Source organism: Hordeum vulgare, chromosome 2H (genome assembly GCF_904849725.1).
Source record: "Hordeum vulgare subsp. vulgare chromosome 2H, MorexV3_pseudomolecules_assembly, whole genome shotgun sequence".
NCBI lineage: Eukaryota > Viridiplantae > Streptophyta > Magnoliopsida > Poales > Poaceae > Hordeum > Hordeum vulgare.
Genome location: NC_058519.1, coordinates 237,476,881 through 237,548,969, shown reverse-complemented (window position 1 = coordinate 237,548,969; position 72,089 = coordinate 237,476,881). Strand labels below are relative to the sequence as shown.

Sequence of the window (72,089 nt, the reverse complement as noted above, 5' to 3'; positions counted from 1 at the left end):
CAGTGTGCAATAAGACATACCTCATGTTTGTTCTTCAGCAATCGAAGCAGACTTTTTTCCATCTCATAACTCGCCTCCAGGCGACTTGCAAAGCCAGAGAAAAGTTCTTTGAATTCGAGATTCTCATACTGGGAGAGCTTAGCCTTGGAAAGTTCATGCTCAAAAACAGGTTGAGCTGATGATGATACATGCTTCGATAAAACCGTTGTGGTCGGCTTAGAGAAGTGAGTACCGGTGATAACTACAGCGTGTGGGTCTTCTGCTGTTTTCAATGGACTTGGCGGGTTAGGCGCTTCCATGGTTTCCTTGGGCGAGCTGGGGAGATCCACTTGATCTTCAGGTTTGTCTTGGTCCGGGTTATCCTGGATCGGCGCCGATTTTTCAATAGGCTCCGAAGCTGTAATGGGAGTTGACCCGCCAGTCTTCCTTTTCTTTGCATGTGCCCTAAAAGGAGAAGGGGTGCGTTTAAAAGAATGGATATTACCATCATCAGACCAAAGGTAAATGTTGTCAAAGGCGTACCCAGGGACACGGATCATCGGTGGAAGTGCCGACATCACTGAGTCGCCGGATGTGGGAGGAGAACTCTGCAAAAATAAATACTTCAAAGCTATGAGCAGGTTACAAATGCGATCCAAAAGGACATGAAGAACTATTATTAAAAGATACCTCATTTTGCCTTTTCTTGGTTCTTGTTGGTAACCCGGACACCAAGTCTCCAGAATGACTCCGAGTTTTTTGATTTGAAGTATGGTGCACTTTCTTCAAAAGGAAATTTGGATCCAAACAAGCATTTGGGTGTGAGAAGGAAACTTTCCCACAAATTCGCCTGGCCGGCTTAGGTGGAGGAGAAGATGAGTCAGAGGAAATAGAAATTACCTCTACGGAGTCCTCGTGGCTTTCATTGTCCTCATTCTACACAAGAGATACAGAGGTGTAAACACAAAACTATCAGTAATGGATGGCGAGTTAAAGAGGATGGATTTTTTACCTCTGAAAGTACGTCGCCGACTTGGGATTCATCGGCTTCAGATGGCTCAGTGACGGCGGCTTTGCCCTTGCCCTTGGACTTCTTCTTTGGAGGCGGCCTAGCTTGCTTCATGGCCGACTTCTTTGGCCTCTTGGACCATAATTTATCACCTTTCTAAAATGGCATATTTTATAAGAGGTCATAGTTCAAGTAAGACGAAAGGAATAAAAACAAGAGGCGGGTTAAGTTATTTACCTTTGGTGCCGGGTTGATCTTGCAGAACGGCTTAAGACCTATTTGGCCGCATTTTGTCGCGGGTTCGCGGGTCAACTTCTTGATGATGGTTACAATATCACTTTCTGTCAGAGTCGTGTGGAAGTAGCACTGAGGGTGATCCAGGGTGCCGTCAAAATCACACATTAATCCGTCGCGGCGACTTAAGGGGAGGATACGCCATTCAACCCAGCAGCGGATCAAGTCAACCCCAGTAAGGCCGTTATTTGTCAGAGATCTTAACTCGGACAGTACTGGGATAAAGTCTGACTCCTCTTCTTCGGTGAGCTTATCTGGGAGTTTGAAATTTGTTGGAAGGCGGTCTTCCCTATAGGCGAGAAGCTTGTTCTCGCCCTCAGGCTAAGTCTCCCGGCAGTAAAACCAAGACTCGCCCCAGCCTTTGGGATGGCTTGGCATGGCGAGTGATGGGAATGAATTATCCCTACGGCGCTGAACATTGACACCTCCAAGCTCCAGGCTAGGGCCATTGTGAAATTCTGTTTGGCGATTCAAATGGAAGAAGTACCAGAATAAAGGAACTGAGGGTTCCATCCGCAAGTAAGCCTCACAAAACACTTGGAACTGGCATAGATTACTTATCGAATTGGTCCCTAAATCCTGGAGGCGGACATTCATAAAGGTCATGGCATCTCTGAGGAATTTCGATCCGGGCGGCTTAAAGCCCCGTTCAAGGTGTTCAACAAAAACAACTATCTCCCCTTCCTTCGGGTTGGGTACTTCTTCTCCTAACCCGGTGCGCCTGCCGATAACCTCTTGAGGGTCCAGGTTCCCCGTTTTTACATAGTCGTTAAGTATAGCATCATTGACCTTGGTTGGGAGCCAATCACTTTTGAAAACAGTGCCCATGCTACAAAGGGATAAAGTTACAGATAAATCAACACGCCAAGCATCTACTAAAAATGGTGAAACAAGTTCATTTGACTCGCCAAACAATTTGCCAGATGGCTGAGGGAGTTTTTTGACCCGCCGATGAAGGTCCGGGTCAGGCTGCCAGGGCGACTTATGGAATTCTTACTACATAAAGGAGAGGTATTTCAGAGCTTCCGTAGTATTTGCCAAGATGGTGAAGTATGAGATTATAAACAGATTTCACTCGACAAGCGATAGATTATGGATCTACTAGGCAGACAGAAATGAATGCGAAAAAGGTCTGATAAAACGGCTTGTGACTAAGATGTGAACAGTACTGTTGATCTGGTGAAACCTTTTCTAAGTATGCAAATCAAGGCCGAACAACTAAAGGTATGGAAAACATTGTTGTGTTCGCTATCATCACTGCCAACTAATCAGGAATTACGAAGCCGTTGGGGATGTACCAAGAACACAGTAGGCATGAACCTCAAAAAATCTGGATCTGCCTTCAATGGCGGGGTGCTGACCTAGTGGATACGGCTGGAGGCGTCCGAAGAGGGGTACGCCGCGAGCGTTGCGCGGACGGCGGCAAAGATCTCAAACGGATGCGAAGATCTCGGGCGGCGACGAGGTGCTCGACGGCGACAAAGTGCTCGACGGCGGCGAGGCGTTCGACGGCGACGAAATGCTCGGCCACGACGAGGTGTTCGGCGGCGATGAAGTCTTCGGGCGGCGTCGAAGCTTTCGGGCAACGTCGAAGTCTTCGGGTGGCGATAAGGCTTTCGGTGCGACGGCGAGGAAGAGAAGGGCGACAAGATGGGTAGGTGAAATGTGCCCAGTCCCTTCCTCCCGCCTATTTATCAGGTCGGGCGCCAGGATCGAGGCGCCACGAGCTGGAACTGCCAAAAGATAAAGATTCGCCATGATGGCGCCCCGAAATTTTTGGGATAACGATACCGAAGGATCCGTTGGAGATTACGTCATCATCTCTTCCGAGATTAAAGGGATAAAGAGGCGCCAACAAGAAGTGGTTTGGCGACTTGAGTTTTTCCGCGGCACATGGCGGTTTAAGTGTATGGTGCATAAGAAGAGTGAAGATGAATCGCCCCTAACTAAGTAAGGATATTGGCGTGAAAGAAATTCAAGTCAATCTGGGGCCTAATGTTGGGGATATTATCTGTTGGATAAGCCGTCTTAGTTGGGCCGGGTCACCGAAGCTGGCAATTCATCTCCAGGTGGTTTGGGCCTTGGCCTGGTAAGGCCGGAAGTCGTATGGCGGTTCAAGACCTTCGGAAGGAGTCCATAGTGGAGAAGGTCTCCAAGTCTTGGAAAGATGACGACTCAGAGATCGGAAGAGTCACGATTTATGTAAAGGAAAGGACCCTTGTAAACCCTAAGGACTCGACCTGTATATAAAGGCAAGTCCCAGGGAAGGAGAGGGCAGGTTATAAATCATCGAGTGCTAGGTCAGGCGAGTTACGCCCTCCTTCTAATCGAAACACCATCAATACAACACAAAGCAGGACGTAGGCTTTTACCTCCTCACGAGGGGCCGAACCTGGGTAAATCTTTGTCTCGCTCCCGTTCAACCCCTTTGAGTCGCCACCAGGGTGCGATGGCTCCAACACTAAGTCCTTTCACGAGGACATCTGCCGTGACAAAACCACGACAGCTGGTTCGTCGGGAATTGATTCAGAGTTGCAAACTATTGTCCACCATTGTTGAAATTGCCCTGATGTTGATGGTTCCTCTCTTGCAACAACTGGAGCAACATATGAGTGTTTGCATTGGTTGCCGCCATCATAGCTTGCCATGCTTCAGGAGGAGGAGGCGATGGCGGAGGGGGTGGTGGAGGGTCACCACTATCATGACCCAGATTCTAGCGAGTTGGTGGATCCATCCTAGAGACGGACAACAACGTTAGACCAGAGATGAAAATTCAAGATTAAGCCGATTCAATAGACAGAAATATCTAAACAAGAATACTTAGCAATTGCACTCGAACTATAATTAGTAAGAATGCTTCCTCAAAATAACTGCCGACAACATCTGATTGAAAAGCCACTTGTAAATCAAGTATGAGCTAGGATTGCTCGGAACAAATGTATGACAGAGATTCCATCCGATATTTTCGTGGATAGGATCGCACAGGCTCTATCCTACAATAGCCATCATGTACAAGGCAGTGCACACGACATACGAATCATCCCCGAGTCGTCGCAAGCTACAAGGACTCTTAAAGACACAACGAGAACTGTTGTAAGACGACCATGAACAAACGAATCCACTAAATGTCGAACCCCAACTTCACATCATGCATCTGCTAGAAGATTATCCTATAAGTAACTACTTGAATTCCCACCTAATAACTCCCGAAATCTCTGGTCATGCAATCTGGTCCACGGATACAACGAGTAAAATATCACTCAACTCCTATACTAACCCGTCCAGTGTATCACATCTATCAACACATAACCAGAATCTCAGAACTTCATCTATCTCAGACCCTCATAATCACAACTATACTAAGTGTGGCAATACATCCGGACCTATCTGCACCGGTACGGGGAAGCGAGACTCCTCTCGCCACTACTAGTATTGAAGCAATTTTGAACATCCTTCGTCATGTGATACTAAGAAATATAAATGATAACGATGTGCTCAAGAATCCCCTGGAGCTCAACTCCCCGAAATAAAATCAACACAGTAGGAGGCACCAAGACAGAACTCCATCACATCAGTATCATATAGATTCCAAAATATCTGAGTGATCCTAGAAAACAATTTGAGCGAGAAGAGGAGTAGAATTAAAAATTCCTAAGTCGTGAACCTCACCAGAGCATAGAAGAGGAGAAAAAAGAAACCTATTCTCGATATAACTAAGACTCAAAATAGTTTTTGCTACACTCGACTCAACCAAGTTCGATCAATCAAAGACTCTATGGTCGTAAGGCTCTAATACCAACTTGTAACAACAAAGATGCGACACTTTCCTTATTTGGGGGCGAGGCCTCAAAAGGGGAAAGATTCGCATCTAAGCGTATCGCAAGTAGGATAACATTGCCATTACATAAATAGGGAGATGAGTATAAGATTCGGCTTACACTCGCCACATGCTAGATTACAATCCACACAAGCATCCATCATTCATACATAAGATAGGGTCCGACTACGGACAAGATAACCGGCAAAATAATGATATCCCACCTTGTTAGGCCCACGATCACGACCAAGTGCCTCTAATCCTCGGGATACGTTACGTAAAGCGTGCGACTGGCCTCATCGAAGTCCCACCTCAGTTGAGTATCCTCAGGAACGTCTGCTTCTAGAGTACCTGTACCTGTGGGTGGTTATAGTAATTTGTGAGCCACAGGGACTCAGCAATCTCATGACCTTGGTATCGATTCTAACTAAGTTAATAGGTGAAGTAGGGTTAAGTGTTTGAGTTTGCAGCATCCTAAGCACATATGGTGGCTAACTTATGAAGAATAGAATTAAATTATGGTGGTCTACATGAGACGGTGGAGATCTAAGAATGATCACTAAGTGATCCTGAACACCTACTTACATCATTCATAACCCCACCGTGTTCTCGATCAGAGAAGGAGCTTTGAAAGAAACAGTCACGGTTACGCACACAGTTGGCAGGTTTTATTAAAGTTACTTTAAGTTGTCTAGAACCACATGTTAACAAAATATCCATGTTTGCCACATAACCGCGGGCACGACTTTCTGAAAGATTTAACCCTGCAGGGGTGCTCCAACTAGTCAATCACAAATTACCACATGCCGCATAGAAATCCTCTACCACGAAACGCGTGATCTCCTTGGATTCCTTAGTGTAAAACCTCAACTATGAGAAGACCCAAAGTATCATCGGAATCCCAATGCACAAGATATATCGCTATGCATAGTGGACAATAACCAAACGACTCAAGTTGCCCCGAGGTGGCACCGCCGACTGCTAGGTGGGTGGACCAACACTCATGAGGAGCACTGGCCCGGGGAGTTGATTAACTTCCTCGGGGTAGCTATTCCCTATGCTTTTTATTAAGTTATTAGCAAATTAAAACCAAATTTGGGTCTTTCCAGACAAGCCTTAACACTAAACGATTTACCAAGGGGTGCCCAAAACAACCCCGACCGTGTTAGAAGCGCTGAGTTATGGAATAAAACACCGGGAGCCGAAACTAAGGCAGCAACAGCGGAACAAATCACCCAGAAAAGGCCAGGCATTCTGCTATTTACCAAGTATATAGGTGCATTAATTAAATAGCTTTAAGTAAGATGATATCAAATTGCCCATGTTATCACATGGACCAGCTGACACCTGCAACTAGCAACACTAACAAATTAGTGGTTGAGCAAGCCTAACTTAGCCAAAGAGTATTTGCTAGGAGGGGTGGTGTATGAGGTTTCATGGCAATGTTTGATGGCCTATATATCATGTGGTAGGCAACGGAGATGTAACTATAGAAATGAATTACTAAGCATAACAAATCTAGAAACGGTGTCAAAGTCACGATCATCTTGCTTGTGATTTCTTCAGAGTGGCACTGTTCCTGATCTTCCTGCACGAACTCATCGGACGCTTCGAACTCGTTTCCGGCCCAGAAGCTACCCACAAGAAACAAACAACTAATAAACACCGGCAGATGATGATGCAACATACAAGATGATGCATGCATGCACAACCTCTAATCATGCACATAAACAATCCTATACAGATAAACAAGTGCCACCTCACCACAAAGTGACTTTTACAAAACTGCTCAAAATTGAATTCCAGTACCACCATTGGATTTCTTGGGATTTCCTACCCCGAATCCATATATCATACTACCATATTTGCATGCAAAAAAACACCACAAACAGCAAAAGAAAAACTACTCATAATCAAACTGTACTAATGTCAACAAGAGGGGGTGTTCTTGATATGCCAGATCTGGCATATACCAGATTAGGCAGATTCTATTTTTGGAATTATTCCCATAGATGGAATTTATCACATCAACAGAAATAAATAAAGGATAAAACTAAATATCTACTAACCTAAACAGATAGGAGGCCCTAGTCATAGATACTAGGGTCCCTAGTGCATGACATCTCGGCCCCGGGCCCACTATCAATGGCACACACAGCAGAACACAACACAGAAAAATAAAAGGGCATGGTGGGGTTCGAACCCACCACTTGTGCCTCACACTCACAGCACCCCAGCCACTAGGCTGAGACTGCTTAGTTGCACTAACAGGGGCTTTAGGCAAGGTATTCTTACGTGTTGCGAGATCCACCATGCCAAGCAAAGGAAAATAAAAGGGGGGTTTTAATCTAGCACGCAGGGGGGGTTCGAACCCGCGATGCTGCGTTGCGTGGCTGGCTCGGAAGCCACTGGGCTAGGGGGGTGGTTGTGTCTAGAGAGGGGACTAGCGCATGCTAAATACAGAAAAGGAGGATGATTGCCCGGCTTTGGCAGAGAGGCGTCGACAATGACCCTCACCGGAGCAACAACTGGTGCACGCAACTCGCGGGGAAAACTGCTACCAGGGTTGCGTTCGAGCTGTGCAACTGCTGCTACTACGACACTACGAAGGTGCTGCCGCTATGCGAAAGTATGAGGCTGCTACTGCTACTAACGAAGCGCCACTGCGCTGCTCTGCTCACGACCGATCGGACGCGACGCGCTTCGCGGTGATGATGCGCTACAGGGAGAGAGAGGGAAAGGGACGAGAGAGGGGAGTTTATCACCCAGGGCGGAGAAGAGGTTGGACGGCGACGAGGGGAATTGCGTGTCGACGACTTGTTGCAAAAGGTGTTCACTGGAGGGGAAGAAGAAGGGGACTTCAGCGCCAGCTTGATGGAGAGGGTCATGGCGCTTCCTCTGCGCGGGAATGGAACCGCCCTTCACTGGCAAAGCTCCTGGCACCAGAGGCGTCGAAGGAGGAGGCCCCTAGCGCGACGACAACGGCGAGCTCCTCTCATCCATGGCGCAGGGACCTACTCCGATCTAAACAAAGGGGAAGGAGGAGGGAAAAGAGGTGGCGGTGGCGCTAGGAGGAACCCTAGCAAGGGGGGTGCGAACGTCGAGGCTTTATAGCGAGGGCGACACGTCCCTCTCGGCCACCGTAGCCATGGAAGGGGCCGCTCTCGCTGTCTCTGTGAGGAGGAGGTGGAAAGCGGGCGAGGAAGAGGACGGGTTACGGAGGATGACAGGTGGGACCAGCGATCACCAAGCTGGAAAGGAGCGCGGGAGGCTGTGGCTCTAGGTTAGGGTGTGGCTCTGGGTTAGGCTACTTGCTGGTCTTCCTGTACTGCTGCTCTCTTCTTTCTTTCTTTAATTAAAACAGAAGCAAAAAAATACTAAATCCCCCTGTTTTGAAAAGGTTTGATAAATGGAAAATATTTTTGAACTCGCAAAAATGGCCCCTGTTTTATAAAATAGGTTTGGGGATTTTTAGAGCAAATTAAATAAATCCCCATAATTGCCAAAAGGCTCTGGTTTTAATAAAACCAAAAGAAAAATAAATTCAAACAAAAGGGTGTTGCACCCCACAATTAATAAGAAGATTTTTAAAAGAAGAGGAACATTTTATTGGGGCAAAAGTACGAACTTAGAAATCTGCCTCAATATAATTGGAAAGGATGGAGTTTTTGAAATGATCATGCAGCAAGAGGTTTTGAGGAGAAGGACTTGTTGCACCCAATCACATTCAAGCACCAAGTCATAACCACACCTGCACTCACACTCAAACATCAAGGTGCAACAAGCAACACAAGACAAGAACAAAATTGGAACGATGCCCTGCAAGATGCCAGATGCAATATAAAATGATGACACAATGATGGGCTCACACCACATGTAATTGACATGCCAGGGTTGCCATACAGGGAAAGAATACAAGAGGGGGGAGAATTGCATTGGGGCTGTCACACTACTTGTGCATCCAAACATCTTTAACCCAGTTTTGTCTTGAGAGTCCACCAGACCTACCTATGGATTGAGTAAGATCCCTCAAGTAAGTTTTCATCAGTGAAGGCAATAGAAAATTGCTCTTTAATTGTGTGTGATCTATTAGTGTGAGGAAAATAAAGTTTATATGAACTTGTGATATAGAAGAAATAAAAGCGACACACTGCATAATTAAGTTCTTTATCACAAGGGGCAATATAAAGTGACGCTTTGTTGCATTACGGGATTGTGCATCCACTATAAAAGCGCATGACAACCTCTGCTTCCCTCTGCGAAGGGCCTATCTGTTACCTTTACTTTCTAGTTTTTACTCTTTTGTAAGAGTCATGGTGATATTTACCATTTCCTTTATTTCGCCTTTATCTTTTGCCAAGCGTCATGTGTTGGGGAATGATCTAGACAAATATATCCACTCAGATGTGGGTGATCATGAGTTATTATTGTTGACATTACCCTTGAGGTAAATAGTTGGGAGGCAAAATTATAAGCCCCTATCTTTCTCGGTGCCCGGTTGAAGCTTTGGCCTCATAGGTACCGCTTGAGTGTTAGCAATTATGAAAGACTATAAGATGATTGAGTATGTGGATTTGCTTTAAAAGCTCTTATATTGACTCTTTCCTATGTTATGATAAATTGTAATTGCTTCAACGACTGAGACCATAGTTTGTCCATTCTCAGTAGAGTTCTTGATTCATATTTTACCTTGTGAATGAACTCTTACTCTAGCATAAGAAATTATATGTCAATATGTTTTGTTGTTCTAAAGATAACCATGATACCTTCATGTATGTATTTTAATTTTATCGACACCTCTGTCTCTTAACATGTGGGCATATTTATCAATCTTAGTTTTCGCTTGAGGACAAGCGAGTTCTAAGCTTGGGGGAGTTGATACGTCCATTTCGCATCATGCTTTTATATCGATATTTATTGCATTGTGGGATGCTAATACACGTTATGGTACAACACTTATGCCTTTTCTCTCTTATTTTGCAAGGTTTACATGAAGAGGGAGAATGCCAACGGCTGGAATTCTGGACCAGAAAAGGAGCAAATCAGAGAGATCTATTCTGCACAACTCCGATACGTCCATTTTGCATCATGCTTTTATATCAATATTTATTGCATTATCGGATTTTATTACACATTATGGTACAGTACTTATGCCTTTTCTCACTTATTTTACAAGATTTACATGAAGAGGGAGAATGTCGGCAGCTGGAATTCTGGACTGGAAAAGGAGCAAATTTGAGACACCTATTCTGCACAGCTCCAAAAGTCGTGAATAGTTAGGGAGAATTGTTTTGCAATAATTAAAAATAACGGGCGAAAGAAGTACCGGAGGGGACCCACCAGGTGGCCACAAGACAAGGGTGCGGCCTACCCCCTGGCCACGACCTGCAGGCTTGTGGGCCCCCTGGCAGGCCTCCGGTGCCCATCTTCTACTATATGAAGGGTTTTGGCCTGGAAAAAATCATATAAGAGCTTTCGGAATGCGGCGCCGCCGTCTCGTGGTGGAAATTCGATAGAACCAATCAAGAGCTCCGGCGGAGTTATTCCGCCAGGGAAACTTCCCTCCCGAAGGGGGAAATCGAAGCCATCGCCATCACCAATGATCCTCACATCGAGAGGGGGTCAATCTCCATCACCAACGATCCTCTCATCGAGAGGGGGTCAATCTCCATCAACAACTTCATCAGCACCATCTCCTCTCCAAACCCTAGTTCATCTCTTGTATTTGATCTTTGCCTCAAAATCTCAGATTGGTACATGTGGGTTGCTAGTAGTGTTGATTACTCCTTGTAGTTGATGTTAGTTGGTTTATTTGGTGGAAGATCATATGTTCAGATCTTTAATGATTATTAATACTCCAGTGATCATGAATATGAATATGCTTTGTGAGTAGTTACGTTTGTTCCTGAGGACATGGGATAAGTCTTGTTATAAGTAATCATGTGAATTCGGTATTCGTTCGGTAATTTGATAAGTTATATGTTGTCTCTCATCTAGTGGTGTCATGTAAACGTCGACTACATGACACTTCACCATTATTTTTGCCTAGAGGAAGGCATTGGAAAGTAATAAGTACATGATGGGTTGCTAGAGTGATAGAAGCTTAAACCCTAGTTCATGTGTTGCTTCGTAAGGGGCTGATTTGGATCCATATGTTTAATGCTATGGTTAGATTTATCTTAATTCCTACTTCATAGTTGTGGATGCTCGCGAGAGAGGTTAATCATAAGTGGAAGGTTTGTCCATGTAAGGGCAGAACCCAAGCACCGATCCACCCACATATCAAATTATCAAAGTAACGAACGCGAATCATATGAGCATGATGAAAACTAGTTTGACATAAATTCCCATGTGTCCTCGGGAGCTCTTTTCTCTATATAAGAGTTTGTCCAGGCTTCTCCTTTGCTACAAAAAGTATTGAGCCACCTTGCTGCACCTTAGTTACAATTGTTACTAGTTACTCGTTACAAATTACCTTATCACAAAACTATCTGTCACTGATAATTTCAGTGCTTGCAGAGAATACCTTACTGAAAACTGCTTGTCATTTCCTTCTGCTCCTCGTTGGGTTCGACACTCTTACTTATCAAAAGGACTATGATAGATTCCCTAGACTTGTGGGTCATCAAGACTCTTTTCGGGCGCCATTGTCGGGGAGTGAAGCGCCTTTGGTAAGTGGGACTTGGTAAGGAAAAATTTATATATTGTGCTGAAATTTACTGTCACTTGTCACTATGGAAAATAAACATTTGAGGAGCTTGTTTGGGGTATCTTCACCCCGACCGGAAGCACAAAGAGATGATCCTCAACCTGCTGCACCTACTGAAAATATGTATTATGAAATTCCTTCGGGTATGATAGAAAAACTGCTAGCTAATCCTTATGCAGGAGATGGAAAACTACATCCTGATTTGCACCTAATCTATGTGGATGAAGTTTGTGGATTATTTAAGCTTGCAGGTCTACCCGAGGATGATGTTAAGAAGAAGGTATTTCCTTTATCTCTAAAGCAAAAGGTGTTGACATGGTATAGTCTATGTGATGATATTGGATCATGGAACTACAACCGATTGAAATTGGAATTTCATCAGAAGTTTTATCCTCTACATGTGGTTCATCGTGATCGGAATTATATTTATAATTTTTGGCCTCGTGAAGGAGAAAGAATCGCTCAATCTTGGGGTAGGCTTAAGTCAATGTTATATTCATGTCCCAATCATGAGCTCCCGAGAAAAAATATTATTCAGAATTTTATGCTCTGCTCTCTCATAATGATCAATCCATGCTCGACACTTCTTGTGTTGGTTCCTTTATGAAGAAAGATATTGAATTCAAATGGGACTTATTGGAAAGAACTAAACGCAACTCCAAAGATTGGGAACTCGACGAAGGTAATGAGTCACGTATAAGCCTTAAGTTTGATTTTGTTAAATCCTTTATAGATACCGATGCTTTTCGTGATTTTAGCACTAAATATGGATTTGACTCTGAGGTAGTAGCTTCATTTTGTGAATATTTTGCTAGTCATGTTGATCTCCCCAAGGAGAAGTGGTTTAAATATCATCCTCCCATTGAAGTTAAAGTGGTAGAACCTATTAGAGTTGAAGAAGAAACTACTATTTATCATTGTTGAGGAAATCGTTAACTTGTAAGTGCTCGGTTGGCTGGTGAGTAGGGGATTAATGGGCTAATCGGCAAGTTAATCGGTCATTTAATCCATTAATCGTGCGATTTATCAGTTAATCGGCTACTCGGTGACCCTACGAGTAGTGATTAATCGGCAAGTTAACTGGTTAACTAGATGAATTATTGAACAGGGCTATTTATAATGCTGATCTTGTTATTCCTACTACTTATATTGAGAAACCACCCTTTCCTGTTAGGATAAAAGAACATGCTAAAGCTTCAACTATGGTTTATAAGAGTTGTACTAGAACACCGATACCTCATGAACAAATTAAAGTTAATATAATATTGCTATGGTTAAAGATCTCTTGGTTGATAATATTGATGGGCATGTCATTCACTTCTGTGATGAAGCTGCTACAATTGCTAGACCATATACTAAGGGTAAACATGGACCTATTGTTGGCATTCCTGTTGTTTCTGTTAAGATAGGAGATCATTGTGATCATGGCTTATGTGATGTGGGTGCTAGTTTGAGTGCAATTCCTTGTACCTTATACCAAGAAATTATGAATGATATTGCACTAGCCGAATCAGAGGAAATTAAGGTTACCATCAAGCTTGCTAATAAAGATACTATTTCACCAATTGGTATTGTTAGATATGTTGAAATCTTGTGTGGGAAAATAAAGTATCCTACTGATTTTCTTGTTCTTGGTTCCCCACAAGATGATTTTTGTCCCATTATATTCGGTAGACCCTTCTTGAATACTATTAATGCTAAGATTTATTGTGAAAAAGAAACGATTACGGTAAATTTTGGGGATGCATCTCATGAGTTCAATTTCTCTAAATTTTGTAGACAACCCCATGACAAAGTATTGCCTAGTAAAGATGAAATTATTGGTCTCGCTTCTATCGTTGTGTCTCCTACCGAGCCATTAGAACAATATTTGCTAGACCATGAAAATGATATTTATATGAATGAAAGGAATGAAATAGATAAGATTTTCTTTGATCAACATCCTATCCTTAAACACAACATGTGTGTTGAAATACTTGGGGATCCTCCTCCAGGCAAGGGTGATCCCGTGTTTGAGCTTAAACAATTACCTCATACTCCAAAGTAAGCTTATATTGATGAAAAAGAGATATATACTGTTATTATTAGTGCTAACCTTTTAGAGCATGAAGAAAAGAGATTATTGAAAACTCCGAGGAAGCACCGTGCCGCTATTCGATATACTCTTGATGATCTTAAGGGCATTAGTCCCACTCTATATCAACACAAAATCAATATGGAGCCTGATGCTTGGATATACTCTTGATGATCTTAAGGGCATTAGTCCCACTCAAAATCAATATGGAGCCTGATGCTAAACCAGTTGTTGGTCACCAACGACGATTAAATCCTAAAATGAAGGAAGTGGTAAGAAATGAAATACTAAAGCTTCTGGAGGCAGGTATAATTTATCCTATTGCTGATAGCAAATGAGTTAGTCCTGTTCATTGTGTCCCTAAAAAGGGAGGTATTACCGTTGTTCCTAATGACAAAGATGAATTGATCCCACAAATAATTGTTACAGGATATAGAATGGTAATTGATTTCAGGAAATTAAATAAAGCTACTAGGAAAGATTATTATCCCTACCTTTTATTGATCAAACTAGAGAAAGACTATCCTAACATATACATTTTTCTTTCTAGATGGTTATTCTGGTTTCTCTCAAATACATTTATCAAAAGAGGATCAAGATAAAACCACTTTTACTTGCCATTTCGGTACCTTTGCTTATAGACGTATGCCTTTTGGTTTATGCAATGCACCTGCTACCTTTCAAAGATGTATGATTGCTATATTCTATGACTTTCGTGAAAAGATTGTTGAGATTTTCATGGATGATTTTTCCATTTACGGAACTTCTTTTGATGATTGCTTGAGCAACCTTGATCGAGTTTTGCGAGATGTGAAGAAACTAATCTTCTCGAATAAGGAGAAGTGTCACTTTATGGTTAATGAAGGCATCGTCTTGGGACACAAAATCTCCAAAAGAGGTATTAAAGTTGATGCTATTAAAAAATGTCGTGTCTAACAGATATTAAAGGTATAAGAAGTTTCCTTGGTCATGTTGGTTTCTATAGGATATTTATTAAAGACTTCTCTAAAATTTCTAAGCCTCTAACTAATCTTTTGCAAAAGGATGTTTTATTTGTTTTTTATGATGATTGTGTAGAAGCATTTGAAATTCTTAAGAAAGCCTTGATAACTGCACCTGTTGTTCAACCACCTGATTGGAACCTACCCTTTGAAATTATGTGTGATGCTAGTGATTATGTTGTTGGTGATGTTCTAGCACAAAGAGTTGATAAGAAATAAAATGTTATCCATTATGCTAGTAAAACTCTAGGCGGTGCTCAAAGAAACTACGCTACCACAGAAAATGAATTTTTAGTAGTTGTGTTTGCTTGCGATAAGTTTAGATCTTATATTGTTGATTCCAAAGTAACTGTTCACACTGATCACGCTGCTATTAAGTACCCTAGGGAAAAGAAATATGCTAAGCCTAGACTTATTAGATGGGTCCTTCTGCTACAAGAATTTTATTTGCATATTATTTATAGAAAGGGTGCTCATAACTTGTCTAGATTAGAAAATGTTCTTGAAGACCCACTACCTATTGATGATAGCTTTCGTGATGAACAATTACCTGTTATAAATGCTTCACGTAATGCTCCTTGGTATGCTGATTATGCTAATTACATTGTTGCTAAATTTATACCGCCTAGTTTCACATACCAACAAAAGAAAAAGTACTTCTATGATTTAAGACATTACTTTTGGGACGACCCACGCCTTTATAGAGAAGGAGTAGATAGTATTATTAGATGTTGTGTACCTGAGCATGAACAGGGATAGATCCTATACAAGTGTCACTCTGAGGCCTACGGAGGACATCACGCTGGAGATAGAACTGCACACAAGGTATTACAATCTGGTTTTTATTGGCCTACTCTCTTCAAGGATGCTTGTAAGTTTCTCTTGTCTTGTGATGAATGTCAAAGAATAGGTAATATTAGTAGACGTCAGGAAATGCCTATGAATTACTCTCTAGCTATTGAACCATTTGATGTTTGGGGTTTTGATTATATGGGACCTTTTCCAAATTCCAACGAGTATACTCATATTCTAGTTGTTTTTGATTATGTTACTAAGTGGGTAGAAGCTATTCCAACTAGTAGTGTTGATCATAAACTTCTATTAAAATGTTGGAAGAAGTTATTTTCCCTAGATTTGGAGTCCCTAGATATTTAATAACTGATGGTGGTTCACACTTCATTCATGGTGCTTTCCGTAAATTGCTTGCTAGGTATGATGTTGATCATAAAATTTCATCTCCTTATCATCCTCACTCTAGTGGGCAAGTAGAATTGAGAAATAGAGAAATTAAGTTGATCTTGCAAAAGAACGTTGACAGATTTAGAAAGAATTGGTCTAAGAAACTTGACGATGCATTATGGGCTTACAGAACCGCTTACAATAACCCTATGGGTATCTCTCCTTATAAAATGGTTTATGGTAAAGCATGTCACTTACCTGTAGAACTAGAAAATAAAGCTTATTGGGCAATTAAAGAGCTTAACTTTGATTTCAAACTTTCTGGTGAAAAGAGGTTATTTGACATTAGCCCACTTGACGAATGGAGAACCCAGGCCTATGAGAATGCCAAGTTATTTAAAGAAAAAGTTAAGAGATGGCATGATAGAATGATACAAAAGCATGAATTCAATGTAGGTGATCATGTCTTGCTATACAACACTCGTTTAAGAATTATTGCAGGAAAAACTCTCTCTAAATGGGAAGGGCCTTACATTATCAAGGAAGTATATCGTTCCGGAGCCATCAAGATTAACAACTCCGAAGGCACGAATCCGAAGGTGGTAAATGGGCAAAGAATCAAACATTATATCTCATGTACTCCCATAAACGTTGAAACTAATATTATCAATACCATAACTCCGGAAGAGTACATTAGGGAGATCTATCAGAATGTATTGGACCCTGAAACGGAATAGGTATGTGCTATGGTAAGCAAACCGGCTCCAAAATGTTTTCAATGGCATTTTTTACCTGTTTTGGAATATTGAAAAATTAGAAAAATTTAAAGCAGTCTGAAGCTTGAACGAGGAGGCGACAAGCCAGGGGGCGCGACCTACCTCCCTGGCCGCGCCCTGCAGGCTTGTGGCCTCCCCGTGCACCCTCCGGACTCCGTTTTCTTGTGGAATACTCCTTCAGTTCGTCAAAAATTCAATATATAATCTCCCGAAGGTTTTGACCTCTGTATCTCGACAATATCTCATGTTTACATTTTGAGTTGTTTCTGCAGTAGACTGAGAGCAATATGTCTTTGCAGGAATCTGTTGGAGAACCGTGACGGGCAAGTCATGGAAGAAAAGGTGGAAGATGAGTTGAAAAGGATAGATCTATGGAGGAAAACCAACAAGTTACCTCTTGCTTGCAACCTGAAGCCATGTTGGAAGAACTTCAGAGCTCACCAATTCCGAATTCGGTTATCCCTCCTAATGCTAAATTTCTCACATATGGAAATATGAAAAATAGTGTTGCCTTTTCCCCCCCAGCAATGGAACATCCACGGGTTATGGGAGCTCTAACCGTCACCGGAAAAACATCACAAGGAAATAATGGATCTCAGGCGTCGAAATAATAAGCTGGAGGAGGAGAATCGCATTCTGAGGGGCATCATTGCCAAGAATACAACACCGCTACCCCCTAAGAAGGACAACTAACACATGGGTATGGGCACTCCCCTTGGCTTGTGCCAAGCTTGGGGGAGGTGCCCTGGTATAGTATCACCATCACACCTTTTTACCTTTTCTTCATTTTTCGTCGTTCAGTCCCTTTGGTTATATCTTGATCTAGTAGAATAAAGTTTTAGTGTGATCTAGTTTTAAGGTTTTCTTTTTGTTCCCCATATATAAGCAAGTCCGAGAGTTATATAATAAAGAGTAGTTTAGAATTGAGGGCCTTGCTTGCTTGCTATGACCTAAAGAAAAATAAATAGAAAGAAATATAGAATAAAAGCAATAGAGCATACATAATGATCTTATGAGGAGTGATGACTTCACATATAAAAAGTATGTCGATTGAAATTTGTTGTGAGTGGACAAATAAATCTATTGGTCATTGTTGCAATTAAAAGGAAGTAATAAAGAAAGAGAGGTTCACATATAAATATATTATCTTAGACATCTTTTATGATTGTGAGCGCTCATTAAAATATTATATGCTAAAAGATTGATGTTGGACAAGGAAGACAACAAAATGAGTTACGTTTACTTATTTCCAAATAGAAGTTATACGGTTGTAGATCCTTCAACATGTGTCGCTTGCTTCCACCTCATATTAGCTAGAAACTCCTGCAGCAAGTAGAGATGCTACTTGTGCATCCAAAAACCGTTAAGCCCAGTTTTGCCTTGAGAGACCACCATATCTACCTATGGATTGAGTAAGATCCTTCAAGTAAGTTGTCATCAGTGCAAGGAATAAAAATTGCTCCATAAATATGTGTGGTTTGTTAGTGCGAGGAAAATAAACTTTATACGAACTTGTGATATAGAAGAAATCAAAGCGACGAACTGCATAATAAAGTTCTTTATCACAAGGGGCAATATAAAGTGGCGTTCTTTTGCATTAAGAGATTGTGCATCCAACTATAAAAGCGCATGGCAATCTTTGGTTCCCTCTGTGAAGAGCCTATCTATTACTTTTACTTTCTAGTACTTACCTTTATGCAAGAGTCATGGTGATTTTCACCATTTCCTTTATTTCGCCTTTACCTTTTGGCAAGCGTCATGTGTTGGGGAATGATCTAGACAAATACATCCACTCGGATGTGGGTGATCATGAGTTATTATTGTTGACATTACCCTTGAGGTAAGTAGTTGGGAGGCAAAAATATAAGCCCCTATCTTTCTCTCTGTCCGATTGAAGCTTTGACCTCATAGGTACCGCTTGAGTGTTAGCAATTATGAAAGGCTATAAGATGATTGAGTATGTGGATTTGCTTTACAAGCTCTTATATTGACTCTTTCCTACATTGCGATAAATTGGAATTGCTTCAATGACTGAAATCATAGTTTCTTAGTTCTCAATAGAGTTCTTGATGCATATTTTGCCTTATGAATGAACTGTTACTCTAGTATAAGATATTATATGTCAATATGTGTTGTTGTTCTAAAGATAGTCACGATGCCTTCATGTCCGTACTTTATATTATCGACACCTCTATCTCTAAACATGTGGGCATATTTATTGATCTCGGCTTTCACTTGAGGACAAGCGAGGTCTAAGCTTGGGGAAGTTGATACGTCCATTTTGCATCATGCTTTTATATCAATATTTATTGCATTATAGGCTTTTATTACACATTATGGTACAATACTTATGCCTTTTCTCTCTTATTTTACAAGATTTACATGAAGAGGGAAAATGCCGGCAGCTGGAATTCTGGACTGGAAAAGGACCAAATATGCACACCTATTCTGCATACCTCCAAAAGTCCTGAAAAGTTATGGAGAATTGTTTTGGAATATATAAAAAATAATGGGAGAAAGAAGTACCGGAGGGGGCCCACCAGGTGGCCACAAGCCAGGGGCGCGGCCTACCCCCCTTGTTATGCCCTACAAGCTTGTGGGGCCCCTGGCAGGAACCCGGTGCCCATATTTTGCTATATGAAGGGTTTGGACCTGGAAAAAATCATATCAGAGCTTTCGGGACGCGACACCGCCGTCTCGAGGCAGAACTACGACAGGTCCAATCTAGAGCTCCGGCGGAGCTATTCCGCCGAGAAACTTCCCTCCTGGAGGGGAAAATCGAAGCCATAGTCATCACCAACGATCTTCTCATCGAAAGGGGGTCAATCTCCATCAACATATTCAGCAGCACCATCTCCTCTCCAAACCCTAGTTCATCTCTTGTATTAGATCTTTGTCTCAAAACCTCAGATTGATACCTGTGGTTGCTAGTAGTGTTGATTACTCCTTGTAGTTGATGCTAGTTGGTTTATTTGGTGGAAGATCGTATGTTCAGATCCTTAATGATTACTAATAGTCCTCTTATCATGAACATGAATATGCTTTATGAGTAATTACGTTTGTTCCTGAGGACATGGGATAAGTCTTGCTATAAGTAATCATGTGAATTTGGTATTCGTTCGATATTTTGATGAGATGTATGTTGTCTCTCCTGTAGTGGTGTCATGTGAGCGTAGACTACATGACACTTCACCATTATTTGGGCCTAGGGGAAGGCATTGGGAAGTAATAAGTAGATGATGGGTTGCTAGAGGGACAGAAGCTTAAACCCTAGTTTATGTGTTGCTTCGTAAGGGGCTGATTTGGATCTATATGTTTCATGCTATGGTTAAATTTATCTTAGTTCTTCTTTCGTAGTTGCGGATACTTGCGAGAGAGGTTAATCATAAGTGGGATGTTTGTCCAAGTAAGGGCAGCACCCAAGCACCAGTCCACCCACATACCAAATTATCAAAGTAACGAACGTGAATCATATGAGCGTGATGAAAACTAGCTTGACAGAAATTCCCATGTGTCCTCGGGAGTGCTTTGCTTTATATAAGAGTTTGTCCAGGCTTGTCCTTTTCTACAAAAGGATTGGGCCACTTTGCTTCACCATTGTTACATTTGTTACTTGCTACCTGTTACGAATTGCCTTATCACAAAACTATCTATTACCGATAATTTCAGAGCTTGCAGAGAATACCTTACTGAAAACCGCTTGTCATTTCCTTCTGCTCCTCGTTGGGTTCGACACTCTTACTTATCGAAAGGACTACGATAGAACCCCTACACTTGTGGGTCATCAAGGACGTGCTTGGTGAAGATAGGCGTGCCATCGGTGGATGTGACCAACAGTGGTGTTGTACGCGCCAAGGCGGGGACGACACACATATTAGAGTCGATGGCGACATTGTCGGTGATGTCTCGGGCGATAACAACAAAGAAGAAATAACAATGGGGACCACTCAGACGAGCGACTGTCAGCGACGCACGAAGGCGTCCATTGTGCAGCGCGTTTCGTCTTGCCACACGGTTGATGACGAACTGCTAGTGTAAAGTCAACGCCGATATCACGGTAGAGGCGCGTGGGGGTCGACGACAGGGGTGGGTGATACGTCTCCAACTTATCTATACATTTTGATTATTCCATGTGTTTATATTATCATCCTAGGATACTTTTTGGGTCACAATTCACCAATTTATATTATTTTTGAGCACTAACTCGTTAACCAAGTGCCCAGTGCCAGTTGCTCTATTCTGACTATTTTTTTGTTTTTCATGTTTCCAGTACCAAACGAAGTCCAATTGCCATGAAACGTTTTTATGATTTTTTGGACCAAAAGAAAACATGGAAGCTTCGGGAGGAAAGCTCAAGCCACACATGGGGCCCCCAAGGCAACAGGGCACGGGCAGGGGGTGGTCGCGCCTTGATGCCTTGGCACTCCCCTATTGCCCCTCTTGCCTTTCTCGCTGTCCTATAAATTCAAAAATATTATAGAAACCCTAAATATCATCGCCAAACACTTTTTATGTCACCACAAGTCTGTGTTCCACGATGATCCCATCCGGAGCTCCGTTCCGACACCCTGCCGAAGGGGGATCGATCATGGAGGGCATCTTTATCAACCTTGGCACCCTCGAGATGATGGGTGAGTAGTTCACTATAGACGTATGAGTCCGTAGTTAGTATCTAGATGGCTATCTCCCTCTCTTGATCTTCAGTACAATGGTCGTCGCGTCTTCGCTTTGATCTATCCGATGTAATTCTTGTGTATGGCGTGTTTGTTGGTATCCGATGGATTGTGTGTTTATGTTCATATTATTCATGAAAAATATTTGAATCTTCTCCTAGTTTTATGATTCTTATTTGCATGATTATCATAGCTTCGTAATTCTCTACGATCCATTGAATTGCTTTGGCCAAGTAGTTTGGTATTTCTTTATTGAGAGGGGTGTGTTGTAGTGGGTTCAACGTGGCAAGTTTCTATATCCCAGTGATAGAAGGGGGCAAGTTGTGTCTTTATGTTGCTTCCACTAAGGATAAGACGATGGGGTTTATTCATATTGGTTGAGTTTACTTTGTCTATAGCATGTCATTGTTCTCCAAGCATTAGTCTATTTTACTTAATACTTTAGATGCATGATGGATATCGGTCGATGGGTGGAGTAATGGTAGTAGGTGCAGGCAGGAGTCGGTCTATTTGTTTATGGATGTGATGCCTATATGAACATGATCATTTCCGTGAAAATCACATAACTATCTGATGTTCTATCAATTGCCCAGTAGTAATTTGTTTACCCACCATATGTGGCTTTCATGAGAGATGCCACTAGAGAACACTATGCCCCTCGGGTCTATTCACTTATATATTTAGAAAGTTTATAATTTCCTCGCGGTTATCATTTTTCTTTCATTTTATTTTGCAAGTCACAACTATCTACAATTATCTACACACCTCATTCGCTTGCAAATAATGAGATCAAGGGGATTGACAACCCTCTTGCCCGTGTTGGGTGTAAGTTGTTTCTCTTTTGTGTGCAACCGCTAAAGATGGTTGAGGATTGATATTAAAATTGGTTCGATAAACCTTGGTTTCTAATCAAGGAAAATGCTTACCCGCATTGTGTTGTGATAACCCATTCCTCTTCACGGAAAACCCAACGCGTATCACAAGTATCGGGAAGGATTTCTGGCACCGTTGAAGGGGAATATTATCACCAACTACCAACTCACTTCACACAAATTATAATACGCTTGTTCTTCTTTTTGATTGTTGTTTTATCTTCCTTACTTAAAAAAACCAAAAATTGTAACATCCCAAATTTTTAATTTGGAATGTTTTACAATTGTAGCTAAGCATCTATGCATTTTATTTTAATCAAGGTGGCATTTGAATTTTCTTTCGGTATTTGATTTGCATTTATTTTTTGGCACAAGATTTTTTCACTCACAAAAATGCGTAACAATTACCTTGGCAAGCAAGAAAGAGAAGAGGTTACATGACACCTCAAAAAGTCAGAAGAAAAAAAAGTGTGCCAAAAAATTTAGAAGAAACAAATTGGTTTTTATTGGCTTTAAAAAAATAATTTTTTTAAAGTTTTTCTTTTGTGCAAAAGAAAATGTCCACGCTGTGGTAAAAAAATTCTAATCACTTTGATATATTATATCGACATTTTCGGAGTAGGATTTAATTCCTTCCAAAGGGTTTTTTCCTGTTTTTAATAAAAGGAAGCAGAAACGTTTTTAATAGGAAACTTTCATGGGCCCAATATACGAATCTGGACCGTATCTCTTCTTCTTCCTCCTCACGTAAGATCCTTTCCTTCCCTGCACGTACAGGAAACTTCCTCACCGGAGGAACGGGATCCGACCCGATCTCCTTGCTCATGCCATCCCAGCCCCTCTCGAGCCCTTATATAAGAAGCCCTCGTCCTCCTCTCTCCGTTCCCCATGAAACCCCGCCGAACCCTTCGCCATAGTGCTGTCGCCGCCTCGCCAGACTTCCTGTCCAGGCCGAAGCTTTCGAGGCTACTACCTCTCCTCCCGTCGCCCCAAGCCCCGTCCGCCCCCACCAAAGCGAAGCCCCCGGAGCTCCTCCGTCGTTTGAGCCCTGCCGCCGCCCCGACCAGCCGCCGAAGCGCCCCGCCGTCCATATCCACCTTCGGCCGCCGCCTCGAGCCTCGCCAGAGTTCCACAGCCACGGTGAGCCTATCCTTTTTATTATCATCCGTCGGATCCTATTAGAACGGTTTAGATTAGAACCCCCTACCCCTTCGTTTTAGTTAGAAGAAAACGGCGGTTTTTTGTTAAGTTAATTTTAGCCAAATGAATTTTCTTTATTTTGGGGCCGTCCGCTAGTTAGTCTAAATCACACACACCTCTCAGCCACTCACACCCTGCCACGTAGACTAGTCCTTTTAAAAAAAATATGTTTTCATTTGTGAAATCATATTAGATCCTAAACTTGGAATCTTTATAACTTTTATTATATAACTCGAAATTAGGTGATTCTTTTCGCATTGGATCCCAAATGTTATACAGTTTTTGTAGATATAAAATTTGATCATGTTTGAATTTGTAAATTTTAAGTTTAAACACATTTGACTTAAACCTTGTTTTGTGAATACCGGGAGTTTAAAAATAACTTTTGAGTTGATTCTTTTTGCTACTGATCATTAGTGATCTTATATATTAGTAGGTTTAATTTCAGAATTTTTAGGATATTTTATCTTGGGTTTTTCAACAAAATAGATTATGTTTTAGTTCTTGTAGAACAATTTTGTTCCCTTATGTTCTAGCTACTTTTTGTTTGTTGCTTTATTTTGTTTACTTGTTGTTGTGATGCTTATTGTGTGAAATTATTGTTTCGTTAGATCGTCCGGAGTGCGAAGCTTGTTATCTAGAAGCGCTCGAGTTCGACAGTCGTCGGCAAGGCAAGTCACGTTGATCATGTTTTAGCTATGATTTTATATGCATTGTAGTTCAACCTTCTCCACACATTGCATGCAAAGTAGGTATTTGGAAATTTGGATCTTGATGTAGTATCATGTAGTAGGCACCCATCACCCTTGTTACTTGGCCCGGGACGATAATTTTATTTTGCTATGCTTTTAGTAGGCGGGGTTTTGGATGAGTGTTCATCACGAGTGTTGTGAGAATTTAATAATCAAGACCGGAAGATTTCAAGATTTTTTTTCAAGGCCTCGTCATGAAACACACATCAGGGTGAAGGACGGTTTTGATGGGATCCCTGGGGAAACCAGTGGACGACCCGGGATGCATGGGGAAGTGCCATGACATCTTGCGGAAAGCTTCACCCAGGCATGAAGAGATGGATGGATGATTCAAGACCCAAGGCTTACCTGCACAGCCACAAGACATTATGGGATCTGGCTTGGTTGGACAACGTGGTGACTCTGAACGGGCGGTGCTACGAGATGTAGAAGAATGGTAGGATTGGATGGGCACCGACAATGGCTCGGAGGAACCCGTTGGAAGACCATGTTTTGATCATCCGGTTCTCAAACACCCTGAAGTGCAAGGACTCCAATGGAGGCGATCAAATCTTGTGGGGAACGTGTGTAATACTCTGCAGAGTACTCAAACCTGATCGCTTAGTTGTGTCCACGGTCATGGACAACTTGAGCCGAAGGAACTGAAATTATCTGGAATTCTCAACACAAATAATATTAATGATGTGGGTATTATTGATAACTTGGGTATGATATATGGTTGGTGGAAGCATCTCATTAACAACCAAGAATGTAGTAGATTTTTTCTTTTAGCCCCTCTCTTGTTGTAGGAGAAAATTTTGCTTTCCGCTAAAAACTTACAGCCCCACCTGCCATATATGCATATAGCATATATGGTATTTTTTTCACCTCTCTCTTTTGTGACTTGCCGGCATATTCAATATGCTGACCTACACGGCTGCAACGTGTCATGTTGCAGAGTACTTTTCCGACGAGGAGTGAGGTCACGATCTACGCTCGGTGATATGCCCTGGAGTCAGATGGACTCAACTACTTTTGAAGTTTCCGCTAGTCTTCATTTAGTTATCTCATGAGTTGGCCTTCAGCCTCTTTATTGTAATCTTTATTGTATTAAGTACTCGATATGAGATCCGATTAATAAAGTTGTGTGATTGAACTCTTGATATATACATTGATGTATTGTGTGTGTACGAGCATGATCTTGGGATGGTACAGAAACACCAGAGACTTGGCCGTTTTCAGGTCGGGTCGCTACAGATATGGTATCAGAGCCCACGCTGATCGTAGGACGTAACCTCTAGGATTGGAAAAGCCTTAGAAATAAAACTATTTTCTTATATCTATAAATCTTCTATATTTCTCTTCTGCTCATTTCTGACTTCTCTCCGATCTTCCAATATTTTCAGGATGGCCACCTTCACCCCAATAAAGGTCACGGAGTTTTGCCAGCCCGACACAAGAATGCCCTTCGGAAAGGAGCTGATGCAGATCACCAAGGACTTAAGGATTGCTCTGCCAACCATCACCAGAAAACCTACCATGTCTTACCCGGCAGATGCACGCTACAGGATTGAGATGCACATCCCCGGAAGAACTTTCGAGCCACGCACAGAACCTGTGGACTTCAAGTTCATCGCACCCAGCTGGATTCTCGGAAGGGACATGGCGGTTCACTGTGCACTCGGACATATCAAGGAGGTGTACAGAGGTTGTCCCATTTCACCAGACTTATTCACGGTCTCCTGGAGAGGAGCAGATGGAGAAATCATCAAGACCAAGACTAAAGACGCTCTCCTGTCCTATGCACAGACCTTGGAGACAAACATTGGGACTCTGGAGCTTCGTGTAAGCAAGGACACAAAGAAGATCAAGCAACTGACGCTCCGCCAACTCGACCTCCAAGAAGAAGCCCGAAAATCCACTAAAAGCATGAATTGGAGGTGAAGGACTTCCTGGAGAGGATCGAGAAGTTGAAGGCTCGCATCGCATACCTGGAGGAAGAATTGGACATGGGCGAAAATCTTCACCCTGAAGGAGACGTAGCCCCCTTGATCGGCAACGAGGAGGACTACCAAGCAAGCTCTACCGACGGACCCACCACCATGCATTTCTGAGGAGGACACATAGACAAGTCCACCAATTTATCTTATCGTTAAACGTTTAGGCCAATGTTTAGGTTATCGCAAACTTGTATCCCTGTGTTTGAACCTTTTGAGATGATTACTGAATAAGTGTGTGGTGTGATAATTGTTTGTTGCATTTCATATGGGTAGTGTATTTTCTCTTTAGACCCTTGTTCTATGCTAATCCCATCCCTCTAAAACACCAGATGCCTCCAAGACGTGACCCTGCCTCCAACTTCCCACCGGAACTCACTCAGTTGATCCAATAGCAGAATACCATGATGTAGTTGATCATTCAGAACCAGAACAATAACAACAACCATCATCCACCCCAGGCCGACAGTCTCACCCGTTTTCTGAGGTTGAATCCTCCGAATTTCTCCAGCAGCGTTGAGCCCATTGTGGCAGATTATTGGCTCCGCAAGATGGAGAGGGAACTAATCACTGCTGGATGTACTGAAGCTGAGAAGGTGTGCTTTGCCGCACATCAACTTGAAGGCCCCGCAGCTGCATGGTGGGAGAACTACACCACCACATACCCCATTGCTGGTGTGACTTGGGAGCAGTTCAAGCAAGCCTTCTGCATCGCTCGTGTCTCAGCTGGAGCCATCAGTCTGAAGAAGCATGAGTTTCGCAACATACGCCAGGGAAATCGCTCTGTGGCTCAGTATGCTGATGAATTCAGCATCCTCGCCCGATATGCACCTAGAGATGTGGCCGATGATGCAGCCAAGCAGGAGAAGTTCATGGAAGGACTCAACGATGAGTTGAGCATTCAACTAACCATGGCCAACTTCAACAACTACCAGGAGCTGGTAGATAAAGCCCTCATCTTGGAGGGGAAGCAACAGCAGATTGAGAACCGCAAACGGAAGTATGGACATGGGAAGTTCAATTCTGGAGTTCAGCAAAAGCCCCGTTACACCCCCTATTCAGGGAATACCGGAACAAGATCCGGTAAGTTTGGAGGACACACCCACCATACCATCCAGTGCATAACCATGGAAGCCACAACCATGGAGGAAATGGGAACAACCGGAACGGCGACAACTTCAAGAATGGAAATGGAGGTAATGGCACTCAGCACCATCCCGCTCTAGCTCAGAAGGATCTGAACCATATCACCTGCTTCAAGTGCCAGAAGACGGGACACTATGCCAATGAATGTGCCCAGAACAAGCTGGGAAATGGAAATGGCAATGGAAAATCAGCAGCAAAGAAGCCCAACCCTTTTCCCCGAGCTCAGGTGAATCACATTGATGTTGAAGAGGTCTATGATCACCCCGATACGGTGGTTGGTAAGTTTTTGCTAAATTCACGTCCAGTACTGGTACTTTTTGATTCTGATGCAACACATTCATTCATATCAAGGTAGTTGTGCAAAAGTATAGTTTACCGACTAGAACCCTCAGTCAACCCATTAAGATCAGTTCCCCATGGGGCATGATGACAGCCGGGATAGGATGCCATGCACTAAACCTCAACATCGGAAACCATAAATTTCCCATCGACCTCATCGTATTAGAGTCACAGGGATTGGATGTAATCCTAGGCATGGATTGGTTGACCAAGTATGAAGGAAACATTGATTGTGCCCTTAAGTCTACTTTGCTCACCACCCCAAAGCGAAAGCGGATTAAGTATGTTTCCCAACGCCCACCACAGAGTAAACGGGTAAATTATCTCACGGGAGTTGTTCAGGAGGAAGTGCCGATCATACAAGACTTTCCAGATGTATTCCCGGAGGAATTGCCAGGCATGCCACCGGATAGAGAGATTGAATTTCTAATCAAGTTATTGCCAGGGACAGCCCCAATATCCAAGAGACCATATCATATGCCGGCAAATGATTTAGAAGAAATCAAGAAGCAGATCAAGGAGTTACTAGACAAATGGTATATTCACCCAAGTTCGTCACCTTGGGGAGCCCGAGTTCTCTTAGTTGAGAAGAAGGATAAATCCTTGAGAATGGTAGTCGATTATCGTGCTTTGAACGAGGCGACTATCAAGAACAAGTATCCCTTGCCGATGATCAACGATTTGTTTAACCAGTTAGTTGGAGCCCGAGTGTTCTCCAAGATCGATCTTCGATCAGGGTATCATCAGTTGAAAATTCGTGAACAGGATATACCCACGACCGCCTTCACCACAAGGTATGGTATATATGAGTACACAGTCATGTCATTTGGTTTGACTAATGCTCCTGCATATTTTATGAGTATGATGAACAAGGTATTTATGGAATATCTAGACAATTTTTTCGTGGCATTCATCGATAACATACTGATATTCTCCAAGAACGAGGAAGAACACAAGGAACACTTGTGTTTAGTTTTGGAGAAGCTGCGAGAGCATCAGTTATACGCGAAGTTCAGCAAATGTGAATTTTGGTTGAAGGAAGTCGGATTCCTCGAACACGTTATTTCGGGAGACGGAATAGCAGTGGATCCCGCCAAGGTTGCAGCAGTCACTGAATGGATAGCACCCACCTCAGTTAAGGAGATCCGCAGTTTTCTCGGACTTTCCAGATATTACCGGAGGTTTATCGAGAACTTCACGAAGATTGCCAAGCCCATGACAGAGTTGTTGAAGAAGGAGTCCAAGTATAATTGGACCGAGGAATGTGAAACCAGTTTCCAAGGACTATGACATGAGGTTGCATTATCACCCAGGGAAGGAAAATGTTGTAGAAGATGCCTTGAGCTGTAAGAGTTATGTGAACACGCACATAGTGGGAGGATTATCCCAGGAGTTAGCCGACGATCTTAGAGAGCTCAAGTTGGAGATAGTTCCAAGAGGATATGCAGCCACGCGGAGATTCAGTCCACCTTGACCAGAAAGATCCGCGAAGCACAGAAGTCAGACAAGGAGATAACTGAGATAAAGCAAAGAATGAATGACGGGAAGGCTAAAGGTTTTCGTGAGGATGAACACGGAACTATATGGTTTCAGGACCGTATCTATGTGCCCAATGATCCTGAACTCAGGAAGTTGATACTTCAGGAGGCCCACGATTCACCGTACTCAATACACCCGGGAAACACCAAGATGTATCTGGACTTAAAGGAAAGTTTCTGGTGGATAGGAATGAAGAAGGATATTGTCGAGTATATAGCAATATGCGATGTTTGTCAGCGAGTAAAGGCCGAACATCATAAGCCAGCAGGATTACTTCAACCTCTGTCGATACCCGAGTGGAAATGGGAGAAGCTTGGTATGGACTTCATCAAAGGATTACCCAGGACTCGTTCAGGTTATGATTCTATCTGGGTAGTGGTCGATCGTTTGACCAAGGTAGCTCACTTCATTCTCGTGAAGACTACCTACACGAGTGCTAAGCTGGCCAAGATATATATGACCAGGATCATATGTCTGCATGGAGTTACGAAGAGTATCGTGTCAGATAGAGGAACCCAATTCATGTCAAATTTTTGGCATCAACTACACGAAACCTTGGGAATGAGATTGGAGTTCAGTACAGCTTTTCATCCATAGACCGATGGACAGACCGAGAGGGTCAACCAGATTCTCGAGGACATGCTGAGAGCCAGTGCACTAGACTATGGGTCTAGCTGGGACGACGATTTTCCTTACGCAGAGTTCTCGTACAACAATAGCTATCAGACCAGTCTGAAGATGGCCCCTTTCGAAGCTTTATACGGAAGGAGGTGCAGAACGCCTTTGATGTGGGATGGTGTTGGAGACCGGAAACTTTTTGGTCCCGACCTTATCCGAGATTCTGAAGAGAATGTCAAGCTGATTCGTGACCGACTCAAGATAGCTCAATCCAGACAGAAAAGTTATGCTGATAGCAAATGCAAGGAAGTAACATACGAAGTGGGAGACCGAGCATACCTTCGTGTGTCCCCACTTCGAGGAATCAAGAGGTTTGGTGTAAAAGGAAAGTTAGCACCCCGATTCATTGGCCCCTACAAAATTCTTGAGCGTAGGGGGGAAGTTGCATACATGCTGGAATTGTCGGAAGGATTGTCCAGAGTTCATGATGTTTTCCACGTTTCCGAGTTCAAGAAATGCCATGCTGAAATGGTTGATATTCCGTTTAGAGACACAGTGCCCCTAGAGGCCATACATCTTGACAGTGATCTGACTTATGAGGAGAAGCCCGTCAGGATTCTCGAGACTCCCAACAGAGTTACTCGCAGCAAGATCATCAAGTTTTGCAAGGTTTTGTGGAGTCGTCACACTAAGGAAGAAGCCACGTGGGAACGGGAAGAAGATCTTCGTCGAGACCACCCGCACCTATTTTCTAGCCAACCCGAATCTCAAGGGCGAGATTTATCTTAAGGTGGGTAGGTTTGTAACATCCCAAATTTTTAATTTGGAATGTTTTACAATTTTAGCTAAGCATCTACGCATTTTATTTGAATGATGGTGGCATTTGAATTTTCTTTCAGCATTTATTTTTTTGCACAAGATTTTTTCACTCACAAAAATACCTCACAATTATCTTGCCAAGCAAGAAAGAGAAGAGATAACATGACACCTCAAAAATGGAGAAGAAAAAAAATTGTGCCAAAAAATTTAGAAGAAACAAAATTGGTTTTATTGGTTTTAAAATAATATTTTTTTAAGTTTTTCTTTTGTGCAAAAGAAAATGTCCACGTTGTGGGAATTTTTTTATGATCATTTTGATATATTATATCAATATTTTAGGAGTAGGATTTAATTCCTTTCGAAGGATTTCTTTCCTGTTTTTAATAAAAGGAAAGACAACCGTTTTTAATAAGAAACGGCCATGGGCCCAATATACGAATCTGGCCCATATCTCTTCTTCTTCCTCCTCACATAAGATCCTTTCATTCCCTGCACGTACAGGAAACTTACTCACCGGAGGAACGGGATCCGACCCGATCTCCTTGCTCATGCCATCCCAGCCCCTCCCGAGCCCCTATATAAGAAGCCCTCGTCCTCCTCTCTCTGTTCCCCGCGAAACCCCGCTGAACCCTTCGCCATAGCGCTGCCGCCGCCTGGCCAGACTTCATGTCCAGGCCGAAGCTTCCCAGGCTACTGCCTCTCCTCCCGTCACCCCAAGCCCCGTCCGTCGCCACCAAAGGGAAGCCCCGGAGCTCCGTCGTCGTTTGAGCCCCGCAGCTGCCCCAACCAGCCGGTGGAGCGCCCCGCCGTCCATATCCACCTTCGGCCACCACCTCGAACCTCGCCGGAGTTCCACAACCATGGTGAGCCCATCCTTTTTATTAATCCGTCGGATCCTATTAGAACGGTTAAGATTAGAACCGCATACCCCTCGGTTTAGTTAGAAGAAAACCGCAGTTTTCTGTTAAGCTAATTTTAGCCGAATGGTTTTTCTTTATTTTGCGGCCGTCCGCTAGTTAGGCTAAATCACACACAACTCAGACACTCACAGCCTGCCACGTAGCCTACTCCTTTTTCATTTTTTCTGTTTTCGTTTCTGAAATCATATTAGATCCTAAACTTAGAATCTTTATAACTTTTATTATATAACTTCAAATTAGGTGATTCTTTTTGCATTGGATCAAAAAAATTATGTAGTTTTTGTAGATATAAAATTTAACCATGTTTGAATATGTAAGTTTTAAGTTTAAATAGATTTGATTTAAACCTTGTTTTGTGAATACCGGGAGTTTAAAAATAGCTTTTGAGTTGATTCTTTTTGCTATTGATCACTAGTGATCTTATATATGAGTAGGTTTAATTTAAGAATCTTTAGGATATTTTATCTTGGGTTTTAAACAAAAAAATTTCTGTTTTAGTTCTTGTAGAACAATTTTGTTCCCTTATGTTCTAGCTACTTTTTGTTTGTTGCTTTATTTTGTTTACTTGCTGTTGTGATGCTTATTGTGTGAAATTATTTTTCGTTAGATTATCCGGAGTGCGAAGCTTGTTAACTAGAAGCGCTCGAGTTGGATAATCGTCACCAAGGCAAGTCACGTTGATCAAGTTTTACCTATGGTTTTATATGCATTGTAGTTCAACCTTCTCCACCCATTGCATGCAAAGTCGGTACTTGGAAATTTGGATCTTGATGTAGTATCATATAGTAGGCCCCCATGACCCTTATTACTTGGCCCGGGACGATAATTTAATTTTGCTATGCTTATAGTAGACGGGGTTTTGGATGAGTGTTTATCATGAGTGTTGTGAGAATTTAATAATCAAGACCGGAAGATTTCAAGATTTTTTTTCAAGGCCTCGTCATGAAACACACATCTGGGTTAAGGACGGTTTTGATGGGATCCCTAGGGAAACCATTGGACGACCCGGGATGCATGGGGAAGTGCCATGACATCTTGCGGAAAGCTTCACCCAGGCACGAAGAGATGGATGGATGCTTCAAGACCCAAGGCTTACCTGCACAGCCACAAGACATTATGGGCTCTGGCTTGGTTGGACAACGTGGTGACTCTGAACGGGCAGTGCTACGAGATGTAGAAGAACGGTAGGATTGGATGGGCACCGACAGTGGCTCAGAGGAACCCGTTGGAAGACCATGTTTTGATCATCCGGTTCTCAAACACCCTGAAGTGCGAGGACTCCAACGGAGGCGATCAAATCTTGTGGGGAACGTGTGCAAAACTCTACAGAGTACTCAAACCTAATCGATTAATTGTGTCCACGGTCATGGACAAGTTGAGCCGAAGGAACTGAAATTATCTAGAATTCTCAACACAGATAATATTAATGATGTGGGTATTATTGATAACTTGGGTATGAGATATGGTTGGAGGAACCATCTCATTAACAACCAACAATGTAGTGAAATTTTTCTTTTAACCCCTCTCTTGTTGTAGGAGAAAATTTTGCTTTCCGGTAAAAACTTACAGCCCCACCTACCATATATGCATATAGCATAGATGATATTTTTTTCACCTCTCAATTTTGTGACTTGTCGGCATATTCAATATGCTGACCTACACCGCTGCAACGTGTCATGTTGCATAGTACTTTTCCAACCAGGAGTGAGGTCACGATCTACGCTCGGTGATATGCCCTGGAGTCAGATGGACTCAACTACTTTTGAAGCTTTCGCTAATCATCAGCCTCTTTATTGTAATCTTTATTGTAATAAAGTACTCGATATGAGATCGATTAATAAAGCTGTGTGATTGAACTCTCGATATATACATTGATGTACTGTGTGTACCAGCATGATCTTGGGATAGTACAGAAACACCTGAGACTTGGCCGTTTTCAGGTCGAGTCGCTACAAAAATACAAAAAAATATATTTTCTTGCTTGCCTAGTTATGTTATCTTTACCTTTTCCACACCAAGACAGAAAGTAGAATGCAAAGGTGAAGACAAATGAATCCTTATCCACTAGCTAAAGTTTTCAAAAGACCCGTTTATGGTGAAACAGTTGCTAGTGAGAGTGAACTAGATTATCTTTATGAGGTCTTGCTTGAAAATCATGTATCTAAAAATTGTGAAATTTATAAAGTGATTCATGACAATTCCTTGAATGAAAAACATGAATGCCTTGTTGTTAGTATAAATTCTATGAATATCAATTGTGCTAATGATCATGATTGGGGTGATAATCATGATGTTGCTTGTGATCTTGATAATTCTGTGCTTCATGATGCTATTATTTATTATCATATTTGCAACACTACAAAAAGTGGGTTTGGAGGAGCGTCAACTTTAGGTAATGATGATCCCACTACCATGGAATATTATAAGACTTGTATGCATATGGATCATGAAGTGAATTTTTATATGACAGCCCTATTGTTGAATTTGAATATGATACTACACGTAATTATTATGAGAGAGAAAAATATGGTTATAGAAATTTTCATGTTACTCGCATACCTCTCTTTGTGTTGAAATCATTAATGCTTCACTCTTCATATTTGTATATGCTAGATATTACTTGTCTTGACAATTTATTTTCCTATAAAATTCCTATGCATAGGAAGTATGTTATACTTAGATGTATATTTCACATGTTATGTGATGCTCTCTTTGTGCTTCAATTATTACCTTTCATGCGAGCATCATTGAAATCTCAAGCCTATCTTGATTGCTATAAAGAAAGAGCTTGTTGGGAGACAACCCAATAGTTATAATTTATTTCTATTTTGGTGTGATGACATGATTATTGCATGTGTAATGATTGTGTTTTTATGTTTAAATTATTGTTTGTGCCAAGTTAAGACTTTGGGATGACCTGTATGATAAGTATAATTGATACGGTGCAAAAACAGTAACTTTGACGTAAAGTGCAGAATTTCTATCATTTTACTGGATTGTCTTCTTAATCTTATTTTTTTACACAATACTTCTGTACAAATTTCTCAGGACGTACTATTTTTTTAGAATCTTTGGAGTTACAGAAGTATAGGTTCATTATAGATTACTACACGTTGTTCTGTTTTAGACATATTATCTTTTTGCTTGCATAGTTTGCTTGCTTTAATGATGCTATGGATTGTATCGGGGGCTATAAGCCATGGAGAAGTTAGAATATAGTACCTATTATGAAATAATGAATTATTAATCAATTTAAAACAGTACCTAAGTATTTTATATGTTGCTTATACTAACGGACATCACGAAGTTTTGTTGAGTTTTGTGTGATTGAAGTTTTCAAGTTTTGGGTGATCACGAAGGACAATGGAATAAGAAGAAGAAAGAGCGTAAGATTGGGGATGCCCAAGGCACCCCAAGGTAATATTCTAGGAAGACTCGAGCGTCTAAGCTTGGAGATTCCCCGGAAGGCATCCCCTCTTTCGTCTCAATCCATCGGAATGTCACTTGAAGTTACATTTTTATTCATCACATGATATGAGTTTTGCTTGGAGTGTCATTTGCTTTAGTTTGCTTTTTTATTTTTAGTTTGCCACAGTCATCTTTAGCTGGACACACCAACCTAAGAGATACACGCGTTTATCATGATTTGTTAAAATACTCTTTGTGCTTCAGTTATATCTTTTCAGCTAAACAATTGCTCTAGTATTTCACTTATACCTTTTTGAGCACGGTGGCATGTACATTTTATAGAAATATATGAACTCTTGTTCTTCACTTATATTTGTTTGAGAGTTAATAAACAATACTGGTAATTTGCATGGGTCATAAACCTTGTCCAAAAATAATAAGTATTCAATGAATGATAATCAAAGCCATCATGTAGCATATAAACAAAAATTGTGGGTTGATGATATTGATGTGGTAATATGAAAAAGGTGTGAGTGTATCATTGTTGATTCGTATAAGTAGCAATATTAAGAGGTGTTAATTCCTTGTTTCTTTGAATATCACTACAAGAAATATGTCAACTAACGACCTTCTGTCAGTGACACTCGCAGAATTGGTCGTAAATCTACGACCATTTGAGACCAATTGGTCGTAAGCTGTCCGCAGGGGTCCTAACCCCAAAAACTAATGACCTTTTTCATCAGAAAGGTCGTAATTTCCTTACTGGAAAAGGTCGTAAAGCAGATAGACATGTTTCGCTGCCTAATTTGTAGCTAATTATGACCAATATAGATGGTCATAGCTATGACTAGGTGCCACATCATCAGTTTTGCCTACGTGTCATGTTCATGTGTTATTTTTTGCCAAGTTTTTGAAGCAACCTACTATTCTGTCATTCCAAAAATTCTTGAAAAATTCTCATAAATACTTTGGATCATATATTCCTCAAATATATGAAAACCCTTCCTTCCATAGTTCGAAAATAATTCAGCAATATTCATTTTCCTATTCTGTTCATAATAGCACTTTGTGAAGGAAGTGTCACTTTGGCATGTCCAAATGGTATAAAAATTTTACAGTGCCTTCATATGCCCTAATTAACATCATACACCAAATTTCAACTCAATCCATTGATTCATTTGATCCCAGCTTCAACATCCATATTTCTGCACAGTGTGGTCTTGGGGAACGTCGCATGGGAAACAAAAAAATTCCTACGCGCAAGAAGACCTATCATGGTGATGTCCATCTACAAGAGGGGATTTCCGATTTACATACCCTTGTAGATCACATAGCATAAGCGTTAATAAACGCGGTTGATGTAGTGGAACGTCCTCACGTCCCTTGATCCGCCCCGCGAACCGTAGCGTGACGGTGCTCTGGAGGAATATATGATCCAGCAAGAGAGACGGAGAGGTAGATGAGTTCTCCGGCAGCGTGACGGCGCTCCGGAGGTTGGTGGTGATCTAATCTCAGCAGGGCTCTGCCCGAGCTCCACAGAAACGCGATCTAGAGGAAAAACCGTGGAGGTATGTGGTCGGGCTGCCGTGGAAAAGTTATCTCAAATCAGCCCTAAAACCTCTGTATATATAGGTGGGAGGGGAGGGGCCTTGCCTTGAGGCTCAAGTATCCTCAAGGGGGTCGGCCGAAGGGGGGAGGAGGAATCCTCCTCCAATCCTAGTCCAACTAGGATTGGAAGGTGGAGTCCTTCCCTTCCTTCCCACTTCCCCTTTTTTTTATTTTCTCTTTGATTTTCTTTTATTCCTGCGCAGGGGCCTTCTTGGGCTTGCCCACCAGCCCACTAAGGGCTGGTGCGGCATCCCTAAGGCCTATGGGCTTCCCCGAGGGTGGGCTGCCCCCCCCCCCCCCCGGTGAACATCCGGAACCCATTAGTCATTCACAGTACATTCCCGGTAACTCCAAAAACCTTCGTGTAATCAAATGAGGTCATCCTATAGATCAATCTTCGTCTCCGGACTATTCTGGAAACCCTCGTGACGTCCGTGATCTCATCCAGGACTCCGAACAACATTCGGTAACCAACCATATAACTCAAATACGCATAAAACAACGTCGAACCTTAAGTGTGCAGACCCTACCGGTTCGAGAACTATGTAGACATGACCCGAGGGACTCCTCGGTCAATATCCAATAGAGGGACCTGGATGCCCATATTGGATCCTACATATTCTACGACGGTCTTATCGTTTGAACCTCAGTGCCAAGGATTCATATAATCTCGTATGTCATTCCCTTTGTCCTTCGGTATGTTACTTGCCCGCGATTCGATCGTCAGTATCCGCATACCTATTTCAATCTCGTTTACCGGCAAGTCTCTTTACTCGTTCCATAATACAAGATCCCGTAACTTACACTAAGTCACATTGCTTGCAAGGCTTGTGTGTGATGTTGTATTACCGAGTGGGCCCCGAGATACCTCTCCGTCACACGGAGTGACAAATCCCAGTCTTGATCCATACTAACTCAACGGACACCTTCGGAGATACCTGTAGAGCATCTTTATAGCCACCCAGTTACGTTGTGATGTTTGATACACACAAAGTATTCCTCCGGTGCCAGTGAGTTATATGATATCATCGTCATAGGAATAAATACTTGACATCCAGAAAACAGTAGCAACAAAATGACACGATCAACATGCTACGTCTATTAGTTTGGGTCTAGTCCATCACATGATTCTCCTAATGATGTGATCCCGTTATCAAGTAACAACACTTGCCTATGGCCAGGAAACCTTGACCATCTTTGATCAACGAGCTAGTCAACTAGAGGATTACTAGGGACAGTGTTTTGTCTATGTATCCACACAAGTATTGTGTTTCCAATCAATACAATTATAGCATGGATAATAAACGATTATCATGAATAAATAAATATAATAATAACTAATTTATTATTGCCTCTAGGGCATATTTCCAACAGTCTCCCACTTGCACTAGAGTCAATAATCTAGTTGACATCACCATGTGATTTTAACGAATCCAACACCCATATAGTTCTGGGGTCTGATCACGTCTTGCTCGTGAGAGAGGTTTTAGTCAACGGGTCTGAAACTTTCAGATCCATGTGTTCTTTACAAATCTTTATGTCATCTTATAGATGCTGCTACTACGTGCTATTAGGAAATACTCCAAATATCTACTCTACTATACGAATCCGTTTTACTACTCATAGTTATTCGGATTAGTGTCCAAGCTTGCAACGACGTAACACTTTACGACGAACTCTTTAACCACCTCCATCATCAAGAAAAATTCCTTAGTCCATTTAGTTACTAAGGATAACTTTGATGGCTGATCAGTGATTCAATCCTGGATCGCTCTATGTACCTCTTAATAGACTTGCTGCAAGGCACACATCAGGTGCGGTACTCAGCATGGAATACTTTAGAGTCTACTGCCAAGGCATAGAAGATGACCTTCGTCTATTCTCTTTATTCTGCCGTGGTCGGGTTTTGAGTCTTACTCAAATTCACACCTTACAAAACAGTCAAGAACTCCTTCTTTGCTGATCCATTTTGAACTCCTTCAAAAACTTGTCAAGGCATGCATTTTGTTGAAATTTCTATTAAGTGTTTCGATCTATCTCCATAAATCTTGATGCTCAACGTTCAAGTAGCTCAATCCAGGTATTCCTTTGAAAAAACTCCTTTCAAACAACCTTTTATACTTCACAGAAATTCTACATTACTTATGATCAACAATATGTCAACCACATATACTTATCAGAAATTCTATAGTGCTCACACTCACATTTTTGGAAATACAAGTTTCTCATAAACCTTGTACAAACCGAAAATCTTTGATCATCTCATCAAAGTGTATATTCCAACTCCGAGATGCTTGCACCAGTCCATTCAAGGACCGCTGGAGCTTGCATACTTGTTAGTATCCTTAGGATCGACAAAACATTCTGATTGTATCACATACAATCTTTCCTCAAGGAAACCGTCGAGGAAACAATGTTTTGACTTCCTATGTGCAATATTTCACAAATAATGCAGCAACTACTATAATAATTCCAACGGACTTTTAGCGTCGCTACGAGTGAGAAAATCACATCATAGTCAACTCTTTGATCTTGTCGATAACACCTTTGCGACAAGTCGAGCTTCTCTTAATAGTGACTTATCACCATCATCGTTTGTCATCCTTTTAAAGATCCATCTTTACTTAATAGTCTTACTACCATCAAGCAGTTCTTCCAAAGTCTACACTTTGTTTTCATACATGGATCCTCTCTCGGATTTCATGACCTCCAAACATTTGTTGGAATCCGGGCCCACAATTGCTTCTCCATAACTCGTAGGTTCATTGTTGTTCCATAACATGACCTCCAAGACAAGCTTACCGTACCATTCTGTAGTATTACGTGACCTTTGTCGACCTACGAGGTTTGTAGTAACTTGATCCGAAGCTCTGATGATCACCATCATCAACTTCCACTTCAATTGGTGTAGGCGCCACAGGAACATCTTCCTGCGCCCTGCTACACACTGGTTGAAGTGACGGTTCACTAACCTCATCAAGTTCCACCACTTTCCCACTCAATTCTTTCGAGAGAAACCTTTCCTCGAGAAAGGATCCGTTTCTAGAAACAAACACTTTGCTTCCGGATCTAAGATAGGAGAAGTATCCAACTGTTTTGGATATCCTATGAAGATGCATTTATCCGTTTTGGGTTCGAGCTTATCCGACTGAAACTTTTTCACATAAGCGTCGCAGCCCCAAACCTTTTAAGAAACGACAGCTCAGATTTCTCTAAACCTCAGTCTATATTGTGTCATCTCAAGGGAAATACGCGGTGCCCTATTTAAAGTGAATGCGGTTGTCTCTAATGCATAACCCATAAACGATAGTGGTAATTCGATAAGAGACATCATAGTATGCACCATATCAAATAGGGCGTGGCTATGACGTTCAGACACATCATCAAACTATGGTGTTCCAGGTGGCATGAACTGTGAAACAATTTCCATATTGTCTTAACTGCGTACCAAAACTCGTAACCCAGATATTCATCTCTATGATCATATCGTAGACTGTTTATCCTCTTGTCACGACGATCTTCACTCTAAAATAGCTTTGAACTTTTCAATATTTCAGACTTGTGATTCATCAAGTAAATACTCGTGTATCTACTCAAATCGTCAGTGAAGTAAGAACATAACGATATCCACTGCGTGCCTTAGCACTTATTGGACTACACACATCAAAAATGCATTACTCCAACAAGTTACTCTACTTGTTTCATGTGGCATGTTTTGCATGTCTCAAGTGATTCAAAATCAAGTGAGTCCAAATGATCCATCCACATGGAGTTTCTTCATGTGTTTATACCAACAGGTATGGTTTGCATGTCCCAAACGTTTCAAAAATGAGTGAGTACAAAGATCCATCGGCATGGAGCTTCTTCATGCATTTTATATCAACATGACTCAAGTGGCAGTGCCACAACTAAGTGGTACTATAATTATTATTTTGTATTTTTTGGCACCAATATTATGAACATGTGTACCACTACGATCGAGATTCAATAAACCATTGAGGGTAATTTTTCAAGCAAATAGAATAACTATTATTCTCTTTAAATGAATAATCGTTTTGCAATAAACACGATCCAATCATGTTCATGCTCAACGCAAACACCAAATAACAACTATTTGGGTTTTACCACCAATCCCGATGGTAGAGGGAGCGTGCGACGTTTGATCATATCAACCTTGGAAACACTTCCAACACGTATCGTCACCTCGCCTTTAGCTAGTCTCCTGTTTATTTCGTAGCTTTCATTTCGTGTTACTAATCACTTAGCAATAGAACCGGTATCCAATACCCTCGCGCTACTAGGAGTACTAGTAAAGTACACATCAACATCATGTATATCAAATATACTTCTTTCGACTTTGCCAGCCTTCTTATCTACCAACCATCTAGGGTACCTCCGCCTCAGTGACCGTTCCCCTCATAACAGAAGCACTTAGTCTCGAGTTTGGGTTTAATCTTGGGTCTCCTCATCAGTGCAGCAACTGTTTTGTCGTTTCACGAACTATCCCTTCTAGCCCTTGCCTTTCTTGAAACTTAGTGGTTTTACTAACCATCAACTATTGATGCTCCTTCTTGATTTCTACTTTCGCAGTGTCAAACATCGTGAATCGCTCAAGGATCAGTGTATCTATCCTTGATACGTTATATTTCATCACGAAGCTCTAGCAGCTTAGTGGTAGTGACTTTGGAGAACCATCACTATCTCATCTGGAAGATTAACTCCCACTTGATTCAAGCAATTGTTCTACTCAGACAATCTGAGAACATGCTCAACGATTTTGAGCTTTTCTCCTTTACTTTGTAGGCAAAGAATCTTGTCGGAGGTCTTATATCTCTCGACAAGGGCACGAGCATGAAATCTCAATTTCATCTCCTTGAACATCTCTTATGTTCTGCGACGTTTTCAAAACGTCTTCGGTGCCTTGCTTCTAAGCCATTAAGTATTGAGCACTGAACTATCACGTAGTCATCAAAAACGTGTATGTCAGATGTTCGCAACATCCACAGACGACGCTCGAGGTGCAGCACACCGAGTGGTGCATTAAGGACACAAGCTTCCTGCGCAGCAATGAGGACAATCCTCAGTTTTACGGACTAAGTCCGCAAAGTTGCTACTATGAACTTTCAACTAAATTTTCTCTAGGAACGTATAAAAACAGTAGAGCTATAGCGCAAGCTACATCTTAATTCGCAAAGAACTTTAGACTATGTTCATGATAATTAGTTCAATTAATCATATTACTTAAGAACTCCCACTCAAAAAGTACATCTCTCTAGTCATTTGAGTGGTACATGATCCAAATCCACTATCTGAAGTCCGATCATCACGTGAGTCGAGAATAGTTTAAGTGGTAAGCATCTCTATGCTAATCATATCAACTATACCATTCATGCTCGACCTTTCGGTATCTTGTGTTCCGAGGCCATGTCTGCACATGCTAGGCTCGTCAAGTTTAACCCGAGTGTTCCGCGTGTGCAACTGTTTTGCACCCGTTGTATGTGAACGTTGAGTCTATCACACCCGATCATCACGTGGTGTCTCGAAACGATGAACTGTAGCAATGGTGCACAATCAGGGAGAACACAATTTCGTCTTGAAATTTTAGTGAGAGATCACCTCAAAATTATACCATCGTTCTAAGCAAAATAAGGTGCATAAAAGGATTAACATCACATGCAATTCATAAGTGACATGATATGGCAATCATCATGTGCTTCTTGATCTCCATCACCAAAGTACCGGCACGATCTCCCTGTCACGATCTCCATCATCATGATCTCCATCAATGTGTCGCCATCGGGTTTGTCGTGCTACTTATGCTATTACTACTAAAGCTACTTCCTATCAATATAGTAAACGCATCTGCAAACACAAACGTTAGTTTAAGGACAACCCTATGGCTCCTACCGGTTGCCGTACCATCAACGTGCAAGTCGATATTAAATATTACAACATGATCATCTCATACATCCAATATATCACATCATGTCGTTGGCCATATCACATCACAAGCATACCCTACAAAAACAAGTTAGACGTACTCTAATTGTTGTTGCATGTTTTACGTGGTTGCCATGTGTATCTAGTAGGATCGCATCTTACTTACGCAAACACCACAACGGAGATGTATGAATTGCTATTTAAACTCTCTCCAAGGACCTCCTCGGTCAAATCCGATTCAACTAAAGTTGGAGAAACCGACACTCGCCAGTCATCTCTGAGCAACGGGGTTGCTCGTAGCGATGAAACCAGTCTCTCGTAAGCGTACGAGTAATGTCGGTCCGAGCCGCTTCGATCCAACAATACCACGGAATCAAGAAAAGACTAAGGAGGGCAGCAAATCGCACATCACCGCTCACAAAAACTTTTGTGTTCTACTCAAGATAACATCTACGCATGGCCCTAGCTCATGATGCCACTGTTGGGGAACGTCGCATGGGAAACAAAAAAATTCCTACGCAGGAAGACCTATCATGGTGATGTCCATCTACGAGAGGGGATTTCCGATCTACGTACCCTTGTAGATCGCACAGCAAAAGCTTTAATAAACTCGGTTGATGTAGTGGAACGTCCTCACGTCCCTCGATCCGCCCCGCGAACCGTCCCACGAACCGTTCCGTCCCACGATCCGCTCCGATCTAGTGCCGAACGGACGGCACCTCCGCGTTCAGCACACGTACAGCTCGACGATGATCTTGGCCTTCTTAATCCAGCAAGAGAGACAGAGAGGTAGATGAGTTCTCCGGCAGCGTGACGGCGCTCCGGAGGTTGGTGGTGATCTAATCTCAGCAGGGCTCCGCCCGAGCTCCGCAGAAACGCGATCTAGAGGAAAAATCGTGGAGGTATGTGGTCGGGCTGCCGTGGAAAAGTTGTCTCAGATCAGCCCTAAAACCTTCGTATATATAGGTGGGAGGGGAGGGGCCTTGCCTTGAGGCTCAAGGAGCCCCAAGGGGGTCGGCCGAAGGCGCGGAGGAGGAATGGTCCTCCAATCCTAGTCCAACTAGGATTGGAAGGTGGAGTCCTTCCCTTCCTTCCCACTTCCCCTTTTTTTCTCTTTGATTTTCTTTTATTCCTGTGCAGGGGCCTTCTTGGGCTTTCCCACCAGCCCACTAAGGGCTGGTGCGGCACCCCTAAGGCCTATGGGCTTCCCCGGGGGTGGGCTACCCCCCCCGGTGAACATCCGGAACCCATTCGTCATTCCAGGTAACTCCGAAAACCTTCCGGTAATCAAATGAGGTCATCCTATATATCAATCTTCGCCTCTGGACCATTCCGGAAACCCTCATGACGTCTGTGATCTCATCCGGGACTCCGAACAACATTTGGTAACCAACCATATAACACAAATACGCATAAAACAACGTCGAACCTTAAGTGTGCAGACCCTGCGGGTTCGAGAACTATGTAGACATGACCCGAGGGACTCCTCGGTCAATATGCAATAGCGGGACCTGGATGCCCATATTGGATCCTACATATTCTACGAAGATCTTATCGTTTGAACCTCAGTGTCAAGGATTCATATAATCATGTATGTCATTCCCTTTGTCCTTCGGTATGTTACTTGCCCGAGATTCGATCGTCAGTATTCGCATACCTATTTCAATCTCGTTTACCGACAATTCTCTTTACTCGTTCCGTAATACAAGATCACGTAACTTACTCTAAGTCACATTGCTTGCAAGTCTTGTGTGTGATGTTGTATTACCGAGTGGGCCCCGAGATACCTCTCTGTCACACGAGTGACAAAACCCAGTCTTGATCCATACTAACTCAACGGACACCTTCGGAGATACCTGTAGAGCATCTTTATAGCCACCCAGTTACGTTGTGACGTTTGATACACACAAAGTATTCCTCCGGTGCCAGTGAGTTATATGATCTCATGGTCATAGGAATAAATACTTGACATGCAGAAAAGAGTAGCAACAAAATGACACAGTCAACATGCTAGGTCTATTAGTTTGGGTCTAGTCCATCACATGATTCTCCTAATGATGTGATCCCGTTATCAAGTAACAACACTTGCCTATGGCCAGGAAACCTTGACCAGATTTGATCAACGAGCTAGTCAACTAGAGGATTACTAGGGACAGTGTTTTGTCTATGTATCCACACAAGTATTGTGTTTCCAATCAATACAATTATAGCATGGATAATAAACGATTATCATGAACAAAGAAATATAATAATAACTAATTTATTATTGCCTCTACGACATATTTCCAACATGTGGTACTTTGCAAAGCAAGTGTCACCTAGGTTCATCCATTTAAGCTAAAATTTTGGCAAGAGAGTCTCTTTAGTAGATGATCATCCTCAGCCAAAATTTAGGCCCATTGTCTATGTACATTACCCGCATCGCTAATCAAACACTTGGCAGCTAATTCATGTTTGAGCTTAGTTCGGTCTCCTCGTGAGATTCTTCTATTGTATTCTTCTTCCTGACACCTACCGAGGGAGTGTCTAACCCACCAGACATGCCTATTCCACCCAGAATGTGTGGCAACGCAACGGTAACGCGGTGACCACCTGGCTCGCATGCAAGTTCACGCGCTCTGGAGTTGGGGCCCTCGACCACCATCCAAACCTCGGCGTCAAGTCACTACACCATGTAATTCTTATTAAATAGATACTTATGTACCTATAAATGATTTTTGGAAAAATAAATAGCAAATTATAATGCAGCTGTAGTTCAAATTTGACCCGCTTCCTACTGAATCAGCGGCAATTTGTCTTTTTCACTAGAGGTGGATAAAAGCTTTTAACACCCAACCATTTTGTCAATTGTACATTAAATATGGCCTAGTATTTTAGAAAAATGATTTGGTACAATTTTGAAACAAATATATGGTAGGTCCTCCACAAAAAAACTCATTTCGGACACTTAAAAAATGGAAAATGAATTTTTCATACAAGGAAAATGAAAACTTCCTTAATTAACATTTTTTGCCATTCCAATATGCGCCCTTGTGCACAATATGAGATCGATTCAACAAACTATGCCATGAATGTGGCCATAAGATTGATCATTTGACTTGAAAGCCATTAATCTTCACACATGATAGCCATTTCTGAGAACACTTTTTTAAAATAATCACTGTATTACAAGTTTATTATTTTTCCTCGTAACTTGGTCACATATTATGACACAATGCGAAGGTTTTGCATTTTGTTCATTTTTTTTTAATTTGTTATGCCCGTTTCAAAATACGGTCCAAACGGCAGGCATGACCGTTCATAGCTAGAGGTTGAATCTTGCCAAAATTTTGTTGGATATCTGATTAAATAGATAATTCTTTACCTAAAATGATTTTAGGAAAAAATCATGAGAAAACAATGAGGCACCTCTTGTTCAAATTTGACCCGCTTCCTACTGAATCGGCGACAATTTGTCTTTTTCACTAGAGGTGGCTAAAAGCTTTTAACATCCAACCATTTTATCAATTGTACATTAAATATGGCCTACTATTTTAGAAGAATGATTTGGACAAATATATGGTAGGTCCTTCATAAAATACGCATTTCGGACACTTGAAAAATGAAAAATGAATTTTTCATCCAAGGAAAATGAAAACTTCCTTAATCAACATTGTTTTCCATTCCAATATGCACCCTTGTGCACAATATGGGATCATTTGAAAAAACTATGTCATGGATGTGGCCATAAAATTGAGCATTTGGCTTGAAAGCCAGGAATCTTCACACACGATAGACCATTTCTGATAACACTTTTTTGAAATAATCACCGTATTACAAGTTTATTATTTTTCCTGGTAACTTGGCCACATATTATGACACAACGCGAAGGTTTTCCAGTATTTGATTTTTTTTAAAATTTTTATTCCCGTTTCGAAATGCGGTCGAAACGGCGGGCATGACCGTTCATAGCTAGGGGTTGAATCTTGCCAAAATTTTGTTGGATATCTGATTAAATAGATACTTCTTTACCTAAAAACGATTTTAGGAAAAAATAATGAGAAAACTATGAGGCACCTCTAGTTCAAATTTGACCCGCTTCCTGCTGAATCGACGACAATTTGTCTTTTTCACTAGAGGTGGATAAAAGCTTTTAACACCCAACCATTTTGTCAATTATACATTAAATATGACCTATTATTTTAGAAAAAGGATTTGGTACAATTTTGAAACAAATATATGGTAGTTCCTTCATAAAAAACTCATTTTGGGCACTTGAAAAATGAAAAATGATTTTTACATACATGGAAAATGAAAACTTCCTTAATCAACATTGTTTGCCATTCCAATATGCACCCTTGTGCATAATATTGAGTCATTTGAAAAAAGGACGCTACTACAGAGCGGCATCGCACGTCTGCCTTCCGGTGTGGCGACCGCTATCGAAGGATCGTGCTCCCTGCTCGTAACAGGAAACTGAAAAGTAGTGCATGCATTCAAAAAGGAACGACAAGGAGTAGAAAACTTAAAAAATATAGTATGCTAGGCACACTAGTAGCCACTAGGTACTGTGGTAGGCACTATTCACCAAATAGTCCAACTCCAACTTCATGCACTGGTTATCATTGTCCGATTTAAAGTGTTTAGTTGCCAAATTATAATAATTAGTTCGAGTATTGCAAGCATTTAATTTCATACTAAACATGTTTAGTCACCATATTTTTTCTGACAGTTGTTTAATCATCACATTAAAGTTACTTAGTTGTCAGATTACAAGTACTTTATTATCATATAATCATGCTTAATCACCGGATTATATTATACTTCGTTGCCATATATTTAAGCATATTGAGTTGTCATATTAACCATGTTTATCACCAAATTATATTATACTTAGTTGCCATATAGTTGAACATGTTTAGTTGTCATATTAATCATGTTTATCACCAGATTATATTATACATTGTTGCCAGATATTTAAGCGTGATTACTTATCATATATTTTACCAGATATTTAGGAATGAAGGGAGTATATTACAAATTACTACTCCATTCATCTCAAAATAAAAAATCACAAAGTTTAGTACAAAACCATAAAAGTACTTAACCTGGACTATGAGAAATAAAACAAAAAATTAGTCAAACACTATAGCGTAGGATTTATGATCAAGACTGTGTAGTATATAGCATGTAAGTGTACTAACATACAGGAAAAATCCTGTAGTAAAATCACTATACATCGCGTCACCCTGTAGCCACATGATGGAGCGCGCTGTTCGTAGCTTTCCGCCACACAGGAATGCAAGGGTGCGCACACTTCTAATTAGAATTTCCCTTGAAAAAATATAAGAGGGTAATATGCCGAATGTACCCGGAATAAGAAGGTAAAAAGTATTATTGAAACAAAATAAAAAAGCCTAATTTTGATTGGTGGAATCAGGTGTGCCCTGGATCAATGACATGGCAAACATCCATCCATTCATACACAGATACACCACATCCATCCGTCCAACCCACCGCGACACAGATCCGTCCAACCCACCCCCCTCTCTCTCGTGTGAATCCCACCCACCCACTCTCTCGCCTCCTCTCTCTCCTGTTTGACTCACTTGCCGCCGCCACCTCTCTCCCTCGCTGCCATCCACCACCCATGCCGGCTAGCTTCGGCGAGCTCCGGTGGCGCGCATCACGCCCCCGGGTGCCCATAGGTCCGCGCCTCCTTCCCTTCCGACCAGAATCGGCGCTCAAGCTGTCCACCCCTCCCATGGCTAGCTAGGGTTTCGGCCGCCACAATTAACTTGGCCGGGATCCGCCACATTCGGCGTCGGCGAGGCATGCGGGCGCCAGATCTGGCACTGGCGTGGCCCAAGTTGGTCCCTCTCCTCCTTGTTTGCCCCACCCTCTTCTCCCCATCTCCCCTCCCCCTACCTCCCAGATCCCAGCTCTCGCTCAATGCAGATGCTCGCACCGACCGACTCGATGGATCGCATCGACCATGCGCGGAGCCGCCTCGCGGTGCTCTCTTCCCACCTCCTCGGCGCCGGCGTCGAGGGCTTGTCTTCTGTGCGAGGCTGTGCACAGAAGATGTCCCACAATGGAGGAGATGTCCCACGCCACCAAGAACTTCAGCGACGCCAACCTCGTCGGCGTCGGCACCTTCGGCAAGGTCTACATGGGCCTCCTGCTCGACGGCACCGTCGTTGCCATCGACCTCGCCGCCGAATCCACCCATCTTGGTCACGGTTGTTCCCGCCCAGCTTCCCCCTTCCGGACGGTTCCTAGTTCGTCGGCTCCTCAGAGGTATGGAAAAAGATCCCGCGAGAAAGGAAGAGGAGCGACCAACCTCAACCGCCTCGATCTGATCCATGGATGCGGTGATGGAGGACCCGGGGGCGCCGCCCGGGAGTGAGTGGGACCGCGGCAGCGGCGGGGCCGAGGCGGTGCTGGGCCTCGCCGGCGCCGGTGCCTCGCTGTCGGTGTGCTACCACGAGGCCTTCGGCCCCCACGCAGACCTCATCCTCCTCGAGGCCGGCGACGACCTCCTCCCCGACCTCCTGCAAGGCCGGTATGCCCCTCTCCTCAAGATTTCCCTGCTTCTCATCCAACCGGTCCTCTTTATTCAGAATCGCGTTATTTATTCAGATCTTCGATTTGGGCCATCGCCTGTGAAATCCATGGACTAATCGATGTAATATCTTAGTTGATGTGTAGTTCTTGATTTTTAGCCCATCAGTCAGATGAGTACATGATCTGTGGAGAAGAACATCACCATGGAAAACTTAGTTCGTTAACTGTTCCTAAGCTAGTTCGTTGACTATTCCTGAGTCGAAGGTTGAGTCCTGTTAAATAAACAGTGAAATCTGCAACTACTATACTGTCAAATCACATCCTTGCACAACTAGTTCAGCAGAGATCATTATCTGTTTATCCTATTGTTGTACAGTAGGCAGACATGGTGTTTGCACTTGTGAGAAATTTATCTTATGGTGTTGTAGTTCTAATTGGTACATATTTGATTTTCCTTATAATTTTTTTTTGTTCATGCTATGGATACTAGTATTTACCTTAGGTGATTGTTCCAAGATACGCACATAAACCTTTCAATAGATATAAAAAAGTTCAATGTTTCACTGATGTTTCCTTTTGCATTAGTTCTTGAGGATAGTTGTTATTGGGTTATCTTGTTGTGCTCCATTCTGACAGTAGATTCTTTACTTCAGTGCATGCTGATCTTTGAGACTGCACAAGTTCTGCAGCTGATATACTCAATGGAGGATCTCCCAGAGCCACTGCCTGCAGAGATTGTCAAGAGGTGCCTGCTGAGCGCTTTGCACTGATTCCGTTCCTCTCTTTGTTGCCTGTAGGAACAAGGGGATCTTCTGACGGCGCACGCGCTCGCATTCTGTTTGGCGTTGTTGTTCTAGCTGTTAGCGCTAGCTCCATTCTACATGGAAAGGGAGGGAATCGCATCCGTATCCGTGGGTCTGTCTCTGATGCAGTACAAGTAGTATAAATTGAGTTGTGTGAATCTGTATCTCTAGTGTGTCTTGCCTCCGAACAGTTGATCATTTTTTCTTGGTGATGAAATCAAATGAAAGGGAAACAAAATAATGTGCTGTTGTGCTGTGCAATCCAATGACTTCTCCTTGTTTCTGTCAAAATATATGTACAACTTCGATTGATACCATGCACTGTCAAAATATCTATACAACTTCGATTGATACCATGCACTATCAACATGAATTATTCTTATGGTTTTATGAAGTGTAGTACACTAGAATGCCTTGCTTAAATATTTCATCTCTCCTGCAGTTTTTTTTTCTATAACTGTGCTCCTTGGTTTGGTACAATGCTTTTCGTTAGATAGCTTTCATTGCTGTTATAAGCTGACCTTTTTTGGTTTTTTGTGCAGAATCCTCAGATGGATCTGCAGGCTATGGATCGATGCCACAGTATTGGCCAAACACAGCCAGTTCATGTTTATCTGCAATATTGTATTTTTACTATCTTTGCCAATTTGATGCGTATCTGCAAAAATTCAATAGGCCAATTACCATATCATATGCTCCAAGGTTTATAGATTCTGTTTTTTATTTTATCTCAAGCATTGTACCAAGACTGGACATATTTCTTATATTGTAAATATTCTGTCAATATGCAAACAACAACATAGCTAGAGATGCTATGTTATAATTAATGTCTACTTTGTTGTAAATTCTTGCTTATATTGGTGGTTTTCCTTCTGTTCCAAGACTGGACATATTTCTCTCTGGATTGTGCAAGTTAAACGAACTTCTCTAATTTGAATAAGTTGGGATCCCGACTTCCATCGGTCCTTTCTTAGGTGGATGTGTATAGGTGCAGTAGTTTATCATCTGTCAACTTTATAGGTACTAGAGTCAACAAAAAACAAAGCTCAATTCACTTATCTACAAAGTAAAGCATTCAGAAATAAGTTTGCAGTGTTGAATCAGTACACATCTTTTATCTTGAATTTTTGTAGTATGGAAAACACATTAGTAAATCTGAATAACTTTGACATATTTTCTTGCACTGGATTGGTACCTGTGATTGCCTTGTACAAATATATCATAATTCTGCTAACACCGATCCTTGTGTATGTCTATAGCTGTTAGTTCTTTGATCTGTCCACCGAGGAAGAGGAGGCATCTTTGATCTGTCCACAGTGTATGTCCTTGGTCTGTCCCACTCTCTTCCTTGTCTTATTTGGACACATTGGTGAATCTGCTATTCTTGTGATTTTCCAATTCTATGTATAAGAAATGAATCTGTAGCCTTTAATGAATTCAATGTATGATTGTGATGGGAATTATATGATATCAACATGTTTTTATCCTTGATTAGTATCGATTTTGGTATCTCTTAAGCGACACATACTTTTCTCGCTCTGAGTTCCTAAGCATGGTATTATATTTGTGTTAGCTAGAGCATAAAATCTTTGAATTTGGTGAACATTAGTAGCTAATTAAGTTGTGACCCATTGATGTCCTGCTACGTTTAATTTGTTACTGCCATGGTATTGATACTGTAGTGTTTAGAATATGATCCATTCTAAGTTCTGGTTTCTCCGAAGGGACACTTCTAGTCTGCAAGTAGAAGGCAGCGTTAGATTAATATGCAACAAGCTGATCTATAGCAAATAATGTTGCATGTAACTTTTTTAGCTGGTTCCTCTTTTACAGGAGCTGCACGCTTAATATGAAGCCAAGCGTGAAGAGTTGTAGTAGTGTAAAGATTGTAATAGACTAATTTAGTGTTTTTTGGATGAATTTCATTTGTTCTGTGATCTGTTCAAAATATTGATTTCGTCTGTGATTTGTATACCTATGAAATGGAAACCTCACAAATTGTTTGACAAATTACAAAATTTATCGTGTCGATATGAATTATGAGATCAGCATGACATGTGGGACCGATGTGACTAGTGGGACCAGTACAAAAATAAAATGGCCAAAAAAGAAAATCAATAGAAAGTAAAAGGCCACAACCCAAAATAAAAAGGGTTAAAATGTTGGGGATTATTGGGCCAGGCCCATGCAGCTAAGCAAAATAAAGAGAAAAAACATTAAATGGGCTCGATTAATGGGCTCGGCCCATTTAAAACATCGGATTGGACCGGGCTAATTCTATGGCACGTCAGCTTGCCATGTCAGATCTGACGTGGCATGGGAAGATTGCTAGTGACCAAAATAATTTCAATGCTTTCGTTTGGTCGTAAAATCCTACGACCAATCCATAAAAAAGGTCGTTATAGTTCATTAGAGACCCTCAACTTTTGACCATTTGTTTTTGGTCGTAAAAAGGTCGCAAATGGAAATCAATGACCATTTGGTGACCAATATTGAAGGTCATTAGTTGACATTTTTCTTATACTGTATTAGAAAGTCATGGCGGGGATGTGTGAGCATTTCTATTCTTTGTTGAAATCCTAGTGTTGTTTCGAGTCGGAGTCGCGCGATGGTTAACTCCTCCCAACCCTCTCCCTCAAGGCATGTGGGTAGTGATTTGATTTGTGATGAAACTAATAAAACTTTTCAGTAAGTGTATGAGTTCTTCATGACTAATGTGAAACCATGGACATACGCAATCTCACCTCCTCATATTTTGCTAGCCTCTTCGGTATCGTGCATTGCCCATTCTCACCTCGAGGATCAGTGCGAACTTCAACCGTGCATCCAAACCCCGTGGCATGATATGCTCTATCACACATAAACTTTTTTTATCTTCCTCAAAACATCCACCATAACTACCTATCATGGCATTTCCATAGCCATTCTTAGATATATTGCCATGCAAATTCCACTGTTACATCATATGACTAGTTCATTCATCATCATATTGCTTTGCATGATCATATAGAGGTGAGATAGCATTTGTGGCAAAGCCACCATTCATTATATTTCTGATACATGTCACACTAGATCATTGCACGTCCTGATACATTGCCAGAGGTATTCATATTGAGTGATACTTCTTCATATCGAGCTTTCATGAGTTGTCAGTAAATAAAAGTGTGATGATCATCATTATTAGAGCATTGTCCTGGTGAGGAAAGGATGATGGATACTATGATTCCCCCACAAGTTGGGAAGAGACTCTAGAAAAAAAATAAAAATGGGGGAGGCCAAATGAGCTCACCATAAAGAAATGAAAAAAAAGAATGAAAGAAAAAGAGAGAAGGGACTTTGCTACAATCCTTTACTACACTTGTGCCTCAAGGTGGCACCATGTTCCTCATATAGAGAGTCTCTTGATATGTCATTTTCATATGCTAGAGGGAATCATATTATCATTATTATAAACTTGGCGTTCATATTATGATGATGGGATTCCTTAAATTTCTGAGGTCTTCATGAACAAGCAAGTTGAATGAACACCCGACTTAGCTTCATTTGAGCTTTCATACACTTATAGCTCTAGTGCATCATTTGCATGGCAATCCCTACTCCTTGCATTGACATCTACCAATGGGCATCTCCACAGCTTGTTGGTACGCCTAGTTGATATGAGATTATCTTCTCCACTTTTACCCCTTTGATACCTACCACCATATTCTATTCCACCTTATGCTATGTCCATGGCTCATGCTCATGTATTGCGTGAAGAATAAAAAGTTGATTCACTTTGAAAAAGTACGATCCAATTGCCTCACTTGGACACCGTGGTGCTTAACATTTGTATTAATGTGGTGAAAATGGAGCCATGCTTTGCTAATATGAAGGATTAATGGGGGTAAACATTCTTTTAGGATCGTATACTTTGAAAGATTGATGATCTTGTTGCTTGTGCTTATAATTATTAATATGTTGATGTTTCTTGATTCATCGTTTCTTAATGAGCATACATACAAAATATTACATATTGGATAGCATGCCGCATCAAAAATACTGTTTTTATCTACTTACTCGAGGACGGGAAGGAATTAAGCTTGGGGATGCTTGATACGTCTCCAACGTATCTATAATTTGTTATTCTTCCATTTTGTTATATTATCATCCTAGGATACTTTTGGGATCATAATTCACAAATTTATATTATTTTTGAGCACTAATCTATTAACCCAGAGCCCAATGCCACTTGTTGTTTTCTGCGTGTTTTTTTATTTTCCAGGTTTTCACTACCAAACAAAGTCCAATTGCCATGAAACTTTTTTATGATTTTTCTAGACCAAAAGAAGACATGGAAGCTTTGGGAGGAAACGTGAAGCCACACGTGGGGCCCCAAGGCAACAGGGCATGACCAGGGGTGGTCGCGCCCTGATGCCTTGGCGCTTCCCTGTGGCCCCTCTTGCCCTGTTCTCTGGCCTAAAAATTCACAAATATTTTACAAACCCAAAATATCATTACCAAAACACTTTTTATGCTGCCTCAACTCTGTGTTCCACGGTGATGCCATCTGGAGCTCCATTCCGGCACCCTGCTGGAGGGGGATCGATCACGGAGGGCCTCTTCATCAACCTTGGTGCCCTCGTGATGATGTGTGAGTAGTTCACCATAGACCTACAGGTCTGTAGTTAGCATCTAGATGGCTATCACTCTCTTGATCTTCAATACAATGATCATGCCATCTTTGCTTTAATCTATTCGATGTAATTCTTTTGTATGGCGTGTTTGTTGGGATCTAGTGAATTGTGAGTTTATGTTTTGATTATTCATGAAAAATATTTGAGTCTTACTTGAGTTTAATTATTCTTATTTGCATAATCATCATAGCTTCGTAATTCTCTCCGATCTATTGAATGGCTTTGGCCAAGTAGTTTGGTATTTCTTCATTGAGAGGGGTGCATTGTAGTGGGTTCAACCTGGCGAGTTTCAATGATAGAAGGGGACAAGTTGCGTCTTTGTGCTGCTGCCACTAAGGATAGAATGATGGGGTTTATTCATATTGGTTGAGTTTACTTTGTGTGTGTCATATCATTGTTCTCCAAAAGTTACTCTATTTAACTTAATACTCTAGAAGCATGTTGGATAGCGATCGATGGGTGGAGTATAGTAGTAGGTGCAGGCATGAGTCGGCCTATTTTTTAGGGATTTTTATTCCTATGCCCCTGGTTCCTTAGTAGTACTCACTTTTCCCCATTCGCTCATTTTGCGTCCTTTTGAGCAATTTTTCAGGGGGGGTGAGGATAATATGAATGCAAAAACCCGAGACATGGGGAAATGTGAGGAAAAAGTTAATGAATGGGGAAAATGAGTAAAACTAAGGAACGAGTGGCATAGGAATAAAAATCCTATTTTTTATGGATGTGATACCCATATACACATGATCATTGCCGTGAAAATCGCATAACTATCTATTGTTCTGTCAATTGTCCAACAGTAATTTGTTTACCCATGATATGTTGCTTTCATGAGAGATGCCTCCAGAGCTCACTATGGCCCCCAGGTCTATTCACTTATATATTCAGAAAACTTATAATTTCCTCGCTATTACTATTTGTCTTTTATTTTATTTTGCAAGCCACAACTATCTACAATTATCTACACACCTCATTCGCTTGAAAATAATGAGATCAAGGGGATTGACAACCCTCTTGCCCACGTTGGGTGCAAGTTGTTTGCTCTTTCGTGTGCACCCGCTGAAGACAGTCGAGGATTGATATTCGTATTGGTTCGATAAAACTTGGTTTCTTAATCGAGGGAATTACTTACCCGCATTATGCTGCAATAACCCGTTCCTATTCATGGAAAACCCAACACACATCACAAGTAGCAGCGGGCGATGCCAACGGATCTTAGATCGGAGAATGAAAAAGAAACATCGATCAGAATGACTGGCGAAAGAGAAAAACCCAAATCAAGGTGTCGATAAAAAGATTCTTTAGGACATCCAGTCAACACGGTCGATGGACGAACCGTGGGTATGGGCAGCGTGGCCCCCAGCGGCGATCATGGAGACCAACCGCCTCGGGGCGGCCAGGGGCAAAAGCTGCGATGACACGTAGGGTTTTTATCGAGATTGGAATGATATCATGTTAGAAGGGATAGAGGGAGAGGATTAACGTAATGTGTTGGATATATTATTGTGCCTTGAGGGCGAGTATATATTGAGTACAAAACTTAAGAGCAACTCCAACCGGATGACCCATTTCATCCGCGCGTGTCCGTTTGGGTCGCGGCGAACACAAAACTCGGCCTAACACGGAGACCCAAACGGACGCACGTCCATTTTATGTCCGCCCGTGATCCATTTCAGGCCCAAATTTGGGACGCACTTGCGTTGGCGCAAACAGGGGACATACGCGCATGACGCCCGCCCTTTTCTCTATGCCTCGATAGTCGGTGGCATGCAATCCAGTCTCCTATTTCTCGTCGCTGCCGCCATCCATCCATCCATAGATAGGTCAACCTCTTGGCCGCCTCATCTACATGGCCACTCCCTAGTTCCTAACTTGTCTCGATGGGGTGTGAGGCTCTTCACTGGCCGACTTCTTCCAGGACGTCCACAAGTTGTTCGTCCGTTTGCCTGCAAGGTACAAATGGATTTTGACGGCGAGTTCTTTTCTACAATGTTCTTTGTGATTTAGATGATTCTTCATCCAATAATGAGGAGATCATGGAAGCTGCATTGGTCGTACATGATCACCTAAGCATGCAGCGACCATTATTTAGGGGCTCGATACTGGGACACATGTCGACGTTGAATCACAACTTGGAGAGTGGCCATTTCCTACTCTGGAACGAGTACTTCGATAACCCCAACCCACTCTTCAAACATCACATGTTCCAATGTTGTTTCCGTATGTCCAGGCATGTGTTCAACCTTATTCGGAAGGGGGTGGTGGGGCACGATAACTATTTCGAGTGCAAGACAGATGCCCTTGGAAAGATTGGCTTCTCCTCTTATCATAAATGCACTGCTGCCATTCGGATGCTTGCACGGAGTTCTCGGTGATCTTACTAATGGTATTTCCGGATGAGTGAGTCCACCTTCCTTGAGTCCATGAACATGTTTTGTAGGGCTGTCATAGCTGTGTTTGGGCTGGAGTACTTGAGAGAGCCAATTGTTGCTGATACAACATGGTTGTTGGTGATGAATGCCAGCAGGGGGTTCCGGGGGATGCTTGCTAGCATAGATTGCATGCACTCTAAGTGGAAAACCTGCCATTCTGCTTGGTGGCGGGAGTATAAGGGCCATGTCCGTGCTTGCACTGTCATACTTGAGGCTGCTGCTTCACAAGATCTCTGGTTTGGCACCCTTTCTTTGACATGGCCGGATCCCACAACGATATCAATGTGCTCCAACGCTCTCTAGTGTTTGCTAGGATGGCAAAAGGCAATTGCCCTAAGGTCAATATTGAGATCAATGGCCACCACTACAACAATGGATACTATCTACTCCCTTCGTTCCTAAATATAAGTCTTTTTAGAGGTTTCGCTAGGAACTACATACGGATGTATATATACATACTTTAGAGTGTAGATTCACTCGTTTTGTTTTGTATGTAGTGTCGGGACCCCGATCCTAAGCCATAGGAATCCAGCCCGTAACACATCGCATCCCTTTGCGGTCTCACGCACGGTTAACTCCACGACTGCAGCCTTACCTTAGCTGGGACCGTTTGCGTCTTTTGACTCACGTATGCAATAGTGTCGCTAGCATTCCAATGTCAAAGAACCCGGATCGACATGTCTAGTCATAAACCAAAGTGGCAGTACCGCACAAGGACAGGCATACATGACTCAACAAAGCCGGTGTCGGTCAACAGCGAATGTAGACGAGTCGTAGCAAGCTACAAGGACTCCATTACATCGCGTGACATTTTCCCAAAGGGGACAGACACAACAGCTAAGAAGGACACATGCCGGTCAACCAATGTGTCCGGAGCAGTAGCGAACTACCAAGGCTCGTTGGATCATAAAGGGGCATTTCCTTGTAAGGAGTGCTACTAAAGTTCACGACTAGGTAATCGAACCCCATACATATCAGGTACGACACACTTACGCATGGCATACCGATATGTATAGATACATCGATGGCATCACAACATAACCATAAACATACAAGCTTTATTTAGTAGGCTCAGAAGAGCCACACACATAATATTACACATTAAGGGTCTCACGACCCATAATAGCAGTCATTCAGTTACAAGCCAGCGGAAGAGTTTAAACTGTTTGAGTACAGACAGGGCAACTAGAAGGCACATGACCTGACTATACTACAGATCCAACGTAGGGCTAGATCGTAGCTGGGACACCAGCTACTCGTCGTCGTCGATGTCTACGAACAACCCTCCATTAGGGTCATTAGCAACCTCTGCAACATTTATTAAGCAAACATGAGTACGAAGGTACTCAGCAAGACTTTAGGATAACTAACTACACATGCAAGGTATCAAAAGGGTATTGTGGGGTTTCATGCGGAAAGCCAGCATTTGACTCGTGGCTAGACAACTTGCATTTTTAAATAATTTTGACAACTTGATTTCTCGCACACGAGTCCACTAACACCACAACAATACACTATCGTGGAATCATTCCGTCTCCATACGGAAATGCCGTCCACGACACTCACGCTTATCTTGATAATTTTATGAGTAGCCATTGAAGTTATCTATGAACAACATATGTCTCCTAGTAGTCCATATCCGCGGATGCGGCTATTCGAATAGATCATAACCCTGCAGGGGTGTACTTCGTCACACACGCTCTCGCCACTTATCGCCATGTGCACGTCATGCACCTCGGCAACCTTCAAGCGGAAGCCCAGCGGGGGAGTCGGCCACGACCGTTAACCACACTAGTACCTAGTCCAGGTTTATCGCCTATCTGAGAGTAACCCGTACGAAAGTCCGACCGAGGTTTCCGCCACGGCCTCAAATGATGTGCGCAGGGTTCCCAAGCCCACCATCCGGGTGCCACTTGGTACACCGTGCCACTGCCTACCGCATCACGGCCCACCTCTCAGGTCAGCACCATGCACGGCCTCCAGCATGACTATAAACACCAGAAACTACTTGCAACTCCTGGACCGAGTACTAAGCGATTAATAGGCCGAGCGGGGTCATATTTCAGGGCCCAGCATGTGGTAGTAACTAGTCTTGGATTACATACACGGAACTCAGTTCCTAAGGACGGTTCCAATGAAACAACCCGCCATGTACTCCTACACAGCCTTTCACCGGTACCTTTACCAAATCAGATTCAACACACAACCTTTGCTTACCGAACGCATTCTCACAATTCTGTTCATCTCCCAGATGACAGACCATACACAACTCTAAGCATAGCATGCATAGCAGGATAAGGCACATCATGGCTCAAGCAACTACGAGGTATGCTAGGTTGCAAGGTTCGGCTATTTACTGTGACAAGGATAGGTCATGCAAAGGAAGTGGGTTCAACTAACGTGGCAAAAGCAGTTGAAGCATTTGATCCTAATGCAATAAATAAGTGCGGGAGCAGGAATATAGGATTTATCGGGATGATCAAAATGGTTGCTTGCCTTGTTGCTCAGAGGAGGGACAATATCCGTCAGACGGATATTCGGTGGAATCCGGGGGTGCGGAGCCTACCGAAAAGAATGGCAACAATCAATAACGATCATATGCAGACAAGATGATGCATGGGCATGGCATGAGAATGCAAGGTGTTAACTAATATAATCAACATGTATTAGGTTTGTAATTGATTTGAATCACATTCAAATATCAATTCAAACGAGGTATTCTTGGATACCGATTTAATTGATTTGACCTGATGCTCAGATCAACTTGATGTTAACATGCATGAGATGTCATGTTAAGGTACTGATTTGTAATTAGGACAGTGTGTGATCATGTCATTCATAATAAAATTTGAATATTTCCCAAATTCCATTTATAAAGTAATTATAAGAATTGACTTATTCATTAATCTACATGTTTGGGTTCTGTAACTTTTTCAAACATGATTGAAAATAGCATATTCAGATTCCTTGATTTTTCTGATACTTTTTCATATATAAATTATTTTCATTGGAGTTACAGATTAATTTCTATGATTTTTTTAAGTTTTAAACATTTTTGGAATTATTTTTATACTGGAAAATACTTTTACTGCATCAGCATGACATCAGCAGGTCCAACTGGCCGTTGAAAGTCAAACCTGACCAGTGGGACCCACTGGTCAGTCTCTCTCGTCAATTTTAGATTAGTATTAAACTTATTTAGTTAATTAAACCCACTGGACCCACATGTCAGTGTCTTATTATTTTTACTGATTTATTTTTATTATTTCTAATCTTGCCAGAGGCTGGCCCCACCAGTCAGTGGCTCAGGCCAGCCGAGATCCACCGGCGGCGAGGTCGTGCTCGCCGGCGGGGAGCCTCCGGCGACTACCAGAACGGCGGAGGGGCTCGGAAACGGCGCACAGGGGGCCAAACGCTGCGCGGAGAGCACCAGAGGAACGACACATCTCCCGCAGCTCCATTTCTGCACTTAGCCGGGGCTGATCTGGCCGGAGATGACGCCGGCGACGAGCTTGGCGGCGGCCAAGGTTCGGGCGTCATCGAGGTCATCGATACAGAGAGAACTACACACGGTTCTTAGCTCCTACAACATCTACGTGACGGCCTGAAGCTGCTGGTGCCTTCGGAAGGACGAGCTGATCACCGGAGGGCTACCGGCGACGAGCTGCAGCGGCGGATCTTGTCGGGCTCCGATGGAACTAGGCCTAGAGGAGGGGATCGACGGGGAGATCTTAGGGGAAATGACCGCATGCTCACGGGGAGTGCAGTGGTGGCGCTAGTCTGCTCGGGGACGGCCTGGAGAGGGAGAACGTCGGCGGCGATCTTTGGTGATCCGAGGAAGAAGACGATAGCTGCTCGTCGATTCACTGCATCTGGGCGTCGGGCTCGTGGCTAGGAAGCTCCAGGGGGTCGCGGCGGAGCTAATGCGCGGCTCAGAGGGAAGGGAGGTCGGCTAGAACGACGACGAGCTCGAGCTCTGCTCGGGCTCCAATGGCGGCAGAAGGAGGGAGGAGAGATCCGAGAGGAGGGGGAGAACTGGCGCTGGGAATCGATAGCCACGGGCTCGGGGAGCTTATCCCCGGCCTTGCCAGCGCGAGGCGGAGGCTAGGCAGGCGCACAAGTGCGTGGCCGCGCCGGAGAACGCGGCGGCCACCTCCTGCTCCTACTGGCGCGGGGGAGGAGACGACTGAGGGAGATGGGCTGGGCCAGGCTAGGCGACAGGTAAGAGTTTTCCATTTTTTTTTGTTTTTGTTTCTGTTTTAGCTACTTCAATAATTTGCTATTTGTTTCAGCTCCCAAATAATTTGTAAAATTTATTTGAAGCACCCTAGAATATTTGTTGGAATATTTCCAACCATTCCTAAAGTTTTCAACATTTTTGAAAGTTTAAAGTTTCTGATTTCAAATTTAAAATTTGAAACCAGTAGCTTTTTGCATTAATTTAAAATCTTGAAGTGTCAAGAAAAATGTTTTCTTCATTGCTCATTTACTTTCATGATTTATCAGAAAGTTTGAACTTTTCTTGAGGCCATTTTGGATTCATTGATTTTAACTAGTTTGAGATTTCCTTTATTTAAAGTAGTGGCTAGGGTTTTGAGTTTTTTTTTCTTCACCTCTTTCTTTGATCTTGTTGAAAATTCTTAGATGCAAATGCAAAGAAGACATGAGCACAAGACTAACTTGCTTAAGGTGTCAGGGATGTGACATGTAGTCTCCTAGTGGAATCTCTAAAAAGACTTATATTTAGGAATGGAGGAAGTAGGTATAGGTATCTATCCACAATGGACTGCTCTTGTCAAGACAATCCCGAGCCCTGTAGGAGAGAAGAGAAAGAGATTTCCCAAGAGCAAGAGAGTGCTAGGAAGGATGTTGAGTGTGCCTTTGGTGTTCTGCAATCTTGATGAGGCATTGTTCGGTATCATGCAAGAACTTGGACACCCAAAAGTTTGGGGAGATGATGACTGCTTATGTGATCATGCACAACATGATCGTAAAGGATGAGCACCGAGAACGTTGATACGTCCATTTTGCATCATGTTTTCCTACTGTTATTTACGTCCTAGGAAAAAGGAGGACATGACTTTCGAGATGAAGCGTCGCCGTCTCAAAGCGGAACTTGGGCAGGAGCACTTTTGCCATCCGGCGGAGCGATTCCTCCAGGGGAATTTCCCTCCGAGAGGGGGAAATCATCGTCATCATGATCATCATCAACAACTCTCCCATCTTGGGGAGGGCTATCTTCATCAACATCTTCAACATCACCAACTCCTCTCAAACCCTAGTTCATCTCTTGTGTTCAATCTTTGTACCGAAACTATAGATTGGTGCTTGTAGGTGACTAGTAGTGTTGAACTATAGATTGGTGCTTGTGGGTGACTAGTAGTGTTGATTACATCTTGTAGTTGATTACTATATGGTTTATTTGGTTAGATCCATTATGCTATTTAATACCCCTCTGATATTGAGCATGATTATCATTTGTGATTAGTTACTTTTGTTCTTGAGGTCACGGGAGAAATCATGTTGCAAGTAATCGTGTGAACTTGATATGTGTTTAATATTTTGATGATTTGTATGTTGTGATTCCCTTAGTGGTGTCATGTGAACGTCGACTACATGACACTTCACCATATTTGGGCGTAAGGGAATGAATTGTGGAGTAGTTATTAGATGATGGGTTGCGATAGTGACAGAAGCTTAAACCCTAGTTTATGCGCTATCCCGTAAGGGGCCGATTGGATCCAAAAGTTTAATGCTATGGTTAGAATTTATTCTTAATACTTTCCTCGTAGTTGCAGATGCTTGTGAGAGAGTTAATAATAAGTAGGAGGTTTGTTCAAGTAAGAACAGCACCTAAGCACCAGTCCACCCACATACCAAATTATCAAAGTAGCGAACACGAATTAAGCCAACATGATGAAAGTGACTAGATGAAATTCCCGTGTACCCTCAAGAACACTTTGCTTATCATAAGAGACCGTTTTGGCCTGTCCTTTGCCTCAAGAGGATTGGGATACCTTGCTGCACTTTTGTTACTACTATCATTACTTGCTCGTTACAAATTATCTTGCTATCAAACTACTCCGCTACTTACAATTTTAGCACTTGCACACATTACCTTGCTGAAAACCACTTGTCATTTCCTTCTGCTCCTCGTTGTGTTCGACAATGTTACTTATTGAAAAGGCTACAATTGACCCCATATACTTGTGGGTCATCAAGGCTATTTTTTGACGCCATTGCCTGGGAGTGAAGCGCTCTTGGTAAGTGGAAATTGATAAGGAAACATTATTACTACGTGCTGAAATTTATTGTCACTTGCTATTATGGAAAACAATCCTTTGAGGGTTTTTTCGGGGTATCTTCATCTCGACCAAAACCAAAATTAGTTTCCCCTCAACCTACTTCACCTACTGAAAATATTGAATATGAAACTCCTTCGGGTATGGTAGAAGAACTGCTAGCTAATCCTTATGCAGGAGATGGAACTGAACATCCTGATATGCACATGATATATGTGGATGAAATTTGTTGATTGTTTAAGCTTATAGGTTTACCTGGAGATGAAGCAAAGAAGAAGGTTTTCCCTTTATCTTTGAAGGGAAAAGCATTGACATGGTATAGGCTATGCGATGATGTTGGATCTTGGAACTGGAATTGGTTGAAATTAGAATTCCATCAAAAAAAATATCCTATGCATCTAGTTCATCGTGATCGGAATTATATATATAATTTTTGGCCTCGTGAAGGAGAAAGTAGCACTCTAGCTTAGGGGGGCTTAAGTCAATGTTATATTCATGCCCCAATCATGAGCTCTTAAGAGAAATTATTATTCAGAACTTTATGCTCGGCTTTCTCGTAATGATCAATCCATGATCGATACTTCTTGTACTGGTTCTTTTATGAAGAAGACTACTGAATTCCGGTGGGATCTTTTAAAAAGAATTAAATGCAACTCTAAAGATTGGGAACTCGATGAAGGTAAAGAGTCAGGTATTGAACCTAAGTTTGATTGTGTTAAATCTTTTATGAATACTGATGCTTCTCAAAAGTTTAGCACTAAATATGGACTTGACTCTGAGATAGTAGCTTCCTTTTGTGAATCTTTTGCTATTCATGTTGATCTCCCTAATGAGAATTTGTTTAAATATCACCCACCTATTAAATAATAAATTAAAGAACCGCTAAAAGCTAAAGAAGAAACTATCATTTACAATGTTGATCCAGTTGTTCCCACTTCTTATTGAAAAACCACCTTTCCGTGTTAGGACGAAGGAACATACTAAAGCTTCAACTGTGGTTAACAAAAGTTATGTTAGAACACCCAAACCAGCTGAACAATTCAGAGTTGAACCTAGTGTTGCTATGATTAAAGATATCTTGGTCGATAACATCGATGGGCATGTTATTTACTTCTGTGATGAAGCTTCTAGAATTGCCAAACCGGATAAAAAAGATAAATATAGACCAGTTGTTGGCATGCCTGTTGTCTCAGTTAATATAGGAGATCACTATTATCATGGTTTATGTGACCTAGGTGCTAGCGTGAGTACTATTCCTTTTTCCTTATATGAAGAAATTAAGAATGAAATAGCACCTGCTGAAATAGAAGACATATATGTTACTATTAAACTTGTCAATAGAGATACTATATCACCAATTGGGATTCTCAGAGATGTTGAAGTCTTGTGTGGGAAGATAAAATACCCTACTGATTTTCTTGTTCTTGGCTCCCCACAAGATGAACTTTGTCCCATTATCTTTGGTAGACCTTTCTTGAACATTGACAATGCCAAAATAGATTTTAAGAAACAAACTGTCGGTGTTAGCTTTGGTGATGAATCTCGTGAATTTAACTTTTCCAAGTTTAGTAGACAACTGCATAAGAAAGATTTGCCTAGTAAGGATGAAATTATTGGTCTTTCTTCTATTGTTGTACCTCCTACTGATCCTTTAGAACAATATTTGCTAGACCAAGAAAATGATTTGCATATGCGTGAAAGAAATGAAATAGATAGAATATTTTTCGAACAACAACCTCTGCTTAAACACAATTTGCCTATTGAAACTCTAGGAGGTCCCCCTCCACCTAAAGGTGATCCTGTGTTTGAATTAAAACAATTGCTAGACACTTTGAGATATGCTTATCTTGATGAGAAAAAGATATATTATGTTATTATTAGTGCTAACCTTTGAGAACATGAAGAAGAAAGATTATTGAAAGTTCTAAGGAAGCACCGAACTGCTATTGGATATACTCTTGATGATCTTAAGGGCATTAGTCCCACTCTATGTCAGCACAAGATTAATATGGAACCTGAGGCTAACCCGTTGTTGATCACCAACGTCTGTTAAATCCGAAGATGAAAGAAGTGGTAAGAACGGAAATATTGAGACTTCTTGAAGCAGGTATAATCTATCCTATAGCTGAGAGTAGATAGGTAAGTCATGTTCATTGTGTCCCTAAGAAGGGAGGTATTAGTGTTGTTCCTAATGATAAGAATGAACTTATTCCACAAATAATTGTCACAAGCTATAGAATGGTAATTTATTTTACAAAATTAAACAAAGCAACTAGAAAATATCATTACCCTCTGCCTTTTATTGATCAAATGTTAGAAAGACTATCTAAGCACACAAATTTTTGCTTTCTTGATGGATATTATGGTTTTTCACAAATACCTGTTTCACAACCTGATTAAGAAAAGACCACTTTTACTTGTCCTTTTGGAACTTATGCTTATAGACGTATGCATTTTGGTTTATGTAATGCACCTGCTACCTTTCAAAGCTGTATGACTATTATATTCTTTGATTTATGTGAAAATATTGTTGAGGTATTCATGGATGAATTTTCTATTTATGGGAAGTCTTTTGATGATTTGTTTAAGCAATCTTGATCGAGTTTTGCAGAGATGTGAACAAACAAATCTTGTCTTAAATTGGGAGAAGTGCCACTTTATGGTTAATGAAGGTATTGTTTTGGGCCATAAAATTTCTGATAGAGGCATTGAGGTGGACAAAGCCAAGGTTGATGCAATTGAGAAAATGCCATGTCCTATAGATATCAACGGTATTCATAGTTTCCTTGGTCATGCTGGTTTCTATGGGAGGTTTATCAAAGACTTTTCTAAAATTTCTAGGCCTCTTAAAAATCTTTTGCAAAAGCATATTCCTTTTGTGTTTGATGATGATTGTTTGGAATCCTTCGAAACACTAAAGAAAGCCTTAATTACAGCACCTATTGTTCAACCACGTGATTAAAACTTGCCTTTTGAGATTATGTGTGATGCTAGTGATTATGCCGTTGGTGCTGTTCTAGGACAAAGAGTTGATAATAAATTGAATGTTATCCATTATGCTAGTAAAACTCTAGACAGTGCTCAATGAAATTATGCTACTACTGAAAAAGAACTCTTAGCAGTAGTGTTTGCTTGTGATAAATTCAGATCTTACATTGTTGATTCTAAAGTTATTTTTCAGACCGATCATGTTGCTATTAAATATCTTATGGAAAATAAATATGTTAAACCTACACTCATTAGGTGGGTTCTTTTGTTACAAGAACTTGATTTGCATATCACTGATATGAAAGGAGCATAGAACCCCATAGTTGATAATTTGTCTAGGCTTGAAAATATTCTTGGTGACCCACAACCTATTAATGATAGCTTTCCTGATGAACAATTATCTGCAATAAATGTTTCTAATAGTACACCTTGGTATGCTTATTATGCTAATTATATTGTTGCTAAATACATACCACCTAGCTTCACATACCAACAAAAGAAAAATAATCTTCTATGATTTAAGACATTACTTTTGGGATGACCCATATCTTTATAAAGAAGGAGTAGATGGTATTATTAGACGTTGTGCACCTGAGCATGAACAGGAACAAATCCTACGGAAATGTCACTCCGAAGCTTATGGAGGGCATCACGCGGGAGACAGAACCGCTCATAAGGTATTGCAATCTGGTTTTTATTGGCCTACTCTCTTCAAGGATGCATGTAAGTTTGTCTCATCTTGTGATGAATGTCAAAGAATAGGTAATATCGGTAAGCGTCAAGAAATGCCTATGAATTATTCACTTGTTGTTGAACCATTTGATGTTTGGGGATTTGATTTCATGGGACCTTTTCCTTCCTCTAATGGCTATGCACATATTTTGGTTGTTGTTCATTATGTTACTAAGTGGGTATAAGCTATTCCAACTAGTAGTGCTTATCACAACACCTGTATTAAAATGCTTAAGGAAGTTATTTTCCCAAGGTTTGGAGTCCCTAGATATTTAATGAATGATGGTGGTTCACACTTTATTCATGGTGCTTCCCGTAAAATGCTTGCTAAGTATGATGTTAACCATAGAATTGCATCACCTTATCATCCTCAGTCTAGTGGTCAAGTCAAACTTAGCAATAGAGAAATAAAAATAATTTTACAAAAGACTGTCAATAGGCCTCGGAAGAATTAGTCTAAGAAATTAGATGATGCACTTTGCTATTATAGAACAGCATATAAAAATCCTAAAGGTATGTCTCCTTATAAAATGGTTTATGGAAAAGCTTGTCGTATGCCTCTTGAGTTAGAACATAAAGCATAATGGGCAATCAAAGAACTCAACTATGATTTCAAACTTGCTGGTGAAAAGAGGTTATTTCATATTAGCTCATTAGATGAATGGAGAACCCAAGCTTATGAAAATGCAAAGTTATTGAAAGAAAAAAAATTAAAAAGATGGCATGACAAAAGAATCCAAAAGCGCGAGTTCAAAATTGGATAATATGTTCTTTTGTGCAAGTCATGTTTTAGATTCTTTGCGGGAAAACTCCTCTCCAAATGGGAAGGACCCTACATTATCGAGGAGGTCTATCGATCCGGAGCTATCAAAATAAATAATGCCGAAGGTACTAACCCAAAGGTTGTCAATGGTCAATGAATAAAACATTATATATCTGGTACGCCCATTAATGTTGAAAGCAATATTATCGAAACTATGACATCAAAAGAACACATAAAAGAAACCTTCCGGAACACTCCAGAATCGTGAAAAGGAGGTACGTGATGCGATAAGTAAATGGACTCTGAAAAATATGCAAAAATAATTTTTGTTAGTTTTGGAATATTTTAAAAAAATAGGAAAAGAAGAAACTTCCACGAAAGTGACCCTGGTGGGCACGACCCACCTCGGGTACTTTTCGGACTCCGTTTTTCTTCCGTTCTACTTGTTCCCCAAGATAAAAAAATCTTTATATACCTCCCAAACCTGTTGACCTCCGTATCACGGAGAAATCTCATGTTTTCTTTTCTCACTGTTTTCCTGACAGATCTAAAATTATGTCTTCTGAAGACTCGGAGGGTGAGAGCTACGTTGCAGATTATATCACAAACCCCGTGGTCTATGGGGATGTGGAGCACTATGGCTGGACTTCGGAGGAAGAAGGAGACTATGATCCTAAGAGGAAAGAGGAGACGAGCTCAGAGAAAGATGAAGTTCCATTGCCCCAACCTGGGAACATGCATGTTGAATTTAAGAAGTCAAGCCTCCCCAACAAAGTAAAGAAGCCTAATATCCAGTTTATCCCCTTTCGTCTTTTGTAGGAAAACAAGCAAGATTTATGCAAAAGCGTGTTGGAGCTTGAGTGGGGGATCCGTGAATTAAAATATGAGAATTCCGTCCTCAAGCCTAAGCTAAGGAAGAAAGACAAACTTTCTACTTCATTATCATCACCTCCTTCTTCATCACCAAAAGAAAATTAAGTATCGAGTATGAGCACTCCCCTTGGCTTTCGCCAAGCTTGGGGGAGCTGCCCTGGTATCGTATGATCTCCACTATCTTTTGCCTTTACTTTTCTTAGTTCGATCCATGGTTATCTTTTGCTTTAGATGAACAAAAGTTTAGTTCGATCCTTTATTTCCAAGAGTTTGCTTAGTGATCAATCTATGCAATCGTGTGCGAGATATATAATAAAGTTTAGTTTGAGTTTTGCCTTCTTTACTTTCTTGTTTCAATAAAAAGAAAGGAAATAAATGAAAAAGATCATATGCTAATATTATGGTAAGTGATGATATTACACAAGGAAAAGTATAAGTAGAAAATTTTATTGTAGATTGACAAACATAGCATTGGTCAATGATGCAACTCTTGAAAAAATTAATAAGGCAAGAGAAGATTCACATGCAAATACACTATCCTGGAAATCTTTTGTGACTGTGAGAACCCACCAAAATATTATATGCCAAAAAATTTGACGTTGGACAAGGAAGAGAAGGTAATGAATTATGTTTGTTCATATTCACATAGAAGTTATATTGTCATGGATCCTTCAACATGAGGTGCTTGCCCCAATATTTGCTAGCCAAAAACTCCGTACTAAGTAGAGATGCTACTTGTGCATTCAAAACCCTTAAACCCAAATCTTGTTTGAGAGTCCACCATACCTACCTATGGATTGGGTAACATCCTTCAAGTAAGTTGTTATTGGTGCAAAAAGGGCAATAAAAATTGCTTCTAAAATTGTAATATATTTAGTGTAAGGGAAAATTGAGCGTTGTGCGAACTTGTGATGGTGAAGAATAAAAGCGACAGACCGCAAAATAAAGGTTGCCATCACAAGGGGCAATATAACGCGACGTTATCTTGCACTAAGGGGTTGAGCATACAAACAAAAAGCGCATGACAACCTCTGCTTCCCTCTGCGAAGGGCCTATCTTTTACTTTTATGTATTTACTTTCATGCAAGAGTCAAAGTTTTTCTCTCTATTCCTTCCTATTTTCTCCTTTGGCAAGCATCATGTGGCGAGGAAAGATCTAGGAACATATATTCAGTTGAATATGGGTAGCATGAGTTATTATTGTTGACATCACCCTTGAGGTGAATTCGTTGGGAGGCGAAACTATAAGCCCCTATCTTTCTATGTGTCCGGTTGAAACGTTTTGCTCATGCGTACGCGGTGAGTGTTAGCAATCATAGAAGACTAAATGATGGTTGAGTATGTGGACTTGCCTAAAGGCTCCGATATGTGACCCTTCCTGAAAAGATGATGAATTGTAGTTGCAAAGGTGACTGAGAACATAGTTTATTGGTTTCCAATAGAATTTATGCTTTATACTTTGATGTTGTGATGAATTGTCACTTGTTCATGAGAAGCCTATGATAAAAGTTCTATGATAAAAGTTTTATGCTAAAGTTTCTTGATGTTATAATAAGTTCCATGATGCTGATATGTCGGTATTTTTGTTCTTATCGACACCTCTCTCTCTAAGCATGTGGACATGTTTCTCGATTTTGGTTTTCGCTTGAGGACAAGCGATGTCTAAGCTTGGGGGAGTCGATACGTCCATTTTGCATCATGTTTTCCTACTGTTATTTATGTTGTTTTATTGTATAATAATGCTTTTTGGAGTAATTCTAATGTCTTTTCTCTCATAATATGCAAGGTATACACAAAGGGGGAGAATTCTGGCAGCTGGAAATCTCGACCTGAAAAAGCTACGTCAGGCTACCTATTCTGCACAACTCCAAATGAGCTGAAACTTTACGAGGAATTTTTATGGAATATTTGAGGAATATTGGAGCAAATAAGTACCAGAGGGGGCCCACCAGGTGGGCACAACCCACCTGGGCGAGTCAGGGAGCCCAAGCGCGCCCCGGTGGGTTGTGCTCACCCAGGCCCACCTCTGGTGCCCCTCTTCTGGTATATAAGTCATTTTTACCTAAAAAAATGAGGAGATGACTTTTGGGACGAAGCGCCACCGTCTCGAGGCGGAAATTGGGCAGGAGCACTTTTGCCCTCCCGTGGAGCGATTTCACCGGAGGAACTTCCCTCCCGGAGGGGGAAATCATCGTCATCATCATCACCAACAACTCTCCCATCTTGGGGAGGGCTATCTTCATCAACATCTTCAACAACACCAACTCCTCTCAAACCCTAGTTCATCTCTTGTGTTCAATCTTTCTAACGGAACTATAGATTGGTGCTTGTGGGTGACTAGTAGTGTTGAGTACATCTTGTAGTTGATTACCATATGGTTTATTTGGTGGAAGATTATATGTTTAGATCCATTATTCTATTTAATACCCCTATGATCTTGAGCATGATTATCATTTGTGGGTAGTTACTTTTGTTCTTGAGGTCACGGGAGAAATCATGTTGCAAGTAATCATGTGAACTTGATATATGTTTGATATTTTGATGATATGTCGACTACATGAGAGTTCACCATATTTGGGCCTAAGGGAATGCATTGTGGAGTAGTTATTAGATGATGGGTTGTGAGAGTGACAAAAGCTTAAACCCTAGTTTATGCGCTATTCTGTAAGGGATCGATTGGATCCAAAAGTTTAATGCTATGGTTAGAATTTATTCTTAATACTTTTCTCGTAGTTGCGGATGCTTGTGAGAGGGTTAATCATAAGTAGGAGGTTTGTTCAAGTAAGAACAACACCTAAGCACCAGTCCAACCACATACCAAATTATCAAAGTAGCGAACATGAATTAAGCCAACATGATGAAAGTGACTAGATGAAATTCCCGTGTACCCTCAACAGCACTTTGCTTAACATAAGAGACCATTTTGGCATGTCATTTGCCCCAAAAGGATTGGGCTACCTTGCTGCACTTTTGTTACTACTATCGTTACTTGCTCGTTACAAATTATCTTGCTATCAAACTACTCCGCTACTTACAATTTTAGCACTTGCAGACATTACCTTGCTGAAAACCACTTGTCATTTTCTTCTACTCCTCGTTGGGTTCGACACTCTTACTTATTGAAAAGGTTACGATTGACCCCATATACTTGTGGGTCATCAAACGTCTCTACGATCAAGGGTTCGAGTTTCAGGGTGAAAATGTTGTGTCTGAGCATGGAGGAGCGGTAATGTTTGCACTATTTATCGAGTTTCATTATCAGATGCGTGATTGGGAAACTCACATGCATGTGTAAAATAATTTGGTTGAATATATGTGGGTCCATGTTGGCA

The 72,089-nt window shown here is 41.6% G+C and overlaps 1 long non-coding RNA gene across 1 annotated transcript; it reads left to right on the top strand.

Moving 5' to 3' along the window:
• Nucleotides 1-49,198: 49,198 nt before the first annotated feature.
• On the top strand, nt 49,199-52,015 carry LOC123425972. Its single transcript, XR_006621961.1, has 2 exons — nt 49,199-50,109; nt 50,540-52,015. It is a non-coding gene; the product is annotated as an uncharacterized LOC123425972 (long non-coding RNA).
• Nucleotides 52,016-72,089: the final 20,074 nt, after the last annotated feature.